The 69,899-nt window shown below is 43.6% G+C and overlaps 1 protein-coding gene across 1 annotated transcript; it reads left to right on the top strand.

Moving 5' to 3' along the window:
• The first annotated feature begins 32,914 nt into the window (after nt 1-32,914).
• On the top strand, nt 32,915-57,530 carry ADA2 (adenosine deaminase 2). Its single transcript, XM_011367792.2, has 10 exons — nt 32,915-32,963; nt 35,130-35,459; nt 36,734-36,953; nt 38,208-38,418; nt 50,355-50,482; nt 52,125-52,215; nt 53,854-53,962; nt 56,166-56,323; nt 56,917-57,119; nt 57,358-57,530. Exons 2-10 carry the CDS (start codon nt 35,138-35,140, stop codon nt 57,455-57,457), a joined length of 1,542 nt encoding a protein of 513 aa, XP_011366094.1. The 5' UTR covers nt 32,915-32,963; nt 35,130-35,137; the 3' UTR covers nt 57,458-57,530.
• Nucleotides 57,531-69,899: the final 12,369 nt, after the last annotated feature.

Raw genomic sequence — 69,899 nt, forward strand, 5'->3', positions numbered from 1 at the left:
TTTGCCCACCCTCCAGCTGGGCAGCCAAGCCCAGAAGCCTCCGGAGTCCTCCAGCCCTGAGGCAGCTGGGCAGGCCCAAGGAGCCAACTCACCCTGAATGTATAATCCTGGTTAAAAAGAGAAAGGAGAAAGGATCTTTTAATTTCCCAGGACACAGACAACTGAAACCTGATACTCTTGTCAAAGGAGTCCTTTCACTGAGAAAGGCAGGGAGAGAAAAGGGGAGAGAGAAAGAAAAAGAAGGAAGGAAGGTGTGTGAGAGGCCATTTGGGACCAGGGGCCAGGAGGAAGCACTGAGCACAGCAGAATGTGAGTACTCCGGGTGTCACCCGCCCCAGTGCTTGGCCTGACACTGACTCTTGGTGAGAGCCGAGAGAAACTGTTCCCCCGGTGTGGAGAGCAGCAGCCGCTTTTAGAGGCCTGTCTGTCGTCCCCGTCTCTGCTCCTTAGGAGCCTCTGTCCCTTCTGTAGGAGGCTGGGGGTGCCTCTTTCCCTTCTCTGCCTTTTGTGTGAAGGGGTCAAATACTGCTGCTGAGAAATATGTGTGCAAAGGCCTTCAACGTGGACCAATAAGAAGCAATTCTTTCCTCCTTTCATCCAGCAAATACCCGCTGACTAAGTGGATGAATAAAAGCGACACCACCCGGCATGGTCGAATGTATGGTCAGAAGGGGGACACTGTAGCCTGACTTGGAAGGGTCAGGGTTTTTCATCTTTGTTCCACTACAAAGAATTGTGGGTGTTTATTAGGCTAAAGTTACATAAATTTGGGGAGGCTGCTTTGTGACGAGCTCTGTGCTAGGTGCAGTCCTGGGAAACACAGACATATATGGGAAAGCATCTGTCTTTGAGGTATAGCGTGCCATGTGGCTGGAAGAGCAAGGCTTTCAGCTCAAACAATTAAGGGACGGTATAAAAGAAGCCCAGAGTGCAGCCCAAATGTGTCCTAAGGCCAGTGAATGGTCCCATGGGTCAGTCCTGATATACCTTATGGAGAAGGCTTCTTCCAGGTAAAATATTTCCTAACGTCATTTTCTGAATCAGCAACTGTTTATTGAACTCCTACAGGACTCCAGGCACTGGCCTAGGCACTAGGGATACTGCTATGAACAGTAAAAACGGTCACTGCCCTGGTAGAGCTCACCCCACAGGGTGTCACTTCATCCCCATCCACATACTTCCATGGTATAGTTCATTTATTTACTTACACACCATCTTTATTAAAAAAGGATTCAAGGAAATTTATAATTAATGGCACCATACCCTAAAACCTAAAACCAGGTTAATGGTTGAGGTCTGGGCTGTAAAGGAAGCTGAGGCAAGAGAATAATTATACCAGGAAACCTAGATTTAGACAAATGCTCTAATATCTGAGCCTAAAAATCAGCTCTGAGCTTCCTGGTGGTTATGTCAAAAAGGTAAAGAGTGTGTCTGTCTGATAGAAAGGAAGCACTTCTTATGCAGGTTCCTTCTGGGAACTAATATCCAGGTTTACTTCTTACCACTATCCCATTCACACTTAGCCTTGCTCAAGTGCATTCACAGCTGCAGAAGCACAGGTGGCATGGCTCCTTTACACTTGTGTTCCATCATCAGGAATGCTCTGCCTCCTTAGCCTGGGTGAAGGCCATTGGCCATGCTTCAAGACCTAGCACAGACATACCTCCACTCAGTGTCCTGGAGTCAGAGTCACAAGCCTTCCTTGTGTCCATGCCCCTCCTACCCGGCTCTGTCACAGCCCTCTCAGGACACTGTACTCGTTCCTTATTTCCCCACCATCTGATGAACTTCTTCAGAGGAGGAGCTCTGTCCCTCATCTCTATGTTCCCAGGGCCTAGCAGAGTGCCTGGTGCAGAATATCCAATAAAAAGGTATAGCTAACAATTTTTTTTTTTTTTTTTTTTTGGTAATTATGTGCCAAGCACCCTGCTAATTGTCTTACATGTATTATCTCATTTAACTCTTACAATTGCCTTGTGGTCTAGGTGCTATTATGCCCATTTTACAGATGAAGAAATTAAGTGACTTGCCAGAGGGCTAATAGTGGTGGAACCAGCTGTCAAACAGCTGTTGGAGAGTGAGGCATTTTTCATTTATGGCCTTTTATTGGAATTATTTTTCACTTTAACTAGACCGTGAGCCCTTGAAGGACAGCGGGGAACTCTTCTTTCTATCCCCCACAGTTGCTAGCACTGTGCTTTCATTTAACAGGAACTTGCGAAATAGTTTTTGGCAATGATAGCTCTTAAACATATGTGGAGAATTATACCGCTGGTTTGCAGAGCAGTAAGATGGAACTTTATAACGCCCTAATTACCCAGTTGGTTTAATCACATTTGTGGTATTCAAAGGCCTTAGGGCTTACAGCTGGAAGAGACCTTAGAACTCATCGACTTCACTCCCACATTGCACAAAGAGACAGTTGCAGAGAGATGAGATGGCTTGTTTAAGGGCATAGAGCTCATTAGTTGAGTTACAGAGCGAAGGCGGGAACAGATCTGACTCCTGTCACCCTGAATCATTTTCCCATTTGATTAAAAAATTCACCTCAATTCTGGAAACAAGGTGAGGCAGAAGTCTAGAAGTAGGACATTTCCGCTGAGGCAGTGCTCTGGGGAGAGTCACTGGCAGGTACTACTTCTACCTCTCCCCTCCCATAGCTACCTTCTCACAGGCTGTGAGTCTCTCACTTAAAAGAAAGGTATTGGTGAACATCCCTCCTTCTAGCCCATTAAGAGCACAGCCTGCATTCAGACCCCTAACAGGAAGCATATGCTCCCAGCTCACAGCAGTGGTTCTCAACCAGGGGTGATTTGACCCTCAGGGGACATTTGGCAGTGTCTAGAGACATTTTGATTGTCATAACTGGGGGGAGGAGTGCTATGGGCAGACGTCTAGTGGGTAGCGGCCAGGATGCTATTAAATCCTACAATGCACAGGCCCCTACAACAAAGAATTATTTGACCCAAAATATCAATGGTGCTGAGGATGAGAAACCCTGCTCTACAAGTAGAAGTCCTGTTCACTAACTTCCTTCCAGAGAACCTTTACCTGTTTCCTTCTCCTTCCCCATCCAGGGGGCCTATAGATGTCTCCTCAAAATCACTGGGTTTGGCACCTTCTGCCCCTGACACTTCCATTGTCCATTGTCCATTTGGTGTTTCCATTTTGTCTCCCACAGAATATATATATATAAAAAAAAAAAAAAAGGAAACTGTTTTATTGATCACCCAGTGGAATGCTTGGTGTTTTACGTATGTTATATCTACTTTGCATGGTTGCTTAACTTAACTTGAAAAATAAAGAGCAGTTACATTTGTGAGATAGACAGTATTTCCATTTTACCAATGAGCAAACAGGCTCAGAGTGGTTATGTAACTTGTTAAGATCACACAGCCATTGTCTGTTTCAAACCTAGCTCTGAGCTATCCAGTCCAGTGCTCCTGCAACTTTCCACAAAATAGCACTGAACTGTGCAGACATATTGGAAACAGTTGGCAAATGGAAGGCAGTTTTGTTTTCCTCAAACAAATCCATTTCCTGCCTTGCCCATTAAACAGTAAAGATAGAGCTCTGAGGAAATACAGAAGCTTGGAGGTAAAAGCAGGCTGATATACGTCTTCCTAGTTATAGTGTCTTAAGATTCTTAGAACTCAGGTGAGCCAACAGTAACCCAAATTTAAACTCTAAATTGCCAAAGAAACCTCTGGGGGTTCTCCACCACCCAGCTCACAGTACACACGCCCTCCCTGGGAGGAGGTACTCAGGTTCCTCTCTAATCTCCCTTGCCTGAGGCTCTCAGGATTGCTCACCATGAGCACTGGGGCCTTATTAAACAGCATCAGCTCAGCGATTCTGACCATCAAACCCAGAGTCTGTCAGGAGCCTACTCTGTGTGTGTGTGTGCGCGCGTGTGCGCGCGCGCGCGCGCGTGCAAGCTACTAGAAAGGTGGCCTTTATTCAAGGTTTAAACTGGGCCTTGGCCTCCTGGCCTGAGTTGCTTCCTGCTGCTCTCATTCCAGGGATCTATCTGCCTAGCTCTGTATGAAATGGAGCTGGGTCCCTCCTGGCTTCTGCTCAGATTAACCTCTTCCTTCCAGCTTTCCTGTGCAGGGGCTCTGGGCTAAGGGGCCAGGCGCTCACTCGCTCCAGGGCTGCGGATGCCATAAACTCATTTTTCTTGGGGACCCCAGAGCTCCACAAATTACTTTCAAAAAGCACAACTGTTTTTGTTTGAAATGGCTCTGGGAGGAGGGAGAGCCCAAGGCTCTATACACATGTTCCTCATTTGCCATTGGTGGGAGCAGGGGCAGAGCAGGGTGATGCTGCGGGGTACTGGGGAGGCAGGCACAGGAGGGGAGAGAGCCGGCTGCAGCTGCTGCTGCCGGGAAGTTTGGCTTCAGGGAGGAAAGGAGGGAGAGAGTGCGAGGAAGAAGGGGTGGGACTTGGGGACAAGGGCGGTGTCGTGGGGGAGGAGGGAGCAGGTGGTGACTTGTTTATCTGCTCAGCTGTTTTGTGTCCAGGAGCCTGAGAGAGACAGAAGCAGCTGGGAGGAGAAAAAGCAACGCGGCCAGGGGCCCTCATGGTCCTTCTGCCTTAGCCACAGGTTCTGAAACCAAAGAAAAACCACCAGAGTGGCTCATGGGGGTATAGTCTCCCGCAACACACACTCAGAAGGGTTTCTTTGGGCCACATATGCTAGTTTCTGCTATGCTAACACCTTGGCAATGCCCTCCTGGCCTTGGTGCAGTGGTTACTTTCGGGCAGGCAGCCCCAGTGGGTTAATACTGGCACTGACTCCCATACGTACTACTGGGCCCCAGTCTGGTGTACTCCCATATGTGAGCTGGCTCAGTCCTTGGGGGCCAAACTAGCTAGTTCCTAGCCTTGGTATCGGGTGAGACGAAACCAGTGAAAACTGTCCCTGGTGGAAACTAGATGGCTCCTCCGCTTCTGCCTAGCACCTCCCTTCACTTTCAGGGCAGCCCTGCTTGGGTTTCCCTCTTCAACTGCCCAAGACCTGTGTAGCAGTTACAGTGGAGGTCCCCTTCACCCCCGCAGTGTGTGTGTCTCATTTGCATGCTAAGTTGTTTGGAGGCAAGGCCGGGCTGCAGCTTAATCTGCCTGATGTCTTTTGACCAAGTTAATAAACATACTTCCCCTCTCAACATATGAGAATTAGGAAAGCAGACATGTTTAATTACAGCGCAATTTCAAAAGTTTGCTTATTTTTTCCTCCTGCCTCTTTCTTCATCTTATTATTTTTCTGTTGTTTGTTTGTTTAAATGAGAATATTTACTGGGACTTCCATAGACAATTCCCTCTTGCTCCTCCCCGGAGGCCAGCCTGATGCCAGAGGACTTTTTCTGCCTCCCTCTTGGTGCACAAAAGGTCTGCTTCTCTGGCACTGAGCCTGGCAGTTGGGAACAACGTAAGAAACACAGATGCCTTTTGCCTCATCTCCGATGTAGTCAGTGGCCACCGGTTCCTTTAAGCAGCGAAAACAATTCAGGAAGAGCACAGGTCCCAGTCCCCTGCTCCCTGAGCACAATGCCCCCAGGACTATATGGTGCCTACAGGGCTGGAGGGAAGAGGAAGGCTGTGAAGGATTGACTGCAAGATTTGGGGATGGAGGAATAGTGACACTGTTTGTGGGTTGGCAAGGCAGAAGGACTGTCTCCCGGGAGAGGCTGGCTGGAGTAGGAAGAGCTGGGGATATAGAGTTGGAGGCTTGGCTTCTAGTCAGCATCAGCTTTACTGCTAGCAAGTTAGGTGGTCTGGGCCAGACACTTCCCTTCTCTCTGGGCCTTCCTGTATTAAATGCAGGATTGGAGGCTCTGCTCTCTGAGTCCTTTTTCACTTTACAGATTTGCTTGCTTTTAGAATGCTGCTTTCTTTGTCTATAGCCCATTTCCTTCTACAGAGACCAGGTAGCCCCATAAAATTACCCCTTAATGGTGGTTGGTAACACAGGCAGCCCGAATGACTGCTTGTTTTCCTGAACCCAGATGCTCTGGCTGTAGCCCCTATTAAAATTCTCATCATGCGGAAGCTCTGGAAGTTTCCCTCTTACAGGTCAATGGTCTATAGGGCAGAAGATCCAGGATACCATCTTCTTGAGCATTTCCTGTGTAGATTTCTACGGAATCAACGGCCCCTCCACCAGACGCTCACCTCCCTCTTAGAGAAGCTCCCTGAGCTCCACTTTATGTAAGTAAGGTCAGTGCTCTTTGCCTTCAAATGGATTCCATTTAATTTACCGAAATAAATTTTTTTGAGCTCTTATTCTGTGACTGGCATTGCTGGACCCAACGGAATACAGAAAATATATACGACCCAGTCCTATTTCTAATAGAGTTGACTGACCTGCTGGTAGTCCAGACTTACCTAGGTAACCATTAGAGGATAATTCTGTTACACATCTCTTATTTCTCCCTAATACTTTAAAGATCATGGGAAAAGAAAGCACAAAAACTGACTAATAATTGTATTTCAAAGGTGATAGAGGCATTTCTTATATTTAAGCAAGCTAGCCATGAGGAATTTATTCTGGCAGATTGCACTTAGCAGTTCTCTGTTTACTGCATTTGCAATCATAACAATACCAGCCATTGTTTATTGAATGCCTGTTATATGTACCATGCATTTCGGCAGATGTTTTATGTATTATCTTACTGGAGTCTTATGGGAGAAATACTATTAAAATCTCTATTTCAGATGAGGAAATTTATGCTCAAAGATCAATGAGTTTTTGATGGAGCCACTATTCAAACCTGTGTCTAACTGAACTCTAAGGCCAGGGCTAGCATCTAGATAAATTTCCAGAAATGGGTGATCCTACAAATATCAGTTGTAGATGATATTTGCCTCAGCATCTGCGATGTAAATGCCCAAAGGCCCAGATCTCTGCAGTTCCTACTCCAGCTGTTTCTTCGTATTATAAGAAACCCAGCCCTGATGAATCTAGCTGCTGAATTTCTTGGCATCTGGCTTTTGAGGCCTTTGTAATCCTCAATTCTCTGTGCTGCTGACAGTTGGTCAGCTCCGCTGACCCCGTGTCTCATAGGGATGTCAGTACAGGGTTGTCTGGTGAGCACAGACAGCTATGCTTCCGGGGCTGACTTTGTTGTTTGATCATTTCAATTGAATTAAAAATTTTTTGAGTATTTATTGTATTTAAGACCCTATTGTAGTGATGGGGGTTTTGGTGGGGAGATAAACAAGTCAGGCATGGTTCTTCTCCTCACGGAGCTTATAATCTCCAAAAAATATTCTTGAAATCTGTATTTTTCCCCTACTTTTTCCATATAAGTTATGCAATAATTTTGTCATGTTCCATAAAGTTGTTTGCTGATATTTTATAGAAATTGTGCTAAATTTTTTCATTGACTTGGGGAACATCAACCTCATTTTGATCTTTAATGCCAGGAACGACTTTCCACTCTGGTAAATGGCCCAGCCCTTGCTGCTGATTATTTTATTGTACTATTTCTTTTTTCTAGCTTTATTGAGATATAATTGACATGTGACAGTGAGTAAATTTAAGGTGTACAACATGTTGATTTGACATACTTATATCTTACTGTGCTATTCACTGTGTTTCTCTTCACACTGGGAGAGGTGCCCAAGAGGGGTTCTTGCTTTTCTGAACAGGGTCTGTCACTCCCAGGGCTGCCCTTACGTGAGAGATGTTTATTTTCATCTCCAAGATGCTAATGAGAAATCCCACCTTGTTGTCTACTCCCAGAACCAGAGCTTCTTGGTCTGGTTCTAGGGGGCTCAGCAGTTTTTAAGCTCACTCAAGCCTCAGAGTCCAGGCTAAAATAGCAGGAGGGCCCAACAGGTGAGCAGAACACTGAGAGAGGGGACCAAGTGGGCAACAATCGAGGCCCTAGCTTCAAGTGTTCATCCTATAGTCATCTTCATTTAGCTTGTAAACTTTTTGTTATAATTTATTTCATCTTTATTATTTTTTAAAACATACAGAAAAATAGAAAGAATAGTACAAGGAATATTCATATATCCATCTTGGGGGTAGTGCTCAGTAGGTGGAAGCTAATGTTAGTGACTAGAGCTTTGGGTACAACAATGGGCCAGTGGCCAGTACTTGGGGCTGCCCCCTTTACATTTTGCATACTTGTGTGCGCACAGGCGCGTGTGCTCTCTCTATTTTTTAAATATATATATATATAAATATATATATTTTACAAATATATATATTTCTGAATCATCTTAATGTAAATTACAAACATAATGACTTTTCTCTTTTAAATACATCTCTAGAAAGTAAAAATATTGTCCTATATAATCACGATACCATTATCACACCTAACAAAATGAAAATAATTATTTAATCTGATAACAAGGCCATATTCAAGTTTCCCCACTTGCCCCCAAATATCTTTTGAAGGTGGTTTCTTGAAACCAGGACCCAATCAGGGCTCATGCATTGCATTTTGTTTTTATTTCTCTCAAATTATTTTAATCCAGAGCAATTGCTTCTCCTTTTTGGTGTCTTTGATTTGTGGAGAGATAGATCAGTGCTTGCTATAATATTCCATACTGTGAATTCGTCTAATTATTTTTCTCATTGTGTTATTTAGCTTTCCCTTTATCTGTATATTTCCTGTACCCTGAAAGTTAGATCTATAGGCTTAATTAGATTCCAATTTAAACTTCTTGGCAAGAATATATCCTAGGTATTGCCCCTGGTTCTATCTTAATAATGGAGGTTGTCATCAAAAAGCTCTTTCCAGGGCAGAGGACAGGCAAGAGGAGGCAGAAGGTGGGCTGGGAGGAGCCTGGGCCTTCCCTTGGCAGGGAATTATAACAAATCTCAAAATGTGTACCAGTGCAGAAGGGTCTTCCTTTACCAACTGGAGCTTAAGAGGTGAGCTCAGGCTGAGTACTCTGGTGTAAGAGCCCCATTGCAGAAAACACTTGTCCAGTCTGCCATGAGCTGCAGTTTCAGGCCTCTCCCAGGAGTTTGGTGGCAGCTCTGACCCTCTTATCCTGGATCTGAGTGGCAGTGGTACAGCCTGGTTTAAGGAAAAAGGGCAGACTTTGGAGACAGACACAGCTCTGTAATTTGTCAGCTTTTTGGTCTTGGGCAAGTCACTTGAACTCCTTGAGCCTTGGTCTCCCTGTCTGTGAAATGGGTACTGTAATCATCCTACTTAACTAGTAGTTTTAGAGATTAGCAATAATGGAGGAGAGACACCTGGCACATGTGTGTGTGTGTGTGTGTGGTGGGGTGGTGTTCAGTAGGTGGAAGATAATGTTAGTGACTAGAGCTTTGGGTACAACAATGGGTCAGTGGCCAGTACTTGGGGCTGCCCCCTTTACATTTCAACAATAGGGTGACTGAATACTATTCCCCCAGGTGTTGGGGTGGGGTAAGCTTGAAGCAGCTGTAGCTTTCATGACATAAGGGGCTATTCATTCTCTAGTTAAAACAAACCAGTGGGTGGAGGCTGGCAGCAAACAAAGGCATTTCATAGGTCTTCAGAGCTGGCCAAAGATGGAGGGTGACCATCTTTGCCTGCTGGCTAATTTAATCCTAGATTGCTGGTGGAAGTACATCTGCTGTGGCGAGGTCTATGCCTTTGCAGTTTGCTTCAACACCTCACTATCTTTTGTAATACAGTTTTTAGGGCACACCATTTGCACACAAACTCCAGAGATAAAATTAATATATATATTAATTATATATATATATATTTATTTCAAAGGAACTAAATATATATATTTAAAAGGAAAAGCTCACCTCTTGAGATATAAAAAACAAGTAAACATCAACATTAAATGGTTGAATGCAGCTTTATATATGAGAAACCCACTCCAATATGGTTAATAAATTGAGCAAACGATGGAAACCAGGGAAGTATCCTAGTGTTGGCAACAGGATTCATAATTAGAATATTACACTCTCATCAGGATGCTTTTGGTTTCAAATAACAGAATGTGTAACTAGAAGTGGCCTAAATAATAGGGCACATCTTATCTCACATAACAGGAAGTCCAGAAGGAGATGTCTGGGTGATTTGGCAGCTCAACATTGTCAGGGCTCTGTTTCAGCTTCTCTATGATTCTCTTGGCTTTGCCTTCACGGTCACAAGGTGGTTGCTGTAGTGCCAAGTATTACATACCACTGTGACAATAAACAAAGATGGCAAAAGGGGGAAATCTGTCTCAAAAGCCTCCCCCAATCAACGTCAACGTTCTCTTATGTCTCTTACTAGAGCAGATCCTATGTCTACCCCTAAACCAATCATTGTCAAAGATGCCTACCAGCATGGGTCAGACCAACCATAGTTCACTCCTTAGGGCTGGGTCCACCTTCCCTGAAAATATTGCCATTCTGAACAAAATAACAAGGAACAAAGGAGGAACTGAGTAGACAACCAGCAATAAAGAAAGTCATCCTCTGATGAACTCTATCACCAGTTTCTTGAAAAGGTGTCTGCACTGAGTCTAGCAAAGGCAAGCCAAGAAGCAAGATTTGAAGAATGCCATCTTTATGTTCAGGGAGGGGTGGATTCGAAAGGGATAGTAAGAAAAGAAATAAACCCTGAGCTCTCCTTTACCACATCAGGTATAAACCCTAATTATTGTGCTTCAAAACAAGACATGTGGCTTTGTTTTCAGAGAAGGTTGCACAGGTAAAAAGAGCAGCTCCTTTTCGGTGAGGACCAAGAATTAACTTTGTAACAACAAAGCAGTCACAACGGCTCTGCCATCTGCCAAAAGCCCTGGAACCAGGTGTCTGGGGCTATAGGGCAAACATTTGGGGCCGTGGTTCTGGTGTCCCTCCTGGGCCCCTTGCTGATTTTATGAGGAACTGGAGAGCACGTGTTTGATTGAAAGAGGCAGCTACTAGTTTTGCCTTGTATGAAGGAAGGTTTAAATTTGCCTAATCTTCTGAGTTTTCAAGAGAAGTTAAAATTTTTAATTTTTGTGTGTAATTGTCTCATTTTAAAAAGCCAGCAAAAATTGAAATAGTGTATATTTTAATTATGGTAGACCAAACACAACATCTTTGGGTGAGATTTTGACTTGCTGGTAAATGGGCATGAGGGATATTATTGGGGTGATGAAAATGTTTTAAAACATATTTAAGCTGATGGTTGTGCAACTTAGTAAATTTCTTTAAAACTCATTGAATTGTACACTTGAAATGGATGAATTTACATATGCTGCGTAAAATATGCCTCAATAAAGTATACAGGAAATTGGCCTATGGGCTGTAGTTTTGCTGCCAATAGACCAGAATGTTATTCCTAAGGCCTTTCCAGACCTGGTTTTAAAGGCACCAACCCCACTGGTAGCTGAGAAATGACAACGTCAGTTTATGAGAGAGTGAAGCCTAGGAGGTACTACATGGGCTGTGGTGTCACCCGAATTCAGTTCCACCTTCCCTAGTTACTAGCCATGTGACCTTGGGCAAGTTAATTCTCTAGGCTCAGTTTCCTCATCTCTACAATGGGAATGATAACACCTAGCAGATTAAATGAAGTAATATGTGTAAAGCATCTGGCACAATGTAAGTCCTCAAGTCATAACATATTCGTTATTAGTTCTTGCCACAAAACACATTTACCCATTGAGTACCTGGATTATGGGTCTCCCCTTTCCCTTCCTGGGAGAGGGATTAAATTCAAATCCACTGTCGCTGATTGAGGGTGACTGAAAATACCATCAGCTGACGTTCCAGTTTACCTGTGGAGGGGCTCAAGAATTTTCAGCCCACATTTTCAGCACAAAGAGATTTAGATTTGGGATTTCCCAGGCTTCTAGGAGTGGTGTGCTGTGTATGTACTGAAGGAGAGAGAAAACTAAAGTAGTGTTTCTTGGGAAGCTCAGATTTAGGCTTTTTTTTTTTTTTTTTTTTTTTAGGAATTCAAGGAGAGTTGATTAGCATCCTTCTGTTGCTGCCCTTAAAGCCATATTCATGCTGAATCAATCATTCTGATGAGCTGCTGGTGTCCTTTGAAAGTCGCACACCAGAGACACAGGGGAAGTTAAATGAGGATGCTGCGATGGTACAGCCCCCACTCCACCCCCTCGTAGTTCGTTTTTCTGTCAGTCTCCAGTAGTGGCCTGTGTGGGGCTGGCTGGACCTCTAGGGTTCCTGGGCTCTGGGGCAGCTTGCACATGCCATCTCCGTTTGTTTGGTTTTGCTCTCCTGATCTGCACTCCACTCCAACAAATGCTCCTAAAAGGGCCATAGGACACTCACTTTCTCAATGAAAATAAATTTTAATTTACTTGGTTCTGACAGGTTTGAAAGATATTCCTAACACATCACCTGAAACGAAGGCCCTTTGGCCGTCACTAGGGCCGAGTCACTGCCCTGTGGACTCAGGAACATAAGAGGAGAGAGAGGCCCCACTCAGGGAGCCCTCAGCACATCTGAGAAACCAGACAGCAGCATTCCCCAAGCTATGCATGCAGCCTGTGAGCTGGAGGGGAAAAGGGAAGCCTTTCAGAGGGCTGGTGTGCAGTTGAGAAGAGGTGGGGAGAACCTGCTTGCACTCCAGGACCAATCAGGACCCCTGGCCCTAAAAATAAGGAGAGAGAAAGGTGTGTCAGGCCAGACAATCTGTTCTGGTTCTCAGTGCCCTGTGTTCTCTGTCTTCTTTGTCTCTATCTGATTCTGTTTGTCTAATTCTATGGGCTGCACCTCTTTTTCCTCCTACTTCCCTCCCTTCCCACATCCTGTCAGCTGATGCTCTGTGCAATCAGTAGCCTCCTAAACCAACAAGGGCATTATGACCAGCAATCGAGTGCTGCCAGAGAGCTGAGCGGCCTGTGGTGAAGTGGGAATGGGGTGCAGGTGTGAGCTCATTTGCCTTGTCCTGCCAGCTATGTCTGCAGAGGGGGACAAAGAGTCCCTATTCTCATCCACCTCAAGGGTGGAAAGCTGAGTGGAGAGAGCTTTCAGTTCACAGTAGGTGGTGGGTGGAACTATGGTGAGCAGAGCAAGACCCACCGTTGTCTTGTGATTTTAGAAACTTGAAACTCTGGACATCTAGAGTTGTCTATATGATTGAGGCTTTCTGACCGGCTTTTACTGTTTGAAACAGAAAAATCTGTAATGAACAATGTCTCAGACTAACAAATACTTCAGTCTGAGTGATTTAGCTTCTATTTACCTGCTGCCTCATTGATCTTCATTCCGAATTCCAACAGCAATTTAAGTCTGTGTCACACAATTTAGAACTCAGTTATATATTGCCTTGTGATGTTCCTGTTGTCTCATAGGAGTTTGTCCGGCCTCCCCAACAAGAATTACAGGCTCCTTTAGGACTGACCCCAAGTATGTCTAATACTTCTTTAACCTCCACCACTCAATAAATACTTCTTGATTAGATCGGACAATATCTGCATTGCAGTGGGGCTTGGTCTCTCATGTTTTACAGCTTTACCTTCACAATGCTTGGCACAGGGAGGTGCTCAATAAGTGGTTTCTACATAAAGGACTGATTTTTTTTCCTGTTAACAAAGAACAAGAGAGAACTTTTGGAGATTTTGCGGGAGTACTTGCATCTAAACTTGGTCTGCTGATTCTAACGCCCCTCTGCATTCTCTCCCACGGTCACGTCCTTCAGCTAGTGAAATGGACTGGGGTTAATATTCCTTACTCAGATAGTGTCCTGTCCTCCCAAATTCATATGTTGATGCCCTAATCCAATCTGATAGCTATCTTTATAAGAAGAGGACACTTGGACACACACACAAAGGCTAGATGAAGTGAGGATGTAGGAGAAGGCAGCTGTCCCTAAGCCATGGAGAGAGGCTCCAGGAAAAACCAACATGGCAAACACTTTGGTTTTGGACTTTCAGCCTCCAGAACTGTGAGAAGGGAATTTCTGATGTTTAAACCACCCAGTCTGGTATTTTGTGTGGCAGCCCCAGCAAACTAATATAGATAGAGAAGCTGAGAACTCCTCAAAAAGGAAGTAACTTCTGTCTCAGAGAAAGTATCTAAGGTTTCTGGAAATACCCCTCTGTGGGAGTTCCCAGAAAGATACTGCAGTCCAGCTGAGTCCTGAGTTTGCTCCTTCTTATGCTCCCTGTAAACTAAAAAAGTGTCTACGTCTCCATCCAGAATTATTCCACATCCTGGCCTCTTGGGGCCCTTTCCCACTTTCTCATGCTCTGCCCCCACATCTGTGCAAGCACCCATGCAAAATATGTTGCTTTACCTTGTAAGGCAGTGCAAGGCTCAGGCTGCATCGTGGTTAAGGTGACTCCTAAGAACATTCTCCCGGGGCTCAGTTCTTTCTGCACAGAGGAATAGCACCAGGCTGTCCATCCACAGGTTGTCTAGTTTAAGCGGTTGCTATCGTCAGGCAGGCTGGGTAAGTTAGCGACTGGTAGAGGCCAATCTCCTTAGGCACTAGCCAAGAAGCTGTATCTAGGGTTGTGCATATGGAGAGGTTAGTCTGAACAATTCATGGGAAAAAACAGGAAGACATAATGGGCAGAAGACCAAAAGGTGACTAGTGAGTGGAAGCCTGCTCTGTCTACTCGAGGAACAGCCTGTTTGTTTAAGAGATCTTCTAAAAGGCTGGGCCCCGCAGGCAGTGGCAGGTAGATCCCCCCTGCAATTTAACCCCCAGGGCTCACTCTTGTGTGTCTGCCAGATGCTGTTCTTCCTTTTTCTCCTACAGATACCTGGGAAAGCTGTTTTCTCACCTGAGCTCCTATTTTCCAAGGTCAGCTGTGTCATACATACTCTGCCAACTTTTGCCCAACTACGTAGGATCTGAACTGAGCACACAAACTCCTTTCAGGTTCTTAAAAACCTTTAATTTAATTTTTTAGTTAATTGCTGGAATCTCTTGGTTCACCTAGGCATGCCTTGTTTATAATCTGGAATAGTGTTTTCTAGGTAGGCCTTTAACTGACACAGAGCAGCACTTCTGAGGATGGCATGTACTGCTACTTTACAGTGTCCACTCCTCCCAGCGTGGTCCCCACAGTGTGTTATTGGACTGTGTCTGTGGATGTGGTGTGACAGCTGACCCTCTGAAAGGGCAGCCTGCCACCTTCCTTCATTACCCGGTGATTTTGCCTACCATAGCAGAGGACATGAGCACTACATTTGTGCTATTCCAACACCGGGAAAGTTTCTGTTGTTACCTTAAGGCCTTGAGACTTAACAGCCACTCGGAGATCTGCTAGGACAAATCTAGGGACCCTCCCTACCTTCTGAAATGCCTCTCCTTTCTCTCTCTTCCCCCATCTTAGTCATTTAAAGAAAGATGGTATTATACAGGCTAGGGTACATGATGGATCTCAACCTTGAGCATGCATCAGAATCATCTGGAGGGTGCTTGTTAAAGCACAGATGCCTAGGCAGCCCTTACTCCCAGAGTCTCTAGTTAGTAGGTCTGGGAAAGGTCTGAGATTTTGCAGTTTTAACTAGTTTAAAGGTAATGCTGATGATTCTGGTCTAGAGCCCATACTTTGGGAACCATTGGGCTAGGATAATGGACAATAACAGATAATATCTCTTTGAGTATGTGTAATTAAATATTTGATTTTCCCATGATTTCATGAACATGCTCTTGAGAATGTGAAGAAAGCCAGGGATCAGAGTTGTGGACAGGAGTTGACACAGTAGAACCAACAGTGGATGTTTGGCCCTAGTTTGCCTGAAAATGCCAATGAGACTGAGCATTATTTTTCAAAGGCTTCTTTTTGACTCATGCTCTGAATTACATTCAAGGATCAAAAATTACAAATAAGGAAGAGATTTTCTAAGCATCAATTTTGAAATATTATTTTTAAAAATATTGAATAGTATATTAATTTTTCATTGCTGATGTAACAAATTACCACAAACTTAAAAATCTAAAAGAGCACAAATTTGTTTTTCATAATTTTTGCAGGTCAGAAGACCAGGTGGGCTCAGCTGAGTTCTCTGCTTAATGTCTCACAAGGCCAAGACTGGAGGCTCTTGAGAATAGTCTGCTTCTAAACTCATTCACGTTGTTGGCTGGAGCTCGTTACCTGAGGTTGTAGGACTGAGGTCTCTATATCCTTGCTATCTGTCAGCTGGGGGTCAATCTGTGCTCCCAGAGAGCGCTGACTTTCCTTCCCAAGCCCCGTTCAGGAATTGTAGCCTGAGTCCCTCTAGCACTTCAAACCCCTCTGCCTTCTTCTGCCGAATTTGTCTGACTCCAGACAGAGAAAGTGCTCTCCTCGCACGTTCCTGTCCTGTTTTTGTCCCAGATGACTCCTTGGTTTTCTATATCCTTTCTACACGCTGACTTGCCCCTAGAACTTTTTATCAACGTTTCTTGGTTCTAGTATCCCCTCTCAGTCTTTTTCCTTCTCTGGTGTTTTTTTAAATAATATGCTGGAGCCCACCCAATTGTCCCCTTCCTTTCAGATAATCCAGGATAATCTCCTCTTTTAAGGTCTGTAACTTTAATGGCATCTGCAAAGTTTCCTTTGCTATATAATGCAGCCTAGTCACACGGTCCAAGGATTAGATGTGGATATCTTTAGGGAGCTGTTCTGCCTAACACAAATAAGTAATATGGCTGAAAAATATCAGAATAACATAAAAATGTTTACAGAAAAGTCTTACTTTTGCTCCCTGTCTTTTCTAACTGATTCTTCTGACCCATCCTACCAGATAGCCATTATTTTTAGTTCCTATGTATTCTCCCAGAGTTGCTTTTTATATGCATAGTCACGAATATGAATATTATTCTTTCTTCTACTTACACTGAAGGTAGCATACTGTACACTTCTGTACCTTGCTTTTTTCTTTTTAAACCTAACTTTAGTTTGGAGATATTTTTCTTACAGTGCATAGACAAAGAAGTTCATCCATCTCTATAAAGCATGGTACTCCGTAAATGGTACTACAGTTTACTTACCCTGTCTCCTATTGGTGGACCGCTGGTCTCTTCAATATTCTGCCATATAACCAATACTCTCAGTGACTAATTTCACACAAATGTCATTTCTTGCATGTGACCACTCTTCTTTTTTTTTTTAGTTCTAACATCTAGTGACAAGTTGGCTTGGTGACAGTCTCTTACAGCTTGTCCACAGGCAGATTGCCCAGGAAATGGAGGCTTTAGCTTGAATTTGTGAGTCTGAATCATTGTTGGACCTGGATAGTCTCAACTCTTCCAAAAGCATCCTCAGCTTTTCTGTGGTAGGTCAGACCATCCTGGTACCACTGCCCCACCACACTGCACACCTCCAGGGGGTGCTATTAACCTTAAGTCGATGTGAATGGCACCCCCTGAGGTTATGCCACCCCGTCCCACCCTACTCAGTCCTGCCCTGCTACTCTGACTAGAAGGAAATTCTAGTCAGTTCCTCTGTTATTATTCACCCTGACCTTTTGGTTGGCGTTCATGCTCTTTCCCAAAAATGTCACTTCTTTTGACCCTTTGAGGTCTCTGGCTTCCTAGCCAGTCCCTTCTTCTTTCATATTTTCCCTGATTTTTTTCCCAGTTATCTGGAGAAGATTCATAACCTGATTTTTCTTCACCTAAAATAGTAAACTCAACTTACCGCAGGGCTTGGGCACTCGAAGCACACACCATTGGCCTCTCGTCTTAAGCCAGTTTCCTGTCCACCTCCACCCTTGCCTTTGTGAGCAGATATGCCTCGTCTCTGTCCTTCCTATGTGGTTCTGTAGAGGTCTCAACGTTCAGCTTCATTATGAGACAGAAATGACTGGGGAGCTCCTCAGGTGACCTGCTTAGCCCTTTCTTCATAGTCTCTCTGGTGACTCACCAGCAATGAGTTCTTCCCCAGAATTCTACTATTACCAGGGTGAAGTCACTGCACACTCGGTATCAGTCATCCATGACAGGGAGGAGCAGGGTTGCTCCCTAAACTGGATTCAGGGCTAGGGAAAGGCAGACTGAGAAGAAAAGGCAGGGCCTGAAAACTGGGAAGATCAGAAAAGGACAGGCAGAGAGATGACTGCAAATCTATTTTAAATCCATTGTAATGGATTTCCTTGTCTTCTGCCAGTGCATCAGTTGGGCTCCTAGATGGAAGTTAAATGCACTATCATGTCTCAGTATCACATTATTCTTTACTTACTTTCCTTTGCTGCTGCTACCCTGCTTTCATCCTTCTTTCAGTCTTTAAACTTTCTACCTCAGGCCCTTTGCATATGTTCTTTCTTGGCCTGGAATGCTGCTTCTCCTTCTGGCTAACTTCTATCTAGCCTTCAGAACTCATTTTAAATGTCATTTGTTATAGGAAACTGTCCTGCACCCCCTGCTCTGGGTTGAGTCTCTCTCCTATGCTAGTCTTATTTTTTCATATCCTAAATGTAATTATTTTTATCTATATAATTAATCATTTATTCATGTTCTGTCTCTCCTATATATTGCAAACTTCATGAGAGCAGGGTTGATACCCATTACATTGCCTGGCATATAGGGGATCTCAATAAATATTTGGTGAATGAATGAATGAGTAGAAGGAAAGCAGAGGCAAAGACTCAATCATTCCTTCATCAATGAGCACTTTATAAATGCCAGGCACTGAGACTATCAAAATAAAATTTAACATAGTCCTGCAATCAGGAAATCCACAGTTGAGCACATTCTTGGAAAGAAGAGTTAGGATTTGAGCATGAAAGAAGTGCTGGAGGAGAGAAAGCCAGGGATGCTGAAGCAGAGTACTCCCTATTGGCTATGCGTGACTACTTTCGGTTGCTGAGATAGTATGTTCCTGTCCCATTTTTGTCTCAGATGACCTCTTGGTTTTCTGTGTCCTTTCTACATGTTGACTTGCCCCTAGAACTTTTTATCAACGCTTCTTGGTTCTAACATCCCCTCTCAGTCTTTTCCTTCTCTGCCTGGTGGTTTTTTAATAATGCGCTAGAGCCGCCCCATTGGTCCCTTCCCTCCAACCTGAGGCAGCTCATCACCTTGACAATAACTGGCACTTAAAGATCATTATTTTATTTGTGTATAAAAAGTAATTCTTTTGGTCCTAGGGCAATCTGTTACTTGTATTACAACTTTAAAAATATTTAAGGCCCCTGCATTTACATTTTAACACAGACCTGCCAGGTTCCTGTTTGGGGATGGAGTCTCACTTAAAATCTCTCCATTTGCTTTAGGGATAAAGAAATGTGACCTAAGAGGTTGCTCAGTATACCTGTAGAACAATTCCAGATGCAAATTGATGTTCTTGGTTAGTTGGGGAAGGGGGTGCACACAGGTACGCACAGCCCCCAAAACCTGGTCTTGAGCCCACAAGTACAGGCCCTAACTTAGTCACCAGCCTGACTGAGAGGCTGGGAAAATATTAGGGGGTCTTTGGTCAGTCTTGGTCATAATTGTGGAGGTGTATTCTAAGCCCTATTTGAGGATAGTTTTGAAAGCAGGGCCGGCACTGTTCCCCATCTCCACCTACCTTGCCCTCTTGAACTGGTCTTTGGGGTAATTTATCTCAGCTTGGAAATTCCCAGTGTATCATTGTCCAGATATTGTTTTTCTCCTGCAGACCTCAGTTTCTCTATAAAACAAAGCTGGAAGCACATTTCCATCAGCATTTAAAAAGGGGAATGAAGAGAAGGTGTAGCCCTTGGGGGACAAACGCCCATACTGGAGAGCAAGGGCTAGCTCAGTAGACTCAGCCAGTACCTGCTTGGTGCTTCTGCTTAAGGGAAGCTGCAGCTCATGGAGGTTGTTTTAAAAAAGACAACAGGCCAAAATGGAGTCACTTTTGCTAAACTATGTTACTGAACCCAAACTTAGTAACTAACCTAATTGCAATTTCAGCCCCTCCCAGAAAAGAAAATTTTAAACCAATCAATCTGGAATTCCATGGTCAGCACTAGTGAGGTTGTCTGCCTGGGAAGACCCCTGCCTTCCCCTAAGGGAAGGGGTCCTTGCCTAATATAACCCACTCTTTTAACTTCTTAGTCCCAACTTATTTCTGCTTATAAAAACCTTCCATTTTGTACACTTGTTAGTGTGCCCTTCTAATTGCTAAATGGGATGCTGTTTGATTCATGAAAGGCTTAATAAAGCCTAACAGATCATCAGGTTTACTCGATGAATTTTCTCTAATGAGGCATTTCTTCCACTTCATGCTCGGATGCAGAGGACTCAGGCATTATCCTCAAAGGTGCAGTTGCTCCTTGGAAAGTTCCTTGGTGGAAGCACAGTACGAAGAGATTCTGGATGGTTGGTGAAAGCACAGGGATTTGAAGATGGCAGCGAAGCTCTGATTATGTTTTATAGAGTTTATTTGCGCCAAACTGGTGAAATATGCCAGGGAGCAAGATCTCAGATGCTCCAGACAATGACAGTTTTCAGTTTCTTTTATGCATTTGAAATTAAGGAAGGAACTTAAGAGAATATTACATAATGGTGGGAGAAAGCATGGTGGGGATGAGATTACAGGGTAGTTAAGATTATGTGCTCTCTTGAGGGGTCTGAAAGGGCTGTCACCTCTCAGAAGGATTGATCTGAAAGAGGCCTTCATTTAACCTAGGTGCACAGAAACAATGGACAGGGCTTGCTTGAGGCAAAGGTAAGCTTTTACTAAAGAAGTTATGTGCCTGGGGCATGACCCGCCATGACCTTCTCAGTTAGGAATTTATGACCAGGTCACCCTGTGAGGTTGCTTTCCATAGAACCCCTTTTTCCTCCATGTGTTTGTATTCAAAACTCTGCTCTGCTGGCCTTTGCAGCCCTCCCTTCCCAGTAAGTACCACAGGATGGCAGAGGAGTTGGACAGGTCAGTGTGGTAAGCTGAGGAAAGCACACGCTCCTCCTCAATGTCTTTCTTCTTCCTAGGATGCTGCTCAGGGTCACATCAAATCTCACCTCCTTTACAAGGCAGCCACCAACTCCCTCCCTGACTCCCGAAGAATTTGGGTCTTTTTATTTGTGTAGATAATGCCATATAGTGCTGTTAGGTAGCTAGCAAGACATGAATGACAAGGGGAACAAAGGAATAGGGGCCCAGCATAGAGACTGCCCAAAGAACACCACAATGGTAGTAGAATTCTGGGTACGCACATGCACACTAGATAAAGTTATACAGCAGCCGGGTGTCAATCAAAATGACCTCATGTGCCAATCACCTAGGAATACCTTTGGAACCACCCATCACAGCCCAAATATAAGTCAGATATTCCCATTTCTGGGCCCTTTTTGCCCTTCTGGGCTTCCCTTTTTGCCTTTCTGGGTTCTCTCTCTTTTTGATGGCCTTTTTGCCCTTTCGTGGCCATTTTAGCCTCTTCTGGCCCCTTCTTGTTGGTTACAGCACTGGGACCATTTGACTCCTTGGGGCATACTTTGTTTTTCTCCATGTGTCTCCTTCGGGCATTCTTCATCTTTCTAAAATATATTTTTAATAAAACTTAAATCTCAATGACCTGTCATTCTTCACTGCCTTCATTTGAGGAAGAACCAAGGGAAAATGCTAACTACACGTCTGCGCTGTTGTTATCTCTCTCCTGCCCCACTACCATTGGGGTGACAATGAACTCCCATCGGCCCTAATGGTGACAGCACTATTTACATTTTTTATGTGTGGCTGCCTCCTGAAATATAGTGGTTTTCAGCCCTGGCTGCCCATAAGAATCGCTAAGGGAAGTTTTTAAAAAAATACCAGTGCCCAAGTCCCAAGCCCAGGGACTCTGACTTGATTGGTCTGGGGTGGGGCTTATACCTCAGTGGCTAGTAAAAACTTTCCAGGTGATTCTAATGTGCAGTCCAGGCTGACAACTTGAGGGATAGGACCAGCATTCAGCAGGGCTTTCTTAAGTCTGTGTGGATGGAAGGGTTGGTTGCTCATGAGGTCTTTTGGAAAGCAAGTGGCCATAGGCCTGATAACTAGCACCTGGGCAATCATAGAAGGATGAGCTAATAGAAGTGTCTAGTAAGAAGGTGGTGAGGGCATGTGTGGTGGCCATTGTCAGCTTATTCACTCCAGGAGCAACCAGGGAGGTGCTTCTAGAGGGTCTGTGATGCACACACTGCCTCCTGTCCTCTGGGTGAAGGAGATTGAGGTCCCATACATAGTTCTCGCTCAAGAACCCCTCCTCCTCTAAATGATCCTTTGTGTGCTGTGTTTATGTTTTACACTCCACCTGTTTTCTCTTCCTAAGAGGCTTTAAACAAAGGGCAATTTTAATGTACTGTTCCCAGCTCAGCCACTTATTGTATGACTTGGATTAAGTTTATTGGCTTCTCTGAACTTGAGGTTCCTCATCTGTCAGATAAGGATGAAATTCTTGCCCATCTCCTAAGGTTACCATGGGGATTACATGAAATGATACATGCCCACAGGAAAGGCTCAGTGGATGTCTACTATTGCTGCTCTTTTTACCTGGTTCCACCCCTAGGTAGCTACAGAACTGACTATATGAGCTGGTAGGCTGGTTATAGAACACTTGGGGCCTCAGTTTCCATATCTTACACAATAGGGACAATAATAGGTCCTTCACAGAATTGGAAGGTGTTAGTAGGTTAAGGGCAGAGCACAAAAGAGGCCATCAAGAGAATGGGCTCCTCTATATCTCACTCCTCCCTCATCTCAGCCTCATTCTTTCCAGTCCCTCTCACCTCTCTGTCTCTAAGTCTTCTTTCGTTGCTCAGGCTTCTTCCATTGATCCTCCTGAAAAGTCATAGATTGGGAGGCTCTGGATAGAGCTTTTGAGATTAAGGAGGAGGTAGATGTAAAACAAGAACAGGGAAATGCACGTTAGGGATAAAAGACCTGTTTAAATTAGAGTAACAAAGACTGGTCAATGAACAGTTCCAAGTCCCCTGTTCCTATACTCCCTCAGTGACAAGAACTGAAGCCTGAAAGAGGTAAAGGAAACTATGCGGCTTCTTTCATTCATTTCATCATCTACCGAACAAACATTGATGGAGGTGTAATGTGCCATACACAGTGCTTTAGGGAACAAGATAGTCTCTGACATCAAAGAATGTGCATCCTTGTGGTAGAAACACATAGGTACCTGTGTTCCAATATGGCATGTTAGTGCTAAAAGAGGAATAACAGAGTGAAATGCTCAGCTTCTCTGACTCCATCTTGTTTAACCCTGCTTTGTTCCCGTGGCCTTTAGGTTAATAGCTTCTGCTTAGTCTTGCACATAGCATTAGAGTAATTCTACTTGCTGCTTGAGTTTTACAAAAACATCCCCTTACCAGAAACTGCCTCTCACAAGGAGATAAGGAAAGTTTGTACTATTTAACCTCATGACTGGACTCATATCAACTAGAGTCAACAGACTAAGAACAAAGCAATCTTCCTCGTACCCCTGCTGCTGCCCAAGTCTGCGGTCATCAATCAACCTCAAACCCCTCCCACTTTCCCTTTCTCTTGATATAAAAGAAGCCTGAATTCTGTACTTTCTTAAGATGGTTATTTAGGATGCTTGTCCACCAACTTCTCAGCTCGCTGGTTTTTTGAATAAAGTTGTTTTCCTTTCCCCAAAGCCTTGTCATTCAACTCATTGACTGTCTTGCGGTAAGCAGTATGAGTGTAGACTTGGTTACAGAGGGGCCTGAGCACAGGAGCAGCACTTGACCAGCACCTGACCTGGTCTTTTCCTTGGGGTAAGGGTCAAGACTTCTGAGAGTAAAATAAGTCCAGGTTGAGACTGGAGTTGGCCAGGTGAAGGGGGAAAGAAAAAATTTTCCAGGCTCAGTGAACATGTGAACATGTGGAAAGGCTGGAGTCCAGAAGAACTTGTTTGGGGAATGACTAAGACTTCAGTATGACTAGCTGGAGGGGTGAGCAATAAGGCTAGTGAGGTGCCATGGGAGACTTATGAGGGTTTTTAGAAGAAAAGTGACATGATCTGATTTGCTTTACTAAAGTTTCTCCTCCAGAGAGAATCTTGGAATACCTTGTGCTTTACAGGCTAGACAAACAAAATGGAATCCTTGGTGAACATAGGGCTCAGTCATGTGGATATTTACATTTAAAAGGCAGCTGGCCCTTTTCTTTCCCTGTTCAAGAATAACCCAGCAACCATCAAGCCAGGAAATATGGGCAGTCCTACTATTATTAACACGTGATAATAAAAATTCTTCGCCCTAGGAAGGCTAAGGTCTCCATTCCTGTAGTAGAGAAAATGCTGGTCAAAATGTGCAGGACTTTGGATCCTACACTCACTTTGAAGTTTGCAAGATGCAGGTATTGATATGACTGATGATGAATCCCTGAACTAGCCAGAGGAAAGGACAATATAGACTCATAAGGTATGATAAAGAAAAAGCCCTTGCTCCTCCCCCCCCCCCCCCCCAAATAGAAATAAGAATGGAACAAATAAAATTATGGAGAGTGCAAAGGTAAATGTTGGTGCTTGCAAAGAGTGCATCAGAGACTGGAAACAAAACAATGAGAGACAAGGTGACTCCAAGACAAGGTTTGATCCATAGGGATGCTTCTGTGTTTCACTTAAGATGGATAAAAACTAAGTAAAAACAAACAAGAAAATCCAGCTCAGGCTTACTGATATGCCATTGGCATTTATCATTGCCTCCCAGGCTGCCATGTGTGACTGTGCAAGTTGAACACTGCACAATTCTAGGGGGCACTGTTTATACCACTGACATAGACTCATATCTTTATTGCACTTGTTCAGCAGATGGCATACAGACCAATGGCTGTGCTTACCAGCCACCTTTTGCAAGACACTCTGTTCTCATTTACCTCTACCCTATACCCTATGACATCAGGTTGAGAAGACCCGAATGTCTACCACCTGCAACAAACAGATTTTTCTTTTCCCTTCTTTCCTTCCTTCCTTCCTTCCTTCCTTCCTTCCTTCCTTCCTTCCTTCCTTCCTTCCTTCCTTCCTCCTTCCTCCTTTCTTCATACATGCATGCATGCAGCAGCAGATGTTTTTTGGGTGTCTACTCTGAGCCAGGCACTGTATAGAAGAGGAAACAGTGGCAGGAGTTCAGAAAGCCTTCAGGCAGCTTTCAGGTTCATATGGAGACATAGCTTAAACAATCATGGAGATATATAAATACAGAATTACAAATTGTGGTGCATTCTGTAGAAGATAAGAAAAGGATGTTATGAAGAGTAACAGAGAGATTAAATTTACATTGGAGGGTGTTCTCTGAAAGCTTCCTGAGGAAGAAATATTCACTTTGGGGCCTGAGAAACGAACAGGAGGAGCTGTCTTACAAAAGTAGGGAAAGCCCATTCCAGGCAAAGTGAAATTACACTGAAAACTCTTAGAAGTGCAAACATTCACCACATCTGAGATGCTGAAAGAAGGCTGGTCTTTGGGCAAAAGGGAGCAGATGGGGAGAGAGGGTTGAGAGATGGTTCCAAAGCCAGATAAAGCATGGCCTAGCGGCCAACAAAAGGAGTGTTAGAATTTACTCTTAGTGTAGTGGGTAGACTCCGAAAGGTTTCCAACAGAAAGGGACATGAAGGACATGCTGATATTTGTGCTTTTAGACCTGGAGAATAAATTGAAAGGAGACAAAGTGGAAGTTATTAAAATAGATCAAGAGAGAGTTGTTAGGCATTAGGGTCATGATTGTGAAAATAGAAGTGAATGACTAGAGATCCATATTGGAGGGAACTAGGCAGGGTCTAGTGAAGGTTTGATGTAAGGGAAGTGGACAACACCAGCCAACTCTTCATTTTTTATAGTAGGAATCAGGTGTCTGGCAGAGACCAGTGAGTGCATGGATGCGCCACTTACTAAGAAGGAGAAAATTGGAAGAGGATCAGGTTCTATGGGAGAGGAGGTAAAAAAGTATGGGCTGAGTTTGAGGTCTGAGTTTACTTTGTTACTGTCACAATATCAAGAGACATAAGCTTCTCAACAAAAAGGACAATAAAAACTTATTGAACACATACTATTTATGAGCCCACACTATATACAATATGGGATTTCGGCAGAGAACAAGATGACACATTAAGAAGATGAGTAAGTTCTGGGGTGCACACACAGCATGCTGACTACAGTTAACAATACTGTAGTGTATTCATGAAAATTGATAAGAGTAATCTTGGATGTCTTTACCCTCATACACACAACTGGTAATTATGTGGACGATGGGTTTTAACTAACTTTATTATAGTAATCGTTTCACAATCTATGCATATAGAAAATGATCACATTGAACACCTTAAACTTACAAATGTTATTTTTCAATTATGTTTCTCTCAATAAAGCTGGAACAATATATAAATAAATAAATAAAGATAACATGGAAGGCAGTAGAACAGAGTGGCGGGGAGCATGTTTCTCGGAGTATATCTGCCTGACATAAAATATGTTACTAATCTGGGCTGTGCTCTACATCTGTAAACTTACACACTTCAACATTGTCCTGAGGATCACACAGGACAATGGCAGTAGAGTGTTTGAGTACAGTGCCTGGTACACAGTAAATGCTACATAAATGTTAATGATTTTTGACCAGATATTTAATAAGTGTTGCAATATAATGGGGAAGCTAGACACTGAACAAATAATTTCAGGAGTGATGAGTTGTTGCACACGTCAGTCTTACTTTTCAGAGTTTGCCTCTTAGAATTGCGAAGTGATTCCTTGGCAGGGATTCTCCACTCCTTGGTTAATGACGATCTGTTCCACTCTGCTGGAGTAAAACGTCTGTGGTTTGTGTATGACACCATTCATGTCTTCATTCTGCTCCAGGACACTTTACTGGTAGACTCTACATACTAAAAAACAGGAAGAAGGCATTCCCACTGGGGGCCATACAGTCACACCCATGGTTAAAGAGTCAGAGTCCTCAAGGGTTGACCCCTATCCCCACAGCCTCACACTATCCATTCTGTGCTCTCCAGAGGCAGTGCTTTCCAAGTCTGTTAGCCTTTTCCCTCCATATCCTTTATATGCCGCCCTTCTTGATTTTTTTAGTTTTAGGCATTAGCTGTGGGCTTCCCAGTACAGAAGATGAGGATTTAGGTCTCTCTCTCTCAGCTCTGCCCCCTACTCCTACCACCACACACACATTTTTCCTATCCTTCCATCATCCCAATGTATTTATATCATAATTTTATTAACTCTATATTCAGTGCCATATTAGTAACCTTAAATAGACACCGCTGAGCTATTTCATTTACTATAACTTTTCCTTTTCTGCACAAATCTTTGTATTTCATGGAATCAACAATTGTCATATTTTTTCTCTTACTTAGTTTTCTGTCTTTTCTGCCGTTTTATCCTCAAACCCTTCTCTCTTTATGTGAAACTCTTATTAGGCATCCTACCAATTTCATCTTGAACAACTTTTCTTCCAGAGGCTCTTTTACCAGCCCCAGTTGGTCAAAGACTAGCTGTTCTGGGGCATGCAGCATGGCTCTGGACTAAAGATTTTCCTTTATCAAACTGGGAATTTCCTCTGCCTCTTTCTTGCCTCTGTTTCCTAGATCCTTAAGTTCCTTTTTCTTGGTTTACCCTCTTTTTTTTTTTTTTTTTTTTGATAATCTTAGGTTCTTTACTTGTCCCCAGTGTTCTGAAATTTCACCATGATGGGTCTTGGTGTGGTCCATCTTCATCCATTGTGCTGGGCTTTCCAAGTACCCTTAAAATATGGACTCACATGATTAGTAGTTGATAGATGGTCTTGGGGATGAGGAGTGCGGCATAGGAAATGCAGTTAGCATTAATGTAATGACTAAGTGGAGAGCCAGAGGAGAGAAAGAGCAACTAAGGGGATTGTTTTATAAACTATATAAATGTCTAACCAATATACTGTAAATTTGAAACTAATAAAATAAAGTTAAAAAAAAAGAATAGCTATAAAAAAATATGGACTTACATGTCTTTTAGTCCTAAGATACTTTCTTGATTTTTCTCCACTCTGTTTTCTCTTTCTAGAACATGAAGTTTCCATATATTTGGTTTCTTCAACTGTTCATCCTTTAAAAAAATCTTTTTCCTTCAATTTTTCTTTTCTTAGTCTTTTGTTCTATATCCTGGAAGATATCCTCAATTTTATCCTTAAACCTTTATATAGTTTTTCATTTTTACTCTGCCATCATTGTTTCCAAGAATTCTTTTCACTCTCTTTTCTAGTGTCCTCTTTTATAGTGTCCTGTTCTTGTTTCATGGGTACAATGTCTTTTCTTAGCTTTCTGTGGCTAATAGTGTTAGATGAAGTTTTCTTCTCCTTCCTATTCTCTTTCTCCCAAGATTCTTTTTGCTGTCATAAATAGCATTACTCAAATGTAGTGACTCTTGGCTGTCTGCTTTTATTTAAGAGTGGAGTTCTAGAAGCCTTGTGTACATGGGGGACGGGTGGCCATTGGCCATACTTTTTACTGTACAGTGACCTGGCAAATCTTTGTCAGGATTATTAGGTCTTTTCTCTGAGGCTGGTTAAAGCCCCAAGGAAGGCTTTTCTCTTTTCTTGACTGTGGGTGTAAGTTGGTTGCTGCTGTCTGAGGGAGTAGTCAGGGGGAAAAAGCTTAGGAGATTTAGTATTATGTATAAAATTTCAATAATATCCCCATTTTTAGTATGCTATCTCCATCCTTAACTAGGTCAGAAACTCTGTTTTACCCTTCCCTGAAAACAAATCTGTACTGCTCTGTTAAAAAAAAGAGTGGGGAGAACATCTGTGGCTCTCGTTTTATTGTTTTTGTTTATAAATGGTCTAGCTTACTTGACCTTTTTTCTAGATTATGAAAATATATCTAATAATCCCTCCATTCCTCCTGTGTTGGATCTACCTTCACCCCTGCTTTCAGAGGTATTTTTGAGTTATTTCTTGGCTTTTCTCACTGCTGGTTTAAGATTCAGCTCTTTTAAGTCTTCTAAATTATTAGCACTTATTCATCTACCTTCCAGCTTCCAAAAATATTTTGCTATTTTCTCCATTCCTATTTTCTTCATCCTCATGAATATATGCTTAAAAAAGAAAAAACTCTCCTCACTGTCATTTTATTGGGATTTTGAAGGGGGACTAAAGTTAATTCATGTGTTTAACCTGCCATCTTTAACTGAAAACCAGCCCATGCACTTAAGAATATGACCGACTCATAGGAAAATTGAAAAAGCTCTTACTTAGAACTCACATTTTTTGCAAATTTGATTATCTGATTCTTTAGTTCACAGATAACAAGAGGTAGCATATTAAAGGGGAGGGTTACTAGAGAATAGACCTACCAGAAGTAGCAAATTAATTGTATGAGACAGGAGAGTAAAAGCATATGAACAAGATATACAAGCACTCTAAGAAGCCAGGAAACAACACACTAGAAAGATTTATGCAAAGACTATTACTTATACTGTATAATTGCATAGTTACTTTATAGTTTTAAAGATATTTTCACATGTATTATTTTACACACATACATACACAAACTTATTTGGTAAAAATCTTAGTAGAAGTCACATGTTATTTTCCCCTTATTGCAGATAAAGGCATTAAGGCTTATGGATATTAATTTTTTTTTCAATATCACATGGCAGTTCTGTGAGAGACCTAATTTATTTGCTTCCTAAAAATACTTTGGTTATTAAAAGCACAAACTCCCAGGGGGGTGGCTCCATAGTGTAGTGGTTAGCACGTCTGCTTTACACGCAGAAGGTCCTGAGTTTGCACCCCAGGTGGAGCCACAGACCATGACCTGGGTGCGCCAGGCCCCCTGGGTGTGCACCACCAGAGCGTGGTAGGAGGCGCCCCGCCTTCAGAGATCCAGTTCTTAAGGAGAAATAGCAACATCCATAGGTCAAGGGTGGAAGTGGGGGAGGGGGGAGGGGAAAAAGCCAAAGGAGGAGGGAAGAGGGAATTAAAGAGGAGCGGGGAGAAGCACAAGCTCCCAGTATCTAGAAAAATCTTCTCATGCCTGATAATGTCTATTCCTGTCCTACCTTTGATGATTGGGGCTCTCCTCCACGGGTCTGCTCTTCTGTGCCGAGCGCAGGGGCTCTAGGCATGTGGCTCCCCACCAGCTTGAAGACCTTCCATTTCCTTGCTACAAGGAAAGACAGTAGGTGGAAACTGCCAGATGCTAGTCTAGTCTCTACTCCTTACCAGCTGTGTGACCTTCAGCAGGTTACCTAAACTCCAGGTGCTTCAGTGTACTCACTTGTCAAGGGGGGTTAGCAATAATCCTTATAAGATCACTGCAAAGATTAAAAGTGTAAATATATATAATTTTCAATAAGCTTTAGCTGTAATTATTTCCGTTTTCTTAACTCTAGGGGTCAGAGAATCTTATTTATCATCTATAAAAATGGCATATCAAGCACTTTAAACCTTTACCTTAGAAAACTCCTATACTCTACTCTAAGTTATGTACAGCAACAGCATATAATTCATGATATTTGTGGGGAAAAAGTTGTTTTAATGAAAATGCCCCTTAAATATTTGTGTAGCCATAGACCACTTTAATTCCGAAAACTTCTCCTTGTCTTCAGTTTTGGAAGCATAACCTACCTGTCTTCTCAGGCTTCATTCCACTTAAGTTTAGTTTTGTAGTTGCTAAAAGATGCTGTGGTTCTCTTTATTTGCCCTGTAGATTTTCAGATTGTGAACAAAAGCCCAGTTTCACTTCTGATGGTCATCTTCAATAAAGCATAAAACACAGAACCCTGTATTCCATTTTATAGTCTCCATATTTGGCAGAGCACTCTTCCAGAATGGCCTCCCTATTTACACTCTTGCTTCCTGTTTTCAGATGTCACATCTTTTCTGTAGACAGTGCTTACAGCCACATCCCGGAGGGGGCTGATGGCCCCTCACAAGTGACTGCAGTTACAAAGGCCTAGAGGTTGGCTCTAGATAGCTGCCCTGCCCCAGCAGCTTTGCAGAGCCTGCTAGTCAGCCTCCTGGTGCTGACCAGGTTAATTGTTTCTGATCCTGTGTCCAGGTAAGTGAGCTGAGCCATTCTCCTGTCTGTCTCTGCCTCATGATCAGAGTCTTCCATGCCCTTAACCCAGGTAGATTGTTTGACATGGAAACTCCAGCCTCAAGATCCACAACCCTCTGCTGGCTTTACTGCGCTCCCTGGCCAGGTCATGAGCTGCAATCCCAGAGCCAGGCTTTTAAGATGAGAAAATTAATTCCTACATTTAACCAAAGGTTTTGGAAAGAAAAGCTTTATCTGTAGTTCTGATCTGGTATTTTTAAAAATCTTCAAATGATTTATGTTCAAAATCGGTGATCTGCCCTTCTTACCCTTTTGCTTTAATTAACTTTGGTTTTCCTTACTACTTGCTTGTTCCTCCTGAGTTCTCTTACTTTTAAAAAATCAATCTTGAGGTCTTGATGAGGGTATTTCTAATTCCTCTATGTTTTCACTTTTGGATTTCATCTTATTTACTAAATGGGTGATCTTTTTACTTTTTGGAGATGACAAGGGGCCCAGAGGTCCAGCCATTTAGGAGTTGCAGAAGTGGAAGTGCCAGAGGGTTTGTGTGTATATTGGGGGCAGAAGGCCTTGGAGATGGGTGAGAAGGAAACGGGTGCATAGCAGGTATGCAGACCGTGTGTGCAACAGAGAAGTCAGTGGTACAGCCTCACGTGTCTTAATTCAGTTGGCCCAGGTGATGTATCACAATAGTTACTTCTAATAATAGTATTGGCTGAGATTTATTGAGAACTTCCTCCACTCCAGGTATGTTGCATGCATTCTTCATTTAACCCTGGACCCTGTGGGCCTTGAAAAAGAAGAGACTAAGAAGGGCATCTGGTGGCTAACTGGGTTCAAATTAGTAAAAAATAGCCTAGTATCCATCTCTACACAGAGGTCTCTCATGCAAACTGAGCTTCAGAGATAAGCCTGCACTAAGGCATTGGCCTTCTGTGGCCTTCTGCTGCCTTCTGCGGCCTACTGCACTGAACTACCTTTCTGTACTGTGTCTGTGGGCAGAGCTAGCTTTGTAAAGGAGTTCCTGGAATTGTATTTCATCCAACAGGACTGAGATTTCCTTGTCCAATAGGAGCTGTGCAGTTATAACCCCACATCGTCATCTTCAATGACCAACCAGAGTGCCTCCATTCTGTCCAATCAGGACAGTGCCTTTTGGACCAATCAAACTACGAGGATTTGGAGTCCTCATTTGTAAGAGGATGGACCAATTGGGAAACAACAGGGGCAGGGACTTTTCTCTATATAAGTGAGCTTCCCTCTGGCTCTGGCAACCTCTTTCCTTTTCTGTAGGGAAGTGTAGACAGAGTTTCTCTGGCTGGGCTAGAGCTGAAATCCTGAAGGACTCTTGCCACAGCCAAGTGGAGTAGGAGGAGCATACCAGAGCAGAGCTGCCTTGCCCTAGGGCTCCTTCACAGCCATGCTGTTCCACGGCTCTGCTGAATCACAATTGAACTGTTTGCACTGAGTAAAGTTTCCTTCTTCACACTCCAAACTTGGGATTCTATTTGGCATTGAATTGATGACAACCACTTGTTGACAACCCTTAGTGTCCTGCTCCCACAGTCTTGATTTCTCCCCCTAAAACATTTACTTTTTGTTATTATCTACATTTTTACTCTCTGTCCAGGGGTTTGCTCCTCTAGTTCACACACATTTTGTGGAGGGGTACACTTCTCAAAGTTCATGAGCAGATGTTAGAGTGCTTCCTTGTGGTACTTGTCCAAACCTATGTTCAGAATCCTATGTTCTGAATCCTACACAAACAGTGCACACAAACACACATACCCTCCCCTCAAATAAATATAAAACCCGCACATGCCCATAAACTTGTAAACACACATGAGCATGTATAAACTCCCCAATGAACAAACATAAACACAGCAACATACACAAACATATAAACCCACACTCAGTCCTGCTTGCTGTCTTGGCCCTGGCAGGTCCCATTTTCCCTGCCCCTCTTCAGAGGCCTGTGCAACATGAGGCTGGAAGGAAGTGAAACCTGCCTTGACAGGAAGTGAAACAGAATGTTGAGCTTTTTTTCTCCTGCTTCTGACACAGCTGTTGAGGGGACTAGGCAAACAGTCTACGGTTTCTGGAGCTGCTCTGAGGTAACTGGGATCCCCTGGGGTGGGGGTCTGGATGGAGCACTGGGCTTGTGAGGTTACCGTAGGTAGCTGGGAAGTTGGGCGCTTAGTCTTCGTTCACCTGGCAGCAGCTGCCCTCTCCCCTCCCCTTTTGGTGGGGTGGAAGGACTTAGGCTTTCTCCACAACAGGTTTTTGAAAATGGTTGTGGTCCCAAGGACATTGACTCAGAATCACAAATGCATGATCTGTTCCTTTGTTCTCAGTCTGAAAACAAAGTATTTTTGTAGAGTTTTCATTCATCCTCTTTTCAAAGAGAAGGAAGATGCGTAAACATAGAAAAAGGGATTTTTCCCCTTATGCTTGACCAAGCTGGTCCTGACCAGTGTTAGATAAATTTTGTCTGACAGGCCAGGAAAAGTCCCCAGATGCTAGGCCACACAAATACTTTTAGAGTCTTTAGAGAGGATGGAGTGGAGATTTTGGAACTTGGTGGCTTCTGTTATGTGTCACTAGGAAGAAAGAGACAGGGGGCTGGGGCCATTGAGTGGACGGTGCAGCATGGAGGTAGATGGAATGGCAGGCAATGTGGATGTCACCGTCCTCTTGCCTTAGAGATTTCAGTTGCAGGCAAACACTGTAGTCTGAGGAGAGATTCGAGGACTTAATGAAGTTGAAGTGTTCTTCAAAAGTCTGTCTCTCTGGTTTGGGGCTATCTATAGCTCCGACCATAACTGTAAGACTAGAGTAAATGCTAGTCCTGAAAAGAATCTGGGATATAATATATCTCAGTGATTACCAAACTTTCCATTTTTATCATGTCCCTGCACCTCTATTTACATAATATATTTCTTTAAAATAATTTGCTTAAAAATTTTTTTATTCAACCAGAACGGTGATATTTTGTATCACTGAAGATACATATATCACACTTTGGGAACCACTGATATAGTCTAATTCACTCTTTTTACAGGTGAGCAATCTAAGATCCTTAGACATTAAGTAATTTGCCCAAGGTCTTACAAAGCCATACTAATTTGGGACTGTTCCTGAGGTCTCCTATTTTAAGGTCTTGATTTTTTCCAGTATAATAACATATTATACTTTCTTTCCAGTAAAACATATTATACTTTCAAGTATGCAGAAACAATTCGTAAATGTAATTCAAATAGATAATCATGTAAAGTGCTAAACATAGTGCCTAGTAGGAGACTCAATAAATACAAGTTTCTTTCCTTCCTCCCTTAAATCCCTACTTACTGCCCACCTGGACTAGCCACTCCCTGGAAGCTTTTAGAATCATTTAAATGCTAATATTTTGAAATATCAAGATGATATATCTTGGTGTCACTGTTGAGTAATTGGCTGTGCTAGGTAGGTACTCAACAAGTCTTTTCAATCTAGAGACACAAGTCTTCAGTTCTGGGACAATTTCTCGTATTTCCTTTATTATCTTATTATTTATTTATATTATTTGTATTATTTTATTTCCTTTTTCTGCCATCTATTTTTTTTTTCTTCTGAAATATCTGTTATTTGGGTGTTGAATTTTCTGAACCAATAACCATCTTGTTTTTTTCTCTCCTATTTTTTCATACTTTCTAAAAACTTTTTTTCAATTCCATCTTTTAATATTGCTTAGTAAAGTTTTAAAATTTTAGCTTCATATTTTAAGTTTTAAAAGCCCTTTTTCATTTTGTTTATTTTTCTGTTCTTGTTTTATGGATACAATATCTTTTCTTATCTCTGTAAAGATATTTATTACAGTTCTTTTGACTTTTTCTTTTATTTCCTGCACTGTCTCCATTTCCCTTTAGTTCCTTCTCTGTGTTTTTTTTAAGTTTCTCTTTCATGTTGGAGCCTTTTTTTTCATATGCCTTGTGATACTTTGCTCTATGGTTATATTTAAAAGTGAAACACTAAAAATCTGATTGTAATGTCTTGCTCTATGTGTAAGCAGGCCTTCCTGACCAAAAAACTCCACTACAAGGAGTCCTCATGTTAACCTTTTATTTGGGAAACCCCTCCTTATCTGTACTTGGAGTTCTTTTCTCTAGGGTCTCAGAAAAGAATCCTTCAATACGCTACCTTCTGGTAATGAGAACAGGGAGTGAGAATCTGTAGATTTTCATTTACACACTACCTTTTTTAGACCTATTGAGTCTCCATCTGAGCAATTTCCTCTCTTCCAGGCATCTCAATGTTGATGGGTGGCCCATCTGTGTGGCCAGCCCTGCTCTCTCTGCTTTTGGCAGTGGCGGCGTCTTTTTTCTGCTCAGCCATACCCATAGATGAAGCACGAAGTCAGCTGTTGATGAGAGAGAAGACGATGCAATTGGGAGGACAGCTGGTGCTGAAGAAAGAAGAGGAGCTGGCCAATGAGAGACTCATGGCCCTCAAAAAGGCTGAGATGAAGCAGGCCATGGAAACTCAGAAGTTCCCACCCAGCATGCACTTTTTCCAGGCCAAGAATCTCATTGAGAAAAGCGAGGTGTTTAATATCCTGAAGAAGATGCCAAAAGGTAGAGATTCGGAGGGACGAGTCTGGGTTTCCTGGGAAGTTAGGAGAAAACTAAACTTGGAGCTGTTATTGTTATTGGAGCTGCTGTTTTAAATGGAGCAGAGAGAATGCCACTCAGCTACTCTGTGCCTTGTTCTTCCTGGCAAATGAGGAAAGGTGCTGTTGAAAGGTGGCTGCCGTTTTGCCCTGGAGACCAAAAACCCTGCTTCTGAGGAAACTCAGCCTCAGAGGGAGAGCAGAAAGTGGGCCCTGGGTACCACTGGTCTTCTCTGATAAAGCTGGAAAAGCATCCACCCATAAGACAGTATCCTGGGCTCACAGGATCCTAGTTTTCCTTTCACATCTTCCCTCGCACTCCTTTCTTCTAGCCTTTTTCCAGGGTCTAAGTTACCAAATAAGATACATGAAATAGCATCTTGGATAAACACATTTCTAGTGTATTTCTACAGTATAAACACATTTCTTTGGATAGTAAAATAATTATCCTGCATATGTAAATAGCGGTTTGCAGCTCTCAAGGACTTTACCTTTTAAATTTAATGTTACAAATAGAGATTAAAAAAAATAAAAACTATGAGGTTGGTAAAGTAGCATCCCCAGTTGATGGAGAATGTAAGGTTTAGAGAGGGTGACACAGCTGGGACACCTGCCAAGGGGCCAATGCCAAGGCCAGGTGTGAAGACGGAGCAAGAAGAACAGAGGGACAGTGTATACTGTGCCTTGAGGAGCATGAGAGTCAAAATTGGTGTCAGGTCTGAAGGACAAGCCTGGGGCCTCAAATGGTAAAACCTGCAGGCCAGAAGCTCAAGTGGAAAGTAATGGGTGGGGTATTGGGGAGCAGGGTGAGGGGGTCAAGGAAAACAGCAAACATGACTGGGTGGGAGCAGGGACTGAGGCTCATTCTCATTACATCCCTTCATGCAGTGTTGGGTGATAAGGCTAGAAGCTGATGGAGCCCTAACTCAAACCCTGATCTTTTGCTTCCAAGCCTGACATTCTTCCAGCCTACCATGCTGCCTTTAAAGCCAAGGAAGCCTTATTTTTAAACTTGAGCAAAAAAGGCAATGGTCGTCCTCTGGAGACAAAGGCAGCCTAGAAGTCTTCGAGCTGGACAGGGAAGAGTACATTATGTTCAGTTCTGAGGAATGTGGTCAGGCAGAAATCCTGGAGCTTCCCACCACTTCTTGTCCATCTACACTGGGCTCACAGGCCCCGAGCCCTAGAATCTGGACTCGATGCTCAACCTACCCCCTGCTCTTTTTCTTCCCTTTCCAGGGGCTGCTTTGCATGTCCATGACATCAGCATCTCAAGTATGGACTGGCTGGTGAAAAATGTCACCTACAGGCCCCATTGCCATTTCTGTCTCACTCGAAATGGGATCCTGATGTTCAAATTTGCTTACCCAACTCCACCCTCACCAGCAGAATGTTCAGAGTGGATTTTGTTGGAGAAGTATCGAAAGAAGCTATATAATGTCACAGAGTTTGACAACAGGTGAGTGGTGGTTCAGAATGTGTCATGTGCCTATCATAGTTGGGTAGAGTGCTGGTATGTCTCCCTTGGTACACACCCATATGTAAAAATCTGGCCTTAGAAAAGTCAAGAAGTTTTTCTTTTAACTTTACAGGATACTTTACTGCAGAAAGGTATTCAACACCTCTTCTGTCCATGGGAAGTACCTGATATTTAAAATTCAATTTATCAGCAAAAAATATTGACAGCATTACTGTTGTTGCATCAAATGAAATTTGTCTAGATGGTCAATAAGACCAGAAAGAAGAAAAGTTCCCAGCTCCTGGAGCAATGACAGTCTAGCTGGTGGCTAAAACAGCTTGAAAATATGATGGAAAAATTTCCTAACAAACTTGTACAGTAATATTATAAGTAATAATTATTTTAATCATATAATCATCTATAGAGTACTTTCATGAGGTTATTTCCTTTTACAAATAAAAAACATGAAGCTCAGCATGGTTAGGGAAGTTGCCCAAGGCCACACAGTTGGTAAATGGCTAGTTGGGGATATAAACCTGGTCACGTAGGGCCACGTCCAGGGTTATTTCTACCAGACCCACTGTATTAGTCTGCTAGGGCTGCCATCACAGAATACCACAGACTGGGTGACTTAAACAACAGAAAGTTATTTTCTCACTGGTCTGGAATCTAGAAGTCCAAGATTAAAGTGTAGGCAGGCTTGGTTTCTCCTGAGGCCTCTCTCCTTGGCTCTCCTCTCTCTGTGCTCTTGTGGCCTTTCCTCTGTGCACATTCATGTCCTGTGTCTCTGATAAAAATCCTATTTGATTAGGGCCTTACCCTTATGATCTCATTTACCCTCAATCATTTCCTTAAAGCCCTTATCTTTAAATACAGTCACACTGGGGGTTAGGGTTTCAACATATGAATTTGGGGTGGGGGGACAAAATTTGGTGCATATCACTACCCAAAAAGAGCTTGGTCTAGGATGTAAGTACAGCAGGGTCAGATTGGCTAAGCATGCGAAGGGAAGCACGAGAGCCTGGTTGGTGGGAACGTCCTACCTGAGCCGTCTCCTGGTGGGTACAAAGTGGGTCTCATGGCGGAGGCCTCCACTAAAGAGCGCAGATGCATCTCTTTGCCTCTCACCACTGCTCACAATGATGCATCCCAGTTTCCTCTGGGTGGGAGACACAAGGCAGGGCTCCTGCAGATGCCTTGAGGTAATGGCCTGAAGCACGCCTCCTCAACAAACCTCCTTTGTGTTCTGGACAGCCTGCTGAGCAATTTCACTCTGATGACCAAGAACCCCGAAGTGACTTATGCAAACCAAGATATCATCTGGTCTAAGTTTGAAACCATATTCTTTACAATCTCTGGCCTTGTCAACTATGCACCGGTGTTCAGAGACTACATCTTCCGGGGCCTGGAGGAGTTCTACCAGGACAATGTGTTCTACCTGGAGCTCAGAGCCATGCTGTTCCCGGTGAGCCAGTCTTTCCTCTCTTCTGTGCTGGCTTGATTTTCAGATCTTACCCTGTAAGTCTTCACAGGTTTCCTACTCTTGTACAGTACAGGACTGAATGATGGCTTCGTCCCCAAGGGGACATGTGCCTTTTCAGGGGCCACCATGAGCAAGGAAACCTGAAATAGACTGAGCTGGCCCTAGCAAAACTGTGAATGTGACCCTCACTGCCTTTTTACCTCCCTTTTCTCATGATCCCAACTTCTCACCTTCTCACAGATACACAGTGCCTCCTGGGTGCTCAGGGTTCCCTGGCCTTGGACTCTGAGCAATGTCTTGTGCCTGGACGTTTTTGACCTGTCTTCTTTCATATCAAAATTTAGCTTCCCCGAGTCCCTCAGGACAATGCTCTTGTTGTGGGACAGGTGAGGAATCTGGTAAATGGATCTAGTTGCATGTAACAGTGGGGATTGGTAAGTTCCTGGAGGCCCTTTCTGTGGAACCCAGTTGCATTTTATCTGGGGTCTTCTATGGGCAATGCTGCTATCACATAGGAACTGGTGAAAAGCCTTGCTCCTTCCCAGGTTTCCCATATGCCTATGACAGTGTCTCCTATCAGAGCTCAGGGCATGGCTCTGGTGGACTGACAGTGCTGGCTGAGCTGCCTATGTGGAAGGTAAGGGTCTTGTGACCCTCTGCCCCCGACTTCCCTTCCTCCTTGGCTGGGGCCCCTTCCTCTCTGCCATCATCTGCTCTTGGTCCAGGCCTTGAGTGGCTTCCTGCACAATGCCTTTCCCTTCACCTTCCTCCCCTCTGGGGACTACAGACTCCCTTGCTTCCTGTCTGTTCCACGGCAGGAGCTTCCTCCCTGATTTCTCTTCAAATCATTCTACACTTAACCTTTTCTTCAAGCTTGGTGGAATAAATTTTAACTCTTTGGCATGAAATGAGAGCCTCTCACGTCTAGAGTGTATTCACCACCTCAATGTTATTACTCTTTTTCTAACCAAACCCCTCCCCCTTTCTCACTTCCTCCCTATCTTTTTCTTTTTCTCTCCCTTTCTTCTTTCATGTATTCATTAAATATCTGCAAGCTCCTATTCTGTGTCAGGCACTTGTTAGGTGCTGGGTGTACACAGTCATATAGGACAGAACCTACGTCCTTAAGAAGGAAAACAGTTTCTCTCTGGGAGACTCATGGGTAAACAAATACATGTGACTGATATTCTTGCAGATATTAAAGAACCATTACAGGATATAGAGAGAATACAAAGAAAGAAATGGGTTGGTGTTACCTAATGGGTGGGAGAAAAGACTAACTATGCATTATAGAGGAAAGAGAATGTTCTAATGAGTCCTGGAAGGTAAGGATGAGTTCACTGAGTCAAAGGACAAAGGTGAGTGAAGGTATTTACATCAGTGGGAGTAACATAAACAAAGGTATAGATTTCTTAGACACTCATTTGAAGCCCATTTGAGACTGTAAGGAGCTCATCATGACTAGAGCCTAAGATTCTAGGGATACTCATTGAAAATAAGACAAGGGAGGTAGACAGAACTAATTATTAATAGTTTGGGCACCATATTAAATGTTGTGTTCTGGAGGTGAAAGGGAGCCACTGGATGGTATTAAGCAAGAGAGTGTGAATACATTTGCAATTTAGGAAGATCACTCTGGCAGCACTGGGGAAAATGGATTACAGTGTAAAGAGTCCCCCTGGTGAAAAAGGGAGAAGATTAGGGACTGGGAGACCAGTAAAGAGACCAGGGAAGCTGCGGGTACAAGATTGTGGAAGACAGAAGCAATGAGAAGGAGGAGATGGATCCAAGCCAGGTGCAGGAGGAAGAATCTGTAGGTCTGGTGATAGACTATATGGGGTGAGACTTCTACTATGGCTTGCTGGCATTTGGCTTGAGTTGATTGGTGGTGACTGTTATGGAGATAGAGAATGCAAGAGGAGGAGCAGGGTAGAGAAGGAGAAATGGTCACTTTGCTTTTGAACGTGTAGAGTTGGAGATGCCTATGAAACATCCACATGAAGATGTCCAGGAAGTGATTGGATACATGAGTTTGGAGACCATAGGAGAGTTCTAGCCTGGAAACATAATGCTTGACATTCATCTGCAGAAAGGTGATCATTAAAACTGAGAGAGGATAAGGCTCCCATAGAAGACATTAGATGAGAAGAGGAGTGGGCCAAGAGGGGAGCCCTACAAACATCAAACGAGATGTACAGTTTACAAAGTGGAGTGAAAAGGAGCAGTCACAGAGGTAAGAGGGGACCAGGATAGAGCTCTTCTAGAGGTCAAGGAGAAGGGGGTTTCACATGGCAGGGTGAGGTCGAGAAACGTGTGGCCTGGAAAGAGGGCATTGGATCTGGAAATTAGGAGGTCACCTTTGAGTAGTTTCAATGGTATGCTGAGAAGAGAAGCCTAATTTCCAGGAGTAAAAAAAAAAGGAAATGCACTTGATAAATTTGGGCCAGTTTTGGCTGAATCAAGACCTTGCCTGTGATTTGAGAAAAAGAAAGAGGGAAGTAGCTAGGAGAGAACACTGGGTCCAAGAGGGTCCTTTTTAGGATGGGACTTTGCACACATAAGGAAGGAGCCTGGAGAGGTTAAAATAGAGGGAAGAAAGAGGATAAAAGATGACATGATGTTCCTTAGGACAAAAGAAGAGGTCACTCCAGCAGGCAGGAAGTGAGACTGCCTTTGAACCAGAGAACATTCTCCAAGGGGCAGATACAGACATTGTAAGGATAAGAGTGCAGAACTGAGGGAGGAGGTCCTTCCCGCCTCCCCTTATTTCTATAACAGGAAAGCAAAGATGTTCACTGAGACTAAGGGAAGAGTGGTGGGTGTTTGAGAGAACCTCCTTGGGGGATGGACAGGTTGCTGATCCCAGAAAGATAAACTGATTCCCTAGATCTCGGAAGGCGAGCCTGTGATGGAGACAAGATCTCTGGTAGTTCATGCTGGTGTGTGATTCCCTTCTGTGTCACCCTACCCGTAGATATAGAAAATGGTTTAATGGAGTCTAGGTTAGCAGGACAAACGAAGTGGAAGTACTGGGATGAAGACCTGAGGATAATGACAAGAAAGTGATGGTAGTAATGCATCATGGGTCTCAGCTGGAGAGCACAGGGAGTGGGTCAATGAGAAGAGCAGATGCATGGAGACAAGGTGAAAATGAAGGCATAGGAATTTGCAGAGTGGCTGGTAAGGGAGTAAGCAACCTGGAAAGACAGGAGGCAGGGAAGAAACTAGCAAATTTGAGTTTATCAGAAGCGGAGCTGCTTGGGTGATAAGCTCCCAAGCAAGATCCATGAAGTGTCAGTTCAAAGGGATGTGTGTATCCTTGAGATTTAGCATGCCCAAAAAGACCTAAGATGAAATGGCTTCGGAGAATGGCAGGAATTGGGGTGCAGGAGAAGGGGCCTCTCCTAAAGTAAGCTGAGAAAATGGAGTCTTCGGACCACTCTAAGAAAAGGTTAAAGATGACTTTGTTGGTTTGATTTTAAGGAAGGAAGTTTGGAGAGAGTAGAATGGAAAAGATTAGGAAGAGTCTAAAGAAGGGGGACCTATGCAAAATATATATGCTGGCTTTGGGCCAGAAGCAAAGGATGATTGGGATTTCCAGTACTCTGAGATGGACCAACCTCAGATTTACAGACTCCAGCTGATGGAAGCTCAGGCCTCCGTGCTGGAGGGACGCATCTGTTGAGGAGAGAAGTTCTAGGTAAGTAAGGGCTGCTAGATGATTCTTTTGGTCAATCTATTGAAGTAAACTTTCCCGAGGACTTTTTTGATGGGGGTTTGGGGTTTTGTGGGAGTGGGCTGGATTTCTGAATTTTCTGCTTGGTAGGTTCACGAGAGTTTGAGCTTGTTAAAGGTTCTGAGTGGCTTGGGGAAAGTGACCTTTGGGTACAGTTCTCTTCTATGCTGTATCCAAACTAGTTTGCTCATTTATTCAAATATTTATTGAGTATACCAAGGCCATGGTATACCAAATTGAGTATACCAATATTGAGTATACCAAGTTTGGGGCAGGATCCACAGGATGACATTAATTTGGTTTTGTTACCATATTCCATGGTCTTTATGGGCTCAAAAATTTTATTGTCTATACACCCAGAAGTGATAGGGCTCCAGAGGACTAACACAAATTCATTGACTAAATTCGTAAGAGACAGATATATAAATAAGAAAGTTCAAATGCTGTTTTTCAGAGAAAACTATCAATCAGACTAGACACTTTTGTTTACTGATTGGGAAATTCTCTCCTTGAAGGCAAATCTTAACCTTTTCTGAAGCTAAATTATAGCCATAACGGTATTGGTAAGCCAGAGTCCTAAAAAAGCCCTGTCTCTGAGGCTCTGATTGTCTAAGGGAGTTCATAACAGTGTTCTTCACTTTTGGAAAATCTGATGAAAGCTATCACCCTTTCCCCAGGAGAAAAAAAGAAAGTACTAGACTAAATTGACCATTGAAGACTGTGTTTTCACATGTATCCATATACGTCTATAAAATTTTCCTGGAAATGCAATGTATAGCAACTCTGGATATTTTTGCATACTAAAATTTTAAAATGCTAGGATTCCTAAACCGACTTTACTACCCCCAGTTTGATTTAATGGGTTCAAGGACCCTCTAAATAAGGATACACCTGCACCAAGAACCAGTAATTCCAGTTTGTGGGTCGGTGCTCCTTTCTCTTCTTCTGAAACAAAAGCTTCCTTGACTCTCAGCTCTCCCTTTCTCTGCATTCTGGACCCACCTTTTCTCTTAGCTATATTAATACCTTCCTTGAGGTTAGCTCCAGGCTGGAAGGTGAAGAGCATTTTCTCAGGTGATAGTGTTTTATCTCCACCAGGATCTGATGTTTGTTTGATAGCTTAATTCTGAGTACAGACGTGTGTTTCTATATCTGAGTTCTTGGGTAGGAATGAAGCTTACCTTTGCACCTCAATAGAGCTTTCATTAAGTTTTGTGAGTACAGTAAATAAGACCTGGGCACAAACAACCCATTAAAAAGAAAAGAGAAGGTCCAATCCATCATTTATTAAGAGAAGAATTTCTGAAGGTGAGGTGACACTGGGCCTGGCCTATGTAGGGTGTTAGAAACTGCTCTTGCCAGAATAATTTCTTCCCATGTTTTGGCCTGGAAAACCCTTCTCTCTCCAAGCATGGGCTCCACCCCCTCTAAGTCCATCCTTCTCTCGGGCTCTGGCTTAAGCCCCGCCTGATTCTTGTGTCTGTGGGGGTCCATGTCTTTCCCTTTGTCTCCTGTAATGTTGATTTGTTGCCTTGTGTTGTCTGTGTCATAACATATAAGCCCTGGTTTTTCAACTAGATTGTGGGCTAGTTCAGACTGGCACCAGATCTGACATTGCCTGGTGTCCTCAGGAGGCACCAATAGGGATAATCATGCTTGGTGGTGGTCCTCAAACCTGGGTGTACATGTGAAAATTCGGAGACACTGTTTGAACCCCGACCTCCCAGGATTCTAATTCTGTGCTCTAGGGTAGGGCTAGGAAGCTGCAAAGTTAACTAGTACCCTCCTCTCTCCTCCTGGTGATTCTGATGTAGATGGTCTGACCTTGACCTTTCAAAGCACTTGCTCTGAATTCATTGCCTCATTTGAGCCTCACGACAACCTCGCATTTTACAGATGTGGAAACTGAGGTTTGCAAACGTCAAAGAACTTGACCAAGGTTATGTTGGTGGTAAGGAGTGACCAGCAAGGTAAGGAGTGACTGTGGCAGCCACACTCCTCTCAAAAGGAGCCCTGGAGAGGGCATCCGGCTTGATTCTCTAGTCCTTCCACCGGAAATTGAAAGCCCCCAGGATGCACTGGGCTGATGCTTTACCCAGAGGGAGTTGGCCCCTGCTAGGGGAGTTGCTTCCAGTCGGGCCAATTCTGGCAGCTTTCTCAGTGTGGGAAGTAGTGGGGGAGATCCAAGTAGAACAGAGGGCCGCAGTGAGTGGGAGAAAATTGCAGAGAGTTGGGTGTGGGTGGTTTTGAAGTCTGTTGATTTTCATCTTGAGCCTGGTGGGGAAGTATTTGGGGGAAGTTGTTGAGAAATTGAATTGGAGGGACAGAAAAAGGCCAGAACCTGATTTCCTGTCTAGTCTTCCCCCTTTCTGCGGTTGACCCTACCGAGTGGGGAGACTTGGACTCCAGGGCATTTACCCTGGGGACCCTACGCAGCTCTTCCCCTCTCCCCACTCTGCCCTACCCCCCACCTGCCCCACCATCCCCCAGCCGACTTCCTAGAAGGTGGAGGGCTGCTGGGATTTGGGATTCTGGTGGAGGCTGAGGGGGATGGGATTTGACCATTTGTTCTGGTCTGACCCTGGAACAAAGGCCTCTTGCAATAGAGAGTCTATGCCTTAATGCCCCCCATTAGCCAGGGTAGGGGGAGCCATCAACACATTAACAACTAAAAACCGTCTGCTCTGGAATTCTTTTGCTGAGCCGCACTACCTCCCCCTCTTACTTGTGGGGCTAATTCAGGGCCTGGGATGATGTTGATGGACTATCCTGGCTGCTCAGCCTCCTATTGTGTTACTAATGCTTGATAACAAAGGCTACTTGCCTTTAGCAACAGTTGCTAGGAGGGTCTTATCTCCTGGGCTTCAGTCCCTTCCCCCACAGCCTGAATCTGAGATGCAGACTAGGTCCCGGCCAGTCTGCAGAGTGGAACTCATAACCTGAGAGGTATCAACAGGAGATGGCCCTGCTGGCACTTACTGATGGTGGTGATTGGGGAAGAGGGGGTGGTCTTAGGAAGACACAGGTCAGTGGCAAAGAGAACCCATGATGGTCATTCGAGACACTTCTTGGGAGTGTCACTTGTGCTGTCACTTGTGTAACAAGCAATGCTTGTACTCCCCTCATCCCCTACCCCCTAGATTTTTCCTGGATTCTTAGCATACCCATCATTAAATATTTCTCCTGACTTTTTGCTGCAGTGCCCACTGTTTCATGTTATTGGTGTTACTCTGCAAGAATACGGACAATAGTATTTATCTTTCCAGGCTGTAATTGTGCTATTTACTTGTCTGTCAAATCGACAAAACTAGTAGGTCTTAACCCTAGTTGTATATTATACATTAGAATCACCTGGGGGAGTTAAAAAATAAACAGGTTCTAGCCCAGAGATTCCCTAGGTAATTCTAATGTGTAGCTAGGGCCGAGATTCTGAGATGCCCTGACACTAGAGTATAAAGGTGAAGGCAGGGGCCACTCCGATGACAGGAGACATTCAGAGTCAGCAAGATTCTGAAACTTGGCAGACCTCCAGCTCCAACTATGCAGTAAGACTGAGTTTCTTAACCTTTTTAAGCCTCAAAATCTTTATCCGTAAAATGAGACCTACCTACTAGTGTGGTTTTGAGGATTAAATGAGATATGATATAAAGCTCTTGGCATATGCCTGACACACAGAAGCTCAATTAATGCTTGTTAAACTAATCATGTTCTAGTAGTGAAAGCCATTTGCCTTGAGAGTTAGAAATTCTGAGTCCTAGTTTCTGGTCTGATGTAAACTAATTTTTGCATTTGTGACCTTGAGCAACTCTGCTCCCAAATTTCCCTTCTGTTCTTTTCAGCTTCAAATTTCTGTAAGTCCATGATATCAGACAGTAAAACTGTGTAATCTTATATTGGTTTATGAAAGTAATATGTAGTTTGAATAATTTTTCCAGAAATTTACAGTTTCTCAAGTAAACTATAAGGTAAAATTGAGATATTCTAAATTGAGTCCAATGTGTTTTTAATTCAAGAGGACTTGTTACATGGATATAGCAGTTTTTGTATCATTTAGTCTTAGATGAATGACTGACACAACATTGTCTACTTGTACTTACAGATTGTTAGGACAACTGCAGATTTTGAGCTATTTTTCTGTATCTGGTGATAAAATTGTAATGGTAATAATGTTATTAACAGTTATCATTTCTAAGTGATTTACAAATATTAACTCTTTTCATCCTTGCTATGATTCTATGAGATAGGAGTGATTTGAGACAGAGTGTATCTCCACTGGGAACTTGAACCCAGAAGGCTGACCAGAACCTCCAAACCAGCTGACAAGTTTCCTCCAACACCTGGCTTCACAAAAATATATCAACCACACAAGCTGGGAGACTGGGAGGGGTTGCAGGCATCTCCACTGGAAATGGGGTGCTCTTAAGCATTCAGATTCTGTCCTAGGTGCTTCTAGTAAGCCTACAGTTTCTTCGCCTAAGGCCAGAGGCCCAGGAGTACAGGGTACCAGGAGACCAGGAAACACTCTGGATATAGCTTCAGCATCTGCAGCCCCAGGAGCCAGATCCTGTCTCCGTGGCTGCCCGTGGGAACTTGTAGTGGGATTGGAACGCCTGGCTTTTCCTGGGATAAGTACTGGAATGACAGAATCGGTGACTTGGAACCATTGCCATATGCAAGCCCCCTTCAGGCCTCTGATTGTATCATTCGCGCATTTCTCTATACCTGATTAATCTATCAGATGTCTTATTTTAGGTAGAATTGTCATTTGTCGCTTTTTTTTTTTTAAAGGTTCTTTTGTCTTCCTTCTGTTCTGCTAGCACTGCTCCACCAGTCACCTCTCCAAAATCCATCTATTCATCCATTCAAACATGCTGCCAGGGGCTTAGTGCTTTTAAAACACCAAGGAGACAGTACTCTTCTTAAGTGAATGCTTCTTTATGGAGCTCCCACTCTGGTGCTACAGGGCAGCGGTCCCCAACCTCTTTGACAACAGGGACCAGTGCTCCTATAAGAATCTAATGCCTGATGATCTGAGGTGGAGCTGAGGCGGTAATGCTAGTGCTGGGGAGCGGCTGTAAATACAGATGAAGCTTAGCTCTCCTGTGCTGCTCACCTCCTGCTGTGTGGCCCAGTTCCTAACAGGCCACAGACCAGTACCAGTCCATGGCCCAAGGGGTTGGAGACCCCTGCTATAAAGAAGGAGTTGGGAAGATCAAAACTACAAACAACGTGGACCCTACCCTCATGGGTTTACCATCCAGTTGAGGTGGTAAACTCTGGACAGGTGACTCAGTAATGACAGAGCTGTCAGGCATGGGGCAGAAAACTCAGTCCTTCCCTTCTGTAGATCAGGTAGGTTATGCCAAGATGACTTCAAGTAACAATTCTGGGTTGGGTTAATGCAATGATTCTCAAACCTTTACACTTAAAAATTTTTTAAGGACCTCAAAGAGCTTTTGTTTTTATGGATTATACCTAGTCTATCCTGTATAATATAGCGTGTATTAGAAAATACAACCGAGAAATTTCCAAAGCACAAGACTACACAAGTGCACAAGTCATTATCTGTCAGAGCAATGTTGTCACTCATACATGATGTAGCTTCAGGAAAATTCTGAACACTTTATGAGAGAATAACATTGAAAATGACAAATAACATCTTAAAATTTTATGAAGAGAGTTATGACTTTGTAGACTGCCTGAAAAAGTCTAGAGGACCCACAGGGGTTCTCCAACCACACTTTGAGAACCTCTGGGATCCAGCATATAGGTTCTTGCAGCATCAAAGATTTGAAGATTCTAACAGAGTGCCTGGAAGTCTGTCAAAGCCTTGGTCAGTGACAGGAAAAGCTCTCTTTAAAAATCCTTGGTAAAGTAGGAAAGAGAGAAAGTAACTTTTCCTTTGTCTTTGGTTGTGTTCTTGGGGCTTGCAAATTAACAAAAGCCACACTAGCAGAAGAAAAGACATTTGACGTTAATATTTAATTTTTATGTGCATGGAGGCTTTCATAGAAAAGAGGTGACTACCCATAGAAATGGGTAGACCAGGTGCTTCCATACTATTTTAACAAATGGTGATAAATTGTGGAGAAGTAACAAGATAAAGGAAAAGGGGTTTGGGCTTCTAGGGGCAATAAATTGGGGGAAGGTAAATATATGGGGGAAAGGAATAGAAAATAAAGGTTATTTTAGTAAGGTTTGTTTATGCAGACCCACCTGGGCACTGATTTTCTATCTCAGGGATAAGAATTGTACTCCTTCTGATACAGGAGTGGGGAGGAGGACATGTCCACAAACAAATTTATGTCCGTTTAGGCAGCAGAGAAAAGGGCAAAGACTTCTGTCTGTGTTTGCTGCTGTTTAATTACCTTTAGGTCAAAATTATCCTTTTGTAAAGTGGCATATTTGAGGATAACATATGATTGTACTGGGATCATATTGATCCCCTTCAGTAAATCATAATAATAATGGGCAATACTAGATATTGAGTTAACAGTACCTAAGGTTCTGCCCTCTGGGAAGTCCTGGCACCCTTTAACAGTCAGTAAGCCTGAGCAGGTCCACTGGCCGAGGCAGAGCAATCAAGGAAATTCCAGCCAGGAACAGTGCGCTCAGGGAGCTGAAGCGGCCTTGGAGGGGAGTGTGTGGAATGCCAGGCTTCACTGGGGCAGCAGCAGAGGAAACCAAAGAGCAAAGGCCAGCGGGGCCAAGAGAAGGGGCTGGAAAGAACTTCCTGCTCACTCCACAACCCAAGCAGCAGAGCAGAATCCCCACTCCTCTGCCTGAGAGAAAGAGCAATAAGGCTGTTCTGTGTGTGGGTCTAGGGAGAAGAGGCCTGCTGGGGAGGCTGACCAGGGACAAAGGGTAGGACCCACAATGGTGCAGCCAGGTGGGAAATGGGAAGTCCCTTGGGCTGGGGAGAGTGGTGTGAGGCAAGTACCTGGTGGGAAATGAGAAGAGAGCACCTGGCTGCTGTGACGCCAGGGAAATGAGAGCTGACTGCAGAAAGGATTTTTCTCCTCTAGGATGATGAGCTCCCATTTCGCCTCTCAGCCTCAGCTCCCTGAACCCCTGGCAACTCTGGCTCTGTGTAGAGCCCCTGTTTCCTAGGCCAGGACCAGTAACCCTTCAGCCACAGGCCACCTGTGATTAACTGGTTTGCTTGCAGAGCCACCTCCCCATTTCCTGTTTATCAAATCTTTCTCACCTCTCAAGGCTCCATTCTAGTGCAGTTCCCCCAGGAATGCTCCTACCCAGTTAAAGGAACCCCTTCTTCCTCTGAGACCCCATATATTTGTATTGGTGGAGAGTCTATCTCTCCACTAAATTAAAAACTCCTTGAGGCCAGGCATCCTGTCTTATAGCATTTGTTTATCCCTCCCAAGGCCTAGCCCAACGTATTGTATACTGTGGGCCTTAATTAACGTCCATGGAAATAAATGGAATTCTGTATATAATTTCTTCCCATCCTTCCTCGCCCTACAATCTGCAAAAACTCCCACATCTTGTGCTGACCTAGAACTGCCAGTGTATACTAACTACCACTTTGAGCTGAGTGAGACCTGGCCCAGTGACGGGGAGGGCTGAGGGAGCTGCAGGGGACAAACTCCTCTTCCAGCAGTAGTTCGGAGTGGCTCAACCTGGGAGTGGGCACTTTAGAGGGATCTTCTTTACACTTTTTCCCCATTATGTTTCTCCCTTCCCCACTTCATCTCTTCCTTTTGTTTTGCCTACCGTCCATTCCTGGATCTTCTAACCATGTCACTCTTGGTGTCTCTAGCAGCTGTGGCCACCTCAGGAGTACTCAACTTGGGGGTGGGAGAGGGGAGATGAAGTGGGTTTTTGGACCACTCTTTCTGACTTGTGTCCTGCCCCAGCTGACCTGTCCTTCATTCATTATACAAATACTTACTGAGCACCTACCATGTGCCAGGCACTGTTCTAGGTGTGGGGACCCAGCAATGAATGAGACAGGCAGACATCTCCACCACATGGCATCAAAGAGCATCATCATCCCAGATGGGGCTAGGACTGTCTCTGATAAATGTCAGAGGCTGTCAAAGGCATTGAACAAATAAATTGCAAAGTGCAACTTGGTTTTAGAGATAATTGATAGTGGGAATGAAGTTTTGCTCTGCTTACATCTGATGCCTGGTCAGGACCATGCTTCCTCTCTCCCCAGGTGTATGAACTGAATGGGATGATCCATAACCAAGAGTGGTCAGTGAGGACCTACAGAGAAGTGGCTCGTATGTTTGCGAAAGAGCATCCTGGCTTTATTGGACTCAAAATCATTTATTCAGATCGCAGGTGAGAGAGAACATGGCTGAAACTGCAAGAGTTGGGAGAATGAGATGTGGGCAGAGCCCCTAGGCTGGGAAGGGATCGGGGAGGAGAAAGAGGGGTAAGAAGGGAGGCTGGGGACCAGAGACTCCTCCATGCCGAAGGGCCCTGGGCTCGGCTTGTGTGTTTGTGTGTGAGTGCAAAATCCTGTCTCTGAAATCGCTTCTAGTTTGAATCTCTACAACCAGACTGAAATGAAGAACTGGGGCAATTTTCCAGATAATTCTAGCTGTGATCCTGCATCTGCTGGGGTAACTCGGTTTTAGGTATAATGTTTTTGCCTGAATGTTTAGATAATGGCCCATTTCGTTGTTTCAACTTGCCACCGGGGTTCTGCCTAAAGTCAGTCTTGTGATGTGTGTGGGTTTGTACAAGGGCTTGGTTGGTACCAGCCCCTGAGTGACAGCTGTCTCAGCGTCTGTGTGTGGAGACTCTGTAGCAGCATGTGTGTATGTGGCCAGGTGGTATGAAGAAAGACCCATTCTTTCCCTAAGCAAGTGCAGAAAGCCTTAGAGCTTCATTTTCTTTTTGATTTTACCAAAGAGCTCTCCACTCTTGCCCAAGAGCAGCCAGTCTAAGTCCTGTGACTGCCCAAGCCTAGAGATGTATGGGCAAGCAGCCATGGGGATCACACCCCTCAGGGCTCTAAAAGGCAACCAGACTTCCCAGGAGCCTCCTCTCTGGCCCCACCCCCTGATCTCCTCCCCTCCATGTGAGGGTCTGGGGCCCTCAGGAGCTGAGGCCTGCACCTGTGTGCTGGTCAGCCAGGATGGGCCCAGTGGTTCTGCTCAGAGGTTCCCTGTGGGCCGAGGCAGGGAAGGTGTTAGGGCTGAGCTGCAGTGTTCCCACAGGGCTCTGTAGGAGAGGGGATGGGCAGGTGTGGGAGGACTAATCTGGGCCCACAGAAATGAGGATTGAAACAAGTGAGCCAGTTGCCAGGCAGAGACCTTCATCCCCTCGCTGAATTGTGCCAGGCCTTTTCTTTTGTTGCTTCTGTTGTTGTGCTGCTTGCCCTGTCCCTATTCTGTACTTGAAGGGAAAGAGGTGCAGAGGGAGGTAAGAGCTTGGTTAGGTGGTTTCTCGCGTGCCCAGGCCTTGCTGACTTCAGAGGAAGAAGATATGCAGTTGTCAGGTCCAGGTGACCCAACAGAGACTCAGGTGACCTGTGGCATTTCACAGGTGTCTAGTGAACAGAGAGCTGGCCTCTGTACTGCACCCACTTCCAGGACCCACCCTCTTACAGATACAGGACAAGTTTTCGACAAGGCCACTTTGCTTCATCCAGATGTAGACCAATAAAACTTGATCATGGGTCCTCTTACCTCACATGCTTTCCAGACTGTAGGACTAGCTTGAGCTAGCCAGAGTCCTCAACAGGCATTGATTTGGGCAAAATATCTCTTGGCTGTAGCCACTTAAAGGGATTGCAATAGCCCAGTTGAGGTGGGCCGTGGAGACAGTGGTGCTGACGGTTTAGGAAATGGTCACCACGTACCCTGGACTGGACTAGACCAGACCAGCCATGGGCACTGAGGGAGCTGCTGGGGCACATAGCTCCCTCCGCGCCAAGCCACACTGTCTCCCATGCTTCTCTCTGTCTTTCTCACAGATTCAGAAATGTGTCCCTCATCATGAAATCCATCCAAACAGCCATGATGCTTCGAACCAGGTTCCCCAAGACGGTGGCAGGGTTTGACCTGGTAACTGTTTCCACACAGCAAGGCAACTCTTGTGAAGGGCCGGGCAGTACCCATGGAAACCCTCGGCAGAGGCTCAGGCTGCTGCTCAGAGTTTAGCGCTGACCCTTTCTAGGGACCTGCAGGGGTATGACAGTCACCAGAGAAGGGAAAGCGGAAAAGGCCAGACTGCTAAAATGGAAAGTACCAGAATAGGGAAGGGATTCAGTAAGTTGGAGCAATAATGGTGTGTGGGCTTGTTCCCACTCCCCTGCCTTCTGTCTTCATTCCTAGCCTGCTCTGCTCACCTGCATCTGCTCCTCAAAGCTCAGCACACGGGCCAGTGTCTGGAAGTGGAGCGGCCACACTGTCAGGGCTGTGAAAGCTGTCCCTCCCTCTCAACCCATTTGCTCCTCTGGCTATGTTTGAAGCTGCGCATCCATAGGTGGTGTTGCTACTCTTTGCCCCACACCAAATCGAAGCCATAGCTATGTGCTGGCAGCCAGGCCACACTTCCCCCATGATGACTCATTAATCGCATTCAGGCACTCTGACACTCTCTTATAGAATCTGTACATTTTCATGGAGACTGCTTAAGCACTTTCTTTCAGACTAACCAGAGCCCCAGGAAGTGGATTTCAAGGAATTGTTTTGTTTGGACCCAGGATGTCCTCCTATGATCTTTGGGGGTGGCTCAAAGGGTCTGCTCTCCAGAAAAGGAGCATAAGTCCCTCCCATCTCAGCTTTTCCCTCTGTGTGCAGCACTGACAAAGGCGCCTGAGTGGGATTACTTCTAGTATGGAGCTTTTGGAAGAGTCCATATGAGGACTATAATGAATAAGTACTTGTCGGGAATGGGAGTCCGAGGAGGATTAGGTAGCTGTTCAAGGGGTCTGCTCACAGGCTCCAAGTTTCTTTCAAGCCTATAGAATATAGATATTCTACTACACTGAATATCTATATTTATTTTATTATAAAAATGTGTCATCTCCGCCCCAAATTATAATTGGTGTTCTAAAGGTACTCTTACTACTGACATACAGCTACAAAGCCCTAGGGCATGTGTGGCTTAGATGAAAAGTATGATTTGGGGGTGGCTGCTTCTCTGGTTAGTTAGAGCTGGTAGCTGAATCACAGAGGGATTCTATCAGGAAACTGACCCACCTAGGGACCTACCTGGGGTGAGTGACTGAGCAGCATCCCCACTTTTCCTGGACCAGTTCTCTTGGCTCGCACGCTCTGCTCTCTCTCTCTCTCTCCCTCTCCCCCTCACACTCTCTCTGTCTCTTTCACTCTCAGTCTCTCACTCTCTTGTTCTCTGTCTCTCTCTGTTTCTCTTGCTCTCTCTGTCACTGTCTCTCCCCTAAGGAGCTCAGGGCTAAAGCATAGGTACTTGGAAGGTAGAGCAAGAAGACAAGATGGGAGGGCTGAGAGGCTACAAGGTACACCTCTGACTAAGGGGGAAGTCATTTTGGGGCAAGAAAGCACTCTTTTCTGCCCAAATTCTGCTACTGGTTATTCTTAAAAGGCTGTGTGACTGAGGCCTCAAGCAGTAGTGGAAGGGTATAAGAAAGGGTGTTCACAGGCTACAGGAGGTAACATCAACAAAGCAAGGCACGGAGTATGCAGACAGTTCCACATCCCTTCCTCTCTGTCCTGCAGGTGGGGCGTGAGGACACTGGCTACTCTTTATACTACTACAAGGAGGCTTTGATGATTCCAGCCTTGCAAGGTTTTAAACTGCCTTACTTTTTTCATGCTGGAGAGACAGGTGAGCCATGTGGAGATAATTAGGGGGCCAGAGGAGGTGATGGATGGGAGGGCTCTGCATTGTTGCTCAACAGTACTGATGGGATACCGGGCAGTATAGTTATAGTCGAGTCATTTTATGACTCCTGTCCCTTTCAAATGTATTATCTCATTTAATTCTGACAGCAGGTTTAAATCTCCAGAGAAGGAATAACAATGCTAATAACAGTATCAGGCACTTTACATATATTATTTCTGATTCTCACCCCAGTCTTGCTAGGAAGGTGTTTTTATTCTTATTTAATAGATGAAGAACCCAAACCTCCAAACTTGAGTAGTATTGTCCAAGGGTAAGTAGTAGAGTCCGAATTTGAGCCCTTTCAGATGGTCTTCATTTCATAATGAGTGAATTGTGCCTGAGAAGTAAATTCACCTGTTTAAAGTCACACACTGGTAAGTGGCCGAAGAGAGACTAGAAACCAGGCCTGCCCTGGCATCTAGGAGGCTCTGTCCACACTCATCGGTGCTGAAAAGGGGACCCCCCTACCCCATTTGCAAGGGGCCTGACTGCCATTGTTTCTGAAATGCCATTAGCCCAGCAAGCCTTTGTTCCCCAAAGCTCAATTTGAGAGCTTGGTCATCTCTCAGCCCCTGCCATATTCAAGTTCTTAAAATGTGTAAACCCTAAGTAAAAGGAGCCCCAGATCATGGCTGCAATTTTAGATCAAAATGAAAATTTGGGGGCCTAGACCAGAAAGAAAGCTTGCTGCTGATCACCCCTGGCATCCTTGAGCACCGTAGGTGCATGTCACCCTCAAGGGACCAAGGAGATGAGGAGAGAGCAGTGGGGAGCTTGAATTTGACAACCAGGCTTAAACCTTGGTTTATCAAACCATCTCTTAGAGGAAGAGTCTGAGTGCGTTTGCCTCTTTTTCTTGACATTTCAAGTCAATTTAGATCCAGTTTAGATCAAAGCTATTCTAGAAGAGATAAAGAATTGCTTGTGGAGGATTTGGTAATGTTGAAGAACCTCTGATCTAGTTGGGAAAATCATACTTACTGGTGTGAAATCATTTCAACAGTGTGATACACCGTATGTAATACAAGATCCAACCAAATTCTAAGATGCATGGTCCTAGAAGATTTTGCCAGGACTTGGGTATTTAATACTCAAGAGTAATGTCCTTATTTTTTTTTTTTAAATAAGAAATCTTTGCAAAGAAAGTACTAGATAGGAAACCAGTGAAAATCCACCTAAAACACTTGCCATAATCGGCAGTGGGAATTCTCGGTTTTATTCCTAAAAATAAGAAAAGTGGAATATTCATATTTTACATTCCTGCTGGGAATGGCATGCATGCATCTAACAGGTTTTACAGTAAGGTAATTTGTTTATCTCACATAATATGCAGTCTCTGCAGTCCTCATTGAGTCTGCGATTTCGCCTCACTTTGTTGTGAGATGGTGAAGTCATATTCAGGCGTGACTACATCTAGTGAAGCGAAAAACGAGATGTGTCCTCCAGGGCATCTCTTTTTATTAGGGAGGAAGCCCCAGGAGCTCCCTACCAATAACCTCTCAGGCCAGCATTAGGACTATCCTAGCTGCAAAGGAAGTTAGGAGAATCAGGACCTGTCATTTTCACCCTCAGCAAGGAAGGTGAAGTGGGATGTCTGGAGTAGGCAGCCAACAGCATCTGCCAGCACTTTTTTTGTACCAGCCATTGTGATCTTGAAATTGATATTGTCCCAAGAGTACCGTTAAAGATATAAATTAAAGTAAGTACATACAAATAATTATATTGTCAGAGTCTGCAACATGTTGTTGTAAAGATTATAAACAAAAAATTCCCAGAAAATAGCTCTGGAAACAAACAAAAAGTGGAAAGAAATGAGACTGTGGGGTCAGATAAACTAAGGTTTGCAACCCAGTTTTGCTACTTACTAGCCGAGTATCCTTGTTCAATTTATAAAGCCTATGTAAGTTTCAACTTCCTCATTTGTTATATACATATACATACATACACACATACATAAAATAAAGGCATGCCATACCTCTCTTTAACATTTTTATAAGAAAGTGTGTGTGTGTGTGTGTGTGTGTGTGTGTGTGTGTGTGTGTGTTCATTTATCTTCCTTTTCTTGCTTGGGGTGTCTGGAAACCTTTAACTGAGGATGATCTGTAGGTCAGATCCATCCTATTGAAAATTACCCTTTTATCCCTAGATTGGCAGGGTACTTCCATAGATGGAAACCTTCTGGATGCCCTAATACTGAACTCTACCAGGATTGGCCATGCATTTGCTTTGATCAAACACCCAGCAGTCTGGACTGAGTCATGGAAAAAAGACATTCCCATAGAAGTCTGTCCCATCTCCAATCAGGTAGGCATGATCCATGGAACCCATCCATATGATCTTCTCCTCTAACCTCAACCTCTGCTCTGATTCCCAAACTTCTTCTTGTATAATTTCTTTCTCCTTAACTCACTTGTTTTCTGTATTCCTCCACTCTCTTACTCCAATTAGTAGTTATTTAGGAATGTCCTTTTGCCTAAGTCATTCATAATAATGAGGCAGCAGTGAGGGTCCCCAGTGGGGTGGCATTTTGGACAAAGCTGTGGACAAAGCTAAAGGGACATTGGGGTGGCCAGTGAAGTGGCAGGGGTGATAGATTCTGCTGCTCCCACAGTTGCTCAGTGTTCTCTGAACCTGTCCGTCTTGCTGTGTTCGGGAGGGCTGCTCTGAGTAGGACCAAGAGGACGACCAGATGCTTGTAGTGGTGATGAAACCTGGAGGAAGATTGTGAGGACTGGCTCTGCTCCTTGTGTTAAGACTTTACCCAGAAGTCATCCCAATGTTCAGAATGGGGATGGGGATAAGAAATAACCTGAATATGCTGCATGGTCTTACCTTCCTTTTGACAACTCTTTTCATGGATTAAAGTTTGTCTTTCTCTTTTGCCTCCTATTGGGCAGGTTCTGAAGCTGGTGTCTGACTTGAGAAACCACCCTGCAGCTGTTCTGATGGCTACTGGGTACCCTATGGTGATCAGCTCTGATGACCCAGCTGTCTTTGGTGCCAAAGGCTTGTCCTATGATTTCTATGAGGCCTTCATGGGCATTGGTGGGATGACGGCTGACCTGAGGACACTCAAACAGCTGGCCATAAACTCTATCAAGTGAGTGACCTGTGTGCTTTCCAGATCCCAACTCCCTTTCCTGTTCTACAACTCCCTTAGAAGTTTGGAACAGAAGCCTGCAAGGTTTCTGCGGGTTTTCCCCATATTGTAGCTGTTTTGTTATTGCTCTTGGACTGGGCAGACATGTGTTCTGCTAGCATCTGAGGTTCCCTCATACTTCCTATCCTGTTCCTCAGCCCCTTCCCTGGGGCTGACTTGGGTTCCTCTTCTTCTACAGGTACAGTACCCTGTTGGATACTGAGAAAAAGGCTGCCATGAAAACCTGGGAGGAGAGATGGAATAACTTTGTAGCTGATCTGGCCAGGAGGCCAAAGTGAGAAGTCAGCCATTTATTACCCCATTCCTCTGCTTCCTTCCACAGGCTGTCTCCACTTTCTCTCAATTATTCTTGAATCCACTCCAGTATATTCTCTATTTATTTATAAAAACCAATCTTGTGAAAGTATCAATGGACTCTATATTGTTTAATGTCTCAGAAATACTTGATCAGTTGACTGAAAATGTGTTTGAAATACCTTTCTCTCAACCTTAGGGACATCATCTTTCTTGGTTTTCTCCTTTTTCTCTGGCCATTGCATCTGTGTCCCTTTTCCAGATGCTCCTTCTCTATTTGATCTCTCTGCTGGATTTTCTCAGTACTTACTCCTTCCTCTATTCTGTTCTTGTCTCTTTGCTTCCTTTCTCTTCTTTTCTCTTCTCTTCTCACTTAATAATCTTTTACTAGGTAGTCTCTGTCATTCTTTTGCTTTTAAATACCACTTATTTGCTGATGACTCCTAAATTTATTTATTCATTTGGATGGCTCACAGAAATCTCAGAATCCTACTATGTACAATTTTGAACTCTCAGTCTCTTCCCTTTCATTCTTTTCCTGGTTTTCCCCATCCTGGGAAATGACACCTCCATCCATTGCACCTGGCTGCTCAAAGCAGAAATTTTCAGTGAAGTTCTCAATACTGCTCTCTCCTCTGCTCCCCGCACAAAATGTATCTTGACTCATCCATGCCTCCTACCTGCCACCTCTTGCCTGACTTACAATAGCCTTCTGATTGATTGCCCCTTTCTTCTCTTTGCCTTTTCCAATTCATTTTTCACAGAGCAATGATTTTTAAAAAATTAAATTAATTCAGGTTATTCCATTGCTTATAGCTCAGTGTACTTAGAAAACCCCAAATGTCTCAACAGGGCATAGAGCATCCTGTTTAATCTGAATCCCTTCCAGCATCATCCTTCCCATGTCACCCATAGTACATCAGGCTCTGGCCACACTCGTCCTTTGGTTCCTCAAATATCCCAAACTCTATCCTGCCTCAGGGTCTTTTCTCATTCTGTCTGCCTGGAATGTTCTTTCTTTCCACTTTTGTCTAACTAATTCCTTTTCACCCTTCAGGTTTCAGGTTTTATGTCACTATCTCAGAAATGTTTCCCAGACACCCTAACCTGCTATTTTCAAGCAAGGAAATCTTGCTTGTTTCCTTCATGACTCTTACTACAATTTGTAATTTTATGTTTATTTCTGTGTTCATAGTCTCCTTCCCACCAGGCTGTAAGCTCCACGTGGGCAGGCACTAATGATTATTTCATATACACTATAAACACAGAGCCCAGCTCCATGCCCCAAACCTAGTCAGTACTCAGTGAAAGATGTGTCGAATGAATGGACATAATTTGTATGTACTGAGCTGGTTGCTGAGATAGGAGGGAGCAGGGCGGAGTCTCCCCTTCTCCCCAAACAGAAGACCTCATGCAATCAGATTCTGGTTCCTAGCCTGGTCTTTGGGAAAAGGAAGGAAAGAGGCCATTCCCATCCTCATTTGCCTAAAGATGTGAAGGAGAATCAAAGAATTCATTCAAAGTCCCAAGTAAATGTCTTCTCATCCATTATCCATCACCTGCATCAGAGCTCTCAGGCAGCAGCCAACCCTCTCTCCATTTGTGGTTTATCACTGTTAGTTTATGACACTGGGAAAAGCCTTGCTGACTAGGGGTCCTCAACCACAGGCTGGTACCTAGATGGAACAAGATGACCTCTAAGATCCTGTCTAATTCTGATAGTCTTTGATTCATTGCCTTCACCAATCTTAGTAGATGGTGCATAGGTCCCAACTCAGCTGACTTACATTTAATAAATAGTGAAAATGGAACTTAGCATGGTGGGCTTCTGTAGCAAGTTGCCATAGCTAAAAGGTCTCCCAGGAGTGTATTTCTCTGGTCTGGAGTCGATGTGATCTGTTTTGGCAAAATAAACCAACTACAGTCTTGCCTTCATGCCTGGCTCAAAGGCTGAGTCCTAACAGAGAACGAGCAACACCAACAGAATCAGTCCCTGAGTTATGAAGATCTGGGAAACAGGTTGCAGCGTCCTCAGACCTGAGTAACAATTTTGCTAGGGGGTGGAGTAGACAAAGCTGATTTCACGCATTCCTCCTGTAGGACTATCCAGAGGGTACTCTGACATTTATGCCTTTTGGAAAAATGTGTGCATTGATTGAATTTTTGTAAATGAAATCATGATGCACTTGGGACATCTGCAGCACATCCTTCTGTTAAAACATCATTTCGAAATTTGAATTCATGTACTCCATATTTATTTATTTATTTCTTAGAATGAGGTTAAATCTTTTTTTATTCTTTGTTAGATAAATTGTCTGAGCTGGAAAAAATCTAAAGGCCAAGGACACGAAGAGTTTCTGACTTGTGAGTCTTGTTGCACAGCAAGTCCCCATAATCTGGCCCATGACGGATCCTGGTCTGGCCTCTTCCTCCTGGGTCCTGGAGCTTTTGCTTCAGTCAGTACAGCTTCCGGGGAAAGGTGGGGCCTTTGGGAAATTCAGACTAGGGGATTGTTGTTGCAGATGCGAATCATCTTCTTTCTCAGATTAGATGTTGGGATCCAACCTCAGGGAAAACCATGGAACATTTGTCTTATTATCTTAAAATAATGTGAAACCATCAGAGAAGTTGCAAGAATAGTACAAAGAACTCCAATACACTCTTTGCCCAGGTTTCTGAACTGATAACTTTTTATGTTTGCTGTATTATTCTCTCTTTCTTTTTCTGTATCTATATATCTCATTTTTTCTAACCAATGAGACTTAAGATTCAGACATTATGCCCTATTACTTCTAAACACTCCACTGTGCATGTCCTAAACACAGTGTCGTTTTCCTGTTTAACCATAGTATAACCATCCAAATCAGAAAATTAGCATTGATAAGATACTACCATCTGGTCTTGGCCCTTCAAAGCTTTTATTTATTTTTTTTTAAATTAAAAATTATTGGAGTGACGTGGATCAACAAAATCCAAAAGTTTCAAGTGTCCACTTCAACAGTATGTCACATATGTATTGCATTGTTTCACCACCCATAGTTAGATTTCCTTCCATCATCAAGCATTTTTACCCCTATCTACCTTCCCCCTCCCCCCTTCCCTCTGGTAATCACTAATCCATTGTCCATGTCCATTAGACTGTTTGTTATGTTTGTTGCTTTTAGATTTATATTCCACATATGGGTGATATCATGTAGTTTTCAAGTTTTTCTGTCTGACTTATTTCACTTAGCATGATTCAAAGCTTTTTCCTTTTCTGGTCCAGAACCCAATCCAGGATCACATGTTACATTTAGTTATCATCTCTCTCTTATTGTCTCTTTCAGTCTGGAACAAACCAGTGGTAGTCTGAAATTGGTAATTATGGGATTTTTTTTACACCACAAAAATCAGCAAATGTTACAGATCAGTGCTCAGTGCATGTCCCCCCTGAGCCAGCTGTTAAAGATCTACCAGCGCACCAATGCCTATGATGTCAATTTGTCCCATTATGATGATGTTAACTTTGATCACTTTGTTAAGGTAATGTCTGCCAGGATTTGCACTGTGCGGGTTTTTGCTTTGTGATGAATAGCTATATTTAGTGGGGAAACACTTTAATTCTTTGTAAACATCTTATTCCTCATCAAACCTTACCCATTGATTTTTGCATTCATTGAGAACTATTGTCTGAATCTACCAGACAATCTGGTTGCTGTCCCAGTTATCTATCGTGTGTAACAAATTCTCCCAAAATACAGTGGCTTAAAACAATAATAAAAAGGTATCATTTCTCACAGTTTCTTTGGTTCGGGGATTTGAGAAGGGCCCAGCTGAGCAGTTCGGTTTGGGGTCTTTCACGAGGTTGCAGTTAAAATGGTAGTGGAAGCAGCTGGGGTTGGCCAGGAGTCTCCTCGTCTCTGCACAGTCTTGGGACTCAGCCATGTAGTTTCCGCGTCAGCTAGTGTGGGCTTCCTCACAGTATGGTGGCCGAAGTCGTCAAGAGTAAGTGTTCAGGGAATATAGCAGAAGCTCTGTTGGCTTTTCTGATTTAAACTTGGAAGTCACGTCACTTCTGTCATATCTCTCTAGTCTAAACCCTCCTAGTTTCAAGAGGAGGTGACAGAGACCCCATCTTTTGATGGAAGACTGTCAGTTACATTGTAAGAAGGACATGTAGGATTAGAGATATTGCTAGAAAATATTTTGGAAAATGCAATCACCAAATGATGATTTTCTAGTTTTACTATTTCTGCCATAGTTTTTAATTTTAATTTTTAAATAATAAATAATACTGTAATTTTATGTTATTAAGTGAAATAGCTACATTTCAAAAACGATTTGTGTAAGATAATACTTTTATTTATTTAAAAACATGTATATATATTGGGAAAAACTCTGGAGAATACAGAGGTGCAAATGCATCTCTTAAGAGATGCAACTTGCAACCAAATATTTAAACTTTATTTATCTTTACCTTTTATTGGCTAACATATAAATTTCAGGTGTACAACATTATAATTTGACATCTGTGTACTCTATTGTGTGCTCCCCACCAAAAGTCTAGTTTCCTCTGTCACCATATATTTGACCCTCTTTACCCAGTTCACCCTCCCCACACCCCACTTCCCCCCTGGTAACCACCATTTTGTTATCTGTATCTATGAGTTTGTTTTATTAGTTTGTTGCTTTTTTGTTTTATATTCCACATATGAGTGAAATCATATGTTTCTTCTCGTTTTCCATCTGACTTATTTTACTTAGCATATTACCTCAATATCCACCCATGTTGTCACAAATGACAATATTTCTTTTTAATGGCTGAGTAGTATTCTATTGTATATATGTATCACATCTTTTTTATTCATCTGTCCATAGATGAATAGGTTGTCCATGGATGAATAGGTTGTTTCCATATCTTTCTGTCATATTTATTAATTGCCATTCTACTGTAAAGAAGAACTTTCTCTTTTTTATTTATCAGTATGGCTCATGGATTTTGATTCTAGTCAATGGACTATAATCTATTACTATCATTATTTATTTAGATACTCACTGTTCCAGCTTTGGCCATGGGAATCTGTTATGTTGGCTCCTGCGACTCTGATAAATTCTTATATTTTCAGTGCTTCCTTACTTCCTGACACAATAAAATGTTCTAGGTTAATTTTGTACTTTTCCTATCTCATGCCAGAGAGCAATCATTTCTCCAAAAACCTCTGGTTCCTTTTAGTAGAGAATAATATTTAGAAGCCTTGATCTGGGCCTCAGATGTGCCCATTAATGGTATATGTGTGTATACACACAAATAAATATAATTTTTATATGTATATACACTAATATAATTTATATATATTAAATACAAATATATGTATTTACACACATTTATATCTATTTCCAAATTTATCTATCCATATTGAAAAAACTTGAGTTTGTACCCATACCTCCAATTCCATTCAATACTATAGGATTTATTCTAGCTTCTGCCTTTCCCATATCTGTAACTCTGTTCCCTAACAGGGAGAAACCTGGCTCCCACTGTCCTCAACGCATCTTCATAATTGCTGCTTTCTACTGTATGTAGTCCGTACTGCCACCTCTTTAGCTTCCCCCACAGGTCCTACTGGTCCCAGATGTCTCAAAGGAAGATAGGGGAACCAATAAAGAAAAGGAAAAAGAAAAGAAAAGGAAAATATTTGGAAGAAGAGAAACCCACGGTCTTTCTAGAGCTTGAAGTGACCTTCCTGGAAATGGGAACAACAGATTACTGGTTTACTGAATCTTCTGTTTCAGAGGCTTGCACATGCATGGACCTCTTCTAAGAAAAATTATATATTAGTAATTTTTAAACTCTTCTTCTTTAAGAGGGCCCTTTAAATATGTGTAAGCCTCAGGGTCCCGCAAAATCTGGATCTGGCCCTGCACTAGGTCAGGTCTTCATTTGGAATGAGGAAAACAAGTCGAGTTGAGACCAGCTAAAATGAGATGAACATCATAGGGTCCTTAGCCTGGAAGGCATCCATAAAGTCTATCAAAACCATCTCCCACCTTCTAGAAATGCTGTCTGAAACTTCCTTAGAAAGAGGTGCCTGTTTAATTTTTAAAGCTCATCGGAATAGGATTCTGGAAACTGCCTATGCAACCCAGTACAGAATCTCAAAATGTCCCCTTTCCCAAAGCTGGGAGTTTGAATGACTGACGTGGTCGTTGGCTCACAACAAGAATTGATCACTTGAGGATTAGATATATATAAATGTATCTATAGGCCAACATTAAGTTAACATGCTAGATTATAAATATTATTTTCACATACATAATATATGTTACTTTAAATTACAGTCAGCTTAAAAATAATGTAACCTTCTTTGTCCTTTCTTCTCTGTCAGGGAAGGCTGTAAATAAAACCTGTGAGGTTGGAAGAGCTGCTGAGGTGTCTGGGAGCACGGTGGGGGCCAGGATCAATTTTGGATTGGCTTAGCCCTGAACAACATGCCTCAATGTCCACCTGTAATGTGCTGCGGGGGCAGAACTGCTGAGTTTTATTGTGTCTAGATTTTTTAACTAATACTCTCTTCCTCCTCCACCTTCAGGGCAACCTGGATCCAACCTTCCAAGGGGCCTTTGCCTGGGGAGTGTTCAGAGACCAAATGTTAGGGAGATGAGGTCTCTTCCTATCCAGCCAGACCTCTCTAGGGCTGACTAAGCCATCTGGAGTGGGGAAGGATGAGAGGATGGGAATTTTTAGATTCATAGGATATCAGAGTTGGGAGAGGCCTAAAGATCATCTTATCTAACCTCTTAGTGTTACAGAAGACTAAGTTAAGGCCCAGAGGGGGTAAATAACTTTCCCAAGATCTCACAGTAGGTGACAGCTGGTTTCCTGCACAAAGCTCAGTGCTCATCCTACAACACAGAGCCGATTCTCTCCTTGTCGGCAGGGCCTCTCAGTGGACTTACTTGGAAATGGGTTCCCATAAACTGGTAGGCCCAGGTCAGTTCTCTGGCTCAGAGCGAGGAGTCTGGGCAGCCTCGGCCCCTACCCTACCCTTAGACAATCCCCTCCACCCCCTCCTTGCTTATTGAGGACAGAATGCATCAACCCTACTGGGAGCAACAATTTCCCTCCAGGGACAGACTGACCCCTCCTGTGACCTCTGACTCTCCTTTGGCGGCCTCCCAGTCCCGGAAATGGCCTCAGTTTCCTGTCTCCCACTCCCCTACTCCCCACCCTGCTGCCAGGAGGAATAGATTCTTGGAAACCAGGGCCTCAGCCCAAGAGCCTTCCTTTTGTCCAGGGTCCCTGGGCGGAGCGCTGGTCCCGAATCTCCGCCAGCTTCCCTGCCCCCATGCTTACAGAACAGCTGTGGCCCTCCGAGACCTCAGTGACTGCCATTTAGTGGGAAATGGCCCAAGACAGAAGCATGTGGAGAGCAAATGGCGATTAATGCGAGAATGAGGATGGCAGGAAAGATCTTCCTTAGAGGGAGCCTCGCCTAGTCGGTCACCTGTGGATGGTGGATGGTGGACTGCGGGGTGCTGCTGACCCCTGATGGCTACTCGCGGTACCACAGGAATGCCTGCAGCATCTCCGCGCTCCGTTTGCTTTCCGCGTCCTCTGCCGTAGCTTCCTGTCACTCCTGGGAATTACACTTAATAATAATGCTTTCTGACTGTAAAACATGGTGTGGTAGCAAATTTGTAAAACTCAAGAAGTGTAGACTAACACAGAAATCACCTATAATTCCACTGCTTTTGATATTTTGGTCCATTTCCTTCCCACGGTGAATAGTCCTTAGGTCTCATTCTGGTTCCCGGCTTCTCTGCTCTGTCACTTACCACTACCTCCTTTACACGCTTCTACTGCCACATCGTCCCTTCAGGGTAAAAAGGACTACTCTTGACATTAGAACATCCTGTATGCTGCACAGATTTAGAGTAGATGGTACAGGGTGGGAGAGTAGCGCCATCACAATTTAAAATTTTTATCACATTTAAAATAAAAAATTTGAATAGATCTATACAATCACATTTCAAAAATCAAAAATTATGAAAAGGGATACACTGGAAAATCTTAGACCGTCCCTACTTCCCCCAATCCTCTTTCCCACTGCACCAATTTTTTTCCCCACCATGTTTATTAGTTTCTTGATGCAAAATAAACAAATGCAAATATAAACATTCTGTTTTCTGATATAACAGACAGTATATTATCCACATTGTTCTGAACTCTGCTCTTTTTATTTAACAATATGCCCTGGGGATCTTTCCATTGAGATACATAGAGAGCACTTTTTTTTCTCATAGTGTTATATTGTGAGAACACATCATAGTTTAATTAACAAGGCCCCTATAGGTTGGCGCCTGGATTGTTTTTAAAATATCTGTTATTATAAATATTGTCAGAATATAAATGCCTAATTTAGTCAATGAATGAATAAAGTCTAGGTGACAAGAGCCCTGTGGGTACTTTCCTGGGTTTATAGACATGCCTCTCCCTCCCCCATTCCTCCATGACATCAAGGAGGCGTAGAGAAGGTGTTAAAGCCTCTGTGCATCAGCTGATGGGAAACAGTGTCTTTATAGGTTGAAGGCCTGGTCCAGGCAGGTTAAAAGTAGAAATGAAAGAAAAATATATGACATTTTGAAGGACAAAATTAGGAATCAGACATAATTTTCTGTAGTAGAGAAGGGACTCCCTGCCTGGACCAGGCGTTTGTCCTAAAGCAGGTTGGAGGGCAGAGGGGTTGAGGCCTTAGTTTGTGAACTCTGATAATGGCCTTTCTCTGATCTCTTCTTACCTCAGTTGCCACAACCCCCCTAATCCCCCCAAAGCTCGGAGCTACATCTAGGGTCCCAGACTTCTTTCAGAAAACCTCTGCCCTTCTTTACTCCTGAATAACTCATAGAAGGCCAAATGCAATAAAACAGACTAGAGTGAAGGAGGGTAAAACCTGTTCCCAAGGAGGGGATTGGCAGGGCTGTGAACTCTGTCCTGCTCCCAGCTGATTAGGGGTACTCTGCTAGAGGTAAGGGGTCATGTAGGATTGGATTTGGAGAGGTCAGTGTGGGGAAGAGAAAAGAGTGCTGCTAGCCTGGGAGGTCTGAGATCTGGCTTTAGCTCTGCTACCATTCTTGTCCCTTGTGCATATATATATATGCACAAGCCAGCTCACTTGGCCTCTAAGCTCAAAGGCCTCATTGTTATCATTGGAGGTGCTGGGTGGGTGTTTTCTTTGGGACATTTCCAACTCTGACTTTCTGTTCTTCTATGCTCTTAAAGAAAACACTGAAAGGAGTAACCGTGGTTATGGAAAGGCAATAGGAACAGTGGTTAGAGGGGAAAGGGATGTCATCCTTTTGAAAAAATATCAAACCCTGGGCTAATCTTGGAAAGATGCCTTCCAGTGAGGACCAGTTGGAAGACCACAGAACCTGGTCTTCAGGCTTAAAAAGTAAGACTAGGCGTGATTTTTGTCACGGTGTTATTCTTAATGGAATAGACAGATGCTTACTAACTTTTTGAGTTATATTTCCAAAGAAACCATAAACCTCATCTGGAAAGATTATAAAAATAGTTTTCCTCAATTCTTACACAAAAGGTAGCATATCATGTACACTACATAGCACCTTGAATTTCTTTTTACTTTAACTTTATAACATATACTATATATTTTAAGGAATTGATACATTCCATAATCTGCAGAGTTCTCGCTCATTCCTTGTTTTGACTGCACAGTGCTCCACTGTGGGGATGTCCTATGGGTTATTCAACAAATCTCCTGTGGTGGGTATTTAAGTTGTTTCTAATTTTAAAGGATTATAAGTAATACCATAATAAATAAACTTGTGAACAATATAATTTGTAGTTCTGCCAGTTTATCTTTGGGTTAAAGTGTCAGAAGTGATATTGATGGGTCAAGGAGTAAATGTATACGTAATTCTTTTTAAGGTATTGACAAATTTCCCTTTCTAGGAGTTTCCTCTCTAAAATTCAACAGCATATGAGAATGACTGTTTCCACCCAGTGTTGCCAACAGAGTATGTCATCAAACTTCTCGATTTTTGAGAGTCTGATAACTGAGAAATAGTAGCTCTGTACAATATTAAATTGCATTTGTTATGAATAAAGTGAACATCTTTTCATGTTTAAAGGTTACTTTCATTTCTTTTTCTGTGACCTGTCTATATTTTGCCTATTTTTTTGTGGGCTTTGGTTTTTGGTCTTTTTCCTTTTGCAGGAGTATTATAAATTAGGAATATTACATCTTGAGCTGTGATAGAAAGCAAAAATTTTTTTCCAGTTTTTCATTGTTTTTTGACTTCGAAGTGTCAAGGTTGTTTTGTTTGCTATGCCAAAGATTTTTAGTGTTACGTAATTGAATGTATCCATTCCTTAAAAAAAAAAATATCCTTCTAAATCTTGACTCAGGAAGGTAATAAGGAAATTAAAAGATTTCCCTCATAGACAAACCAGAGTGATATTAAGATGTGACTTGGAAGAGAATATAAGCACCTCCACTGCTGGGAAGGGGTGAGAGTGGAAGGGGGAACCAGAGAGGAGTGTGAGGAGCTCGGCTTCTGTTCAGGGGGCTTCTCTCAATTTGTGGAGCCCGGCATTCAGGAACTGGAATTCTGGTGCTCCTGTCTAACTCTCTCTCTAACTCAGGAGGTTAGTGGATTGCCCACCCCAGTGGATCTCAACTCAGGTGATTGTGCCCCCCGGGCATGTATGGAAACATTTTTGGTTGTTCCAGTTGCAGGAGGGGGTGCTACTGCCAGAAATGCTTAGAAAAGCCGCCTGCAACAAAGACTTATCCTGCTCAAAATGTCAGTAAGTGCCAAGGAATCTCGGCTCTGTCCTTCAGACCCTTCCCAGAGCTCCCGAGCAAAGCAGCGACAGAGACTGAGGCTGGGGAGGGCTAGAATGGATGTGCACATGATTCATTCTTTCCATGCCTCTGAGACTGCAACCCTTGCCTTCCACTTGGGAAGTCTTTGCCCGAGCTACTCACTGTTGTCCAAGTCCTGTAGGTAGGCTATGGCTCTGACTTCTAATGGTGACAACTGAGTGTCATTTTGGCAACACTTCTGGAGCTGTCATTGCTCTTTTTCTTTTCCTTTGTTTCTTAAAATTGATATGGTGAAGAAACCAGGTCGTTTATTCTATAGGACTGGAACTCACAGACTGCATTTCCATGGTATTCTTTAACATTCCTCTACCCGGCCCCTATATTTCCTGTGAATTGGTGGTTGGACCTAAATTCCTGATAAGATTTATTTTGATTCTTTTGGCAGGACTATTTCAAAGGTGGTGGTATTTGCACGCCAGTGAATACTCTAAGACCTGTGACCTGCCCAAGACTGGAGAGGCAGGGGCAGCAGCAATGGAGATCACACCCCTCAGGGCTTGGGAAAGGATTGGGCTCTGGAGGGCAGTCAGTCTCCCCAGGAGCCTCCTCTATGCCCCTCCCTCATCCTTCCTCCCTCCATGTGAGGGTCTGGGGTCTTCAGGAGCTGAGGCCTGCACCTGTGTGCTGGTCAGCCAAGATAGGCCCACTGCTCAGAGGCTCCTTGGGGGCCAGAGGCAGGAGAGTGTTAAGGCTCAGCTGTATTTGAAGTATGCTGGCATTGCCCTGACCTGGAAGCTCGGTGCTAGCTGGGCCTCTAGCTTGGAAGGGCTGGTGGTTTAAAATGCCCAGGAGGGCAGGTAGTGGGGTATTAGAAGAAAGGCTTTGAGCAGGAAGGTGTGGACCCCTTGGCCTGACTAAACAGTCAGCCAAGGGGTTCACTTGGACATTAACTGCTTCCAAAAGGCTAAGAACTCTCTGTCTTCTGTTGTTTCCTTTCTTCCTCCCTTTTCTTCACTCATCTATCTGTTGTGTCTTTTAAATTTTCCTTGATCTATCTTTTCTTTCCTCTCTGCCTCTCTAGCTTCTTTTCTTTTCCTTTTTATTGTCCTTTTTTCACTTAGAAATCAACCCGTGTTTAATATGGATACAATGATGGAGCAGCAGGCCTGGCAGAGGGAAGCAGGTTGGAGTGTCAGGCTGAGCTGCCAGCTCATTTCCTCAGTTGCCAATGTGCTTCCTCCTCACTGCCTGGACTTGGAGCATGACCAGCTTGGTCTTCGGGACAGCCAAACCCTCCCACGCCTGGGCCACATGGCCTCTCTCAGGCTGGAATTCCCTGGAGCAGGTGGCAAAGAGTGGGGGAGGAAGGACACAGGAAGGGGCAGGAGCACATGGCAAAGGCAGGAAAACTTTGGTGGGTCTGGGGAGATAGGAGTGTCTGAGCAGGAGCACAGGACTGAGAAGAGAGCTCATCATGTTGACCAGGCAGCTTCCTCAGTTCTTTATTTTTTTTCTACAGATGGGTCAAGATGTCAGAAAGTCACCCTCTCTAACAACTGGGGGCAAGGAGGGCAAAGGTTGGAGGTGGGGGGTGGTT

Source organism: Pteropus vampyrus, unplaced genomic scaffold, assembly GCF_000151845.1.
Source record: "Pteropus vampyrus isolate Shadow unplaced genomic scaffold, Pvam_2.0 Scaffold137, whole genome shotgun sequence".
NCBI classification, from domain to species: Eukaryota; Metazoa; Chordata; class Mammalia; order Chiroptera; family Pteropodidae; genus Pteropus; species Pteropus vampyrus.

What these genes read in the sequence shown, in the direction of transcription:
- ADA2 (XM_011367792.2), top strand. Translation starts at nt 35,138, where the DNA reads ATGTTGATGGGTGGCCCATCTGTGTGGCCAGCCCTGCTCTCTCTGCTT. An exon ending in GTCACAGAGTTTGACAACAG is followed by an intron (nt 36,954 to 38,207) that starts GTGAGTGGTGGT and finishes TGTTCTGGACAG; the next exon opens with CCTGCTGAGCAATTTCACTC. An exon ending in TCAGAGCCATGCTGTTCCCG is followed by an intron (nt 38,419 to 50,354) that starts GTGAGCCAGTCT and finishes CTCTCTCCCCAG; the next exon opens with GTGTATGAACTGAATGGGAT.